The 72,089-nt window shown below is 38.3% G+C and overlaps 5 protein-coding genes across 8 annotated transcripts; 3 read left to right on the forward strand and 2 right to left on the reverse strand.

Annotated features, from left to right (window-relative positions):
• Positions 1-15,955: 15,955 nt before the first annotated feature.
• LOC106087939 (host cell factor) lies at positions 15,956-25,570 on the reverse strand. Its single transcript, XM_013253160.2, has 3 exons — positions 25,488-25,570; positions 20,590-20,649; positions 15,956-20,524 (listed from the first exon to the last, which is right to left on the reverse strand). The coding sequence occupies exon 3, from the start codon at positions 20,327-20,329 to the stop codon at positions 16,934-16,936; it is 3,396 nt and encodes a 1,131-aa protein (XP_013108614.2). The 5' UTR covers positions 20,330-20,524; positions 20,590-20,649; positions 25,488-25,570; the 3' UTR covers positions 15,956-16,933.
• Positions 25,571-30,171: 4,601 nt separating this feature from the next.
• On the reverse strand, positions 30,172-31,785 carry LOC106087920 (NKAP family protein CG6066). The gene has a single exon (XM_013253139.2). It carries the CDS (start codon positions 31,716-31,718, stop codon positions 30,321-30,323), a length of 1,398 nt encoding a protein of 465 aa, XP_013108593.1. The 5' UTR covers positions 31,719-31,785; the 3' UTR covers positions 30,172-30,320.
• A 763-nt stretch (positions 31,786-32,548) lies between these two features.
• On the forward strand, positions 32,549-39,603 carry LOC106087936 (coatomer subunit gamma). Its single transcript, XM_013253156.2, has 8 exons — positions 32,549-32,706; positions 32,886-33,541; positions 33,603-34,713; positions 34,782-34,963; positions 35,026-35,200; positions 35,260-35,445; positions 39,013-39,165; positions 39,229-39,603. Exons 1-8 carry the CDS (start codon positions 32,667-32,669, stop codon positions 39,357-39,359), a joined length of 2,634 nt encoding a protein of 877 aa, XP_013108610.2. The 5' UTR covers positions 32,549-32,666; the 3' UTR covers positions 39,360-39,603.
• A 678-nt stretch (positions 39,604-40,281) lies between these two features.
• Positions 40,282-51,647, forward strand: LOC106087938 (filamin-A). Of its 4 annotated transcripts, none has more exons than XM_059362680.1 (5): positions 40,282-40,648; positions 40,853-40,989; positions 50,728-50,888; positions 50,948-51,146; positions 51,262-51,647. In XM_059362680.1, the coding sequence occupies exons 2-5, from the start codon at positions 40,872-40,874 to the stop codon at positions 51,555-51,557; spliced, it is 774 nt and encodes a 257-aa protein (XP_059218663.1). In that variant the 5' UTR covers positions 40,282-40,648; positions 40,853-40,871; the 3' UTR covers positions 51,558-51,647. The 4 variants fall into 4 exon arrangements, with proteins under 4 accessions (XP_059218663.1, XP_059218664.1, XP_059218661.1 ...); XM_059362681.1 differs by having other exon boundaries at positions 40,282-40,572; XM_059362678.1 differs by having other exon boundaries at positions 40,283-40,753.
• On the forward strand, positions 43,730-44,419 carry LOC106087937 (RIP-like protein). Its single transcript, XM_013253157.2, has one exon. It carries the CDS (start codon positions 43,769-43,771, stop codon positions 44,393-44,395), a length of 627 nt encoding a protein of 208 aa, XP_013108611.1. The 5' UTR covers positions 43,730-43,768; the 3' UTR covers positions 44,396-44,419.
• Positions 51,648-72,089: the final 20,442 nt, after the last annotated feature.

The raw sequence follows: 72,089 nt of genomic DNA on the forward strand, positions 1-72,089 counted from the left end.
TCCTGTCCAAGATCACTACTAAGTATTTGATCTTGTCGAAATCAATCTATTGAGGAAACGTGGTGCGTCAAATTGGCCCAACTTCGTCTTTCTCGTGAACAGGCATTCTTCTTCTCTGGGTTAACATTGAGATCCCTGGGTCTAGCCGTATACCATCTGCAGGATCCTTACTTCTTAGAATTATTATAACATCGCCTGCGTAGAAGACGGGTTTAAATCCCTCCTCTTTCAGCATCCGTAATAGGTTATTTATGGAGTGGAGATTTAATGCTCCCTGTGTGGGAGATTTAATGCCCCACTTTCTCCTTCATATTTATGTTATGAGACCCACAACTTATAAAACTGCTCCTAAGCATATGGTTTATGCAGTCTCAAAGGACCCGATACTGGTCTAAGAATTGTATCAGTGTGTCGGTCCGCACATTGTTCAATAACCCCCCGATGTCAATGCAAACCGCCAATGTGTACGTCTTGACATCAAAGGATTCTTCTAGTGTATGTACAACCTCGTACAGGGCAGTCTCCACCGACCTTCCCTTGACATAGGCATGCTGTTTGTATTTGAGTAGTCCGCTGGATGTTCAACCCTTTATCAAGTTTTTTTTTTTTTTTGAGTAGAAAGGACGTAATGCTTATAGGTCTGTAGGCCTTTGGGGTCGCATAAGTTGGCTTAGGATGAATACTTCTCTTGCCTCCTGCCAGACTTTCGGAGTATATGCAAGTCCTAGGCAATAAAGGTTCTACAAAAGGAGAGAATATTAATGGTACATCAAAGTATCTATATCAACCATGATTGCCTTTTGTTTTACTGCTGTCAATAATATCTTTTTTGTTAATACTTCAATAGGAAACTTAATTGGAAGTGTCACATTGAGGAGCGTACTGGGAAGGCTCACAAATGTTGGGCACTATGTAGAATTAAAATGGTGCCTGAATCCGAGGATAGTCCACTGGCTCTACAGGAGCGTGATTACACCAATTCTTACTTACGCCTCAGTAGTTTGGTGAACTGCTATGAAGAAAAAGTGTGGCATAAGGACCATACAATAGGTTCAACGAACATGTTGTCTTGGCATAGAGGTGCGATGAGAACCACGCCCACAAGGGCACTGGAAACTTTTCTAGATATCCGACCCATTGACATGCAGATTAAGGGTGAGGCAGCCACTGCGGCTATGAGACTTATGGCGATGGGAGAATGGATTGAGGATAGGAGCAGCACATACCATCGCGGTATAATTGAGGCGAAGATAGGAAACCTGGAAGAAAGGGATGAAGTTTCCGATCGGACACCTGAAACAACACTTGAGGTCGAGTTGGAGGCAATGGTGCAAGCGGCACAGTCTTGGACAGACGGAATCCTAGTATTGCCAACTGGAAGATCTTGTTACACGGATGGATCAAAGCTGTCCGACAGTCAGACAGTCCGACCATAATATGGTCCTGCGGGCGGAGATCTGGGCGGTCACGAAATGCGTGAGGTGCTGTGTTGCTAACGCGAGGACGTCGAGTGAGAACATCTTCAAGGATAGTAAAATGGCCATAAGGGAAATAACAACCAGCCTTGCCTGAGGATGGCAAAATCCGCATCGCTTGGTTGCCGGGCCATAACGGAGTAAGGGGAATGAAAGGGCAGACGATTTGGCGGTGAAGGCCAGAGGAGTGCCGTCAATAAATTGGTTAACCCGAAGCCTTTCGGGTCGATGCAGTCAGAGTTAAGGGCTTGGGCGACGAATGTAACAATGTAGAACAGCGAAACAGACGTTAGGATGGCGAAAATCCTATGGGGTCCGGATCGTGAGATGACGAGGCTATTACTAAAAGAAAGTAAGAAGGTGGTCAGTATAGCTTTTGGTGTCATAACGGGACACATAGGACTACGAGCTCAATTATGCAAAATCTGTGGAGCATTTCATATATCATTGCTCGGCTTTCGCTGCTTAATTACACCCATACTCTGGAAGGTACCCAACATGGAAAACAATTAAGGACTTTGTAAGTAGCACGGATTTTTAGAGCGCACAACAAGCCGATTACTGACTTAGGTGTGTGCCCATAGTGGCACGGGGCAGATTAATATCCGCACCTTCTTTTCAAACTAACCTAACCTAAATACTTCCAACAACATAAAAAGAACAATGTAATATTTGTCAAAAATTATAAAAATTTTCACATTTTCCACTCCTTAGATTTTTTCTTAGCCAATTTTATTTCTTTAACCACATGTTTTTTTTTCGAATTACATCTGGGATGCACAAAACGGAAATATGAGTGTGCATTCAGTGGTGTATCCCCTAATATATTTGGCTCATTTGCACTTTTGTTCGGATCAAATGTGTGTGAAAGAAACCCCAATATGGTCTTGCTTATTGTAGAAACAGATACATACTATTTATGCTATTAAATAACAATTTTAATTTGCCCAATTAATCACTTTGTAAGAAATGTTTTTATTAATCAATACCAAGTTTATTTGATCAAATTTAAGTCTATATGTTTTCTGTGCATGTATTCAATTTTTTGCATTTTTCTGCTTTACAATTTTCAAATCCACACTATAAATTTAAATTTTTTAAAAATTAAAAAATTTTTCACACTTTAGATGTTTTCTTGGCCAATTTTTATACCCACCACCGAAGGATGGGGGTAAATTAATTTTGTTTTTCCGTTTGCAACACATCGAATCCATTTCAGACCCTATAAGGTATATATAATCTTGATCAGCGTAAAAATCTAAGACGATCTAGCCATGTCCGTCCGTCTGTCTGTTGAAATCACGCTACAGTCTTTAAAAATAGAGATATTAAGCTGAAACTTTGCACAGATTGTTCTTTATTGCATTTATTGGCCGATTTTGCTAAAATTTGGGACAGTGAGTTGCGTTAGGCCCCTTGACATACTTCTGCAATATGACACAGATCGGTCTAGATTTAGATATAGCTGCCATATAGACCGATCTCTCGATTTAAGGTCTTCGGTCCATAAAAGGCGCATTTATTGTCCGATTTTGCTAAAATTTTGAGACAGTGAGTTGTGTTAGGCCAGACGACATCCCACTTCAATTTGGCCCAGATCGGTCCAGATTTAGATATAGCTGTCATATAGACCGATCTCTCGATTTAAGGTCTTGAGCCCATAAAAGGCGCATTTATTGCCCGATATTGCAAAAGTTTGGGACAGTGAGTTGTGCTAGGCCTCTTGACATCTTTCGGCCCAGATCGGTCCACATTTGGATATAGCTGCCATATAGACCGATTTCTCGATATAATGTTTTCGGCCCATAAAAGCCGCATTTATTGTCCGATTCCGCTGAAATTTGGGACAGGAAGTTGTGTTAGGCTCTTCGACAGCCCTCTTCAATTTGGCCCAAATCGGTTCAGATTTGGATATATCTGCCATAGAGACCGATCTCTCGATTTAAAGCCTTGGTCCCATAAAAAGCACACTTATAATCCGATTTCGCCGAAATTTGACTCATGACTTATGTAAGGCTTTTCGACATCTGTGGCGTATATGGTGCAGATCGGCCTATATTTGGATATGGCTACGAAAAAGACCAATTTTTTGTTCTACAAAATTGAACAATGACTTGTACTTGTTAGACCTCTCAATATCCGTGTCGAATTTGGTCCAAATCGGACCATATTTCGATTAAGCTGCTATGGGGGCAAAAATTATGCATGTTTCACCGGATTATGACGAAAGGTGGTTTACATATATACCCGAAGTGGTGGGTATCCAAAGTTCGGCCCGGCTGAACTTAACGCCTTTTTACTTGTTTTTTGACCTAAGATTAAGAACCAAAACAGCAGCAAACACAAGAATCAATTTATATAATATTAATTTTGAAGTTTATATTTTTATGAGGCGAATTCAAAAATTAATTGGCATATCAAGTTCCATCAGCTGTGCTGATACGGCCACCTTATTAAATACGCCTTGCATCTGTGTGAAAGAAAACACCAAGGCGTATTTAATAAAGTGGCCGCATCAAAACTATTTAAACCTGCATTTTGATGGTTTTGTCTGGAGCTAGTAGGAATTTTGAACATTTTAATTTTTTTTTTGTTTTTATTGACACTCAAAAATTAATAAACTTCTTTCTTCTTGCTCTGATTGGATCGTGATTAATGTCACGGCGAATTGAATTTTCTTCGCCTTGTTTACCAATTTTGACATATTAATTTCCTAAAAAAGATGCTTTGTTGTAGCAATTCGCCGATGCGCCCACCTTATAAATACGCCTTGGAAAACACTATATCATCTTGCTTCTTGTAGAACAGATACATAACGTTTATGTTATTTAATAATAATATTTTAACATGTTTTGATTTGTTGTAGAACTTACCACAAATATAACCATTTAAATTAATTTTCACTGCACTTTAGTACTTTTATTTTTTTCACAAGGAAATTGAAAACTTTACTACTCGAATACTCCTGGCCCGGGCCGAATCATATAGCAAAGGGTCCAAGAACCTTTGCTAATGACAGCTGGGTTGTGGTACTTGTCGACAAAGGAGCTCGGCCGGGACCGAATCTTATATATATATATATATTTATATATATATATATATATATATATATATATATATATATATATATATATATATATATATATATATATATATATATATATATATATATATATATATATATATATATATATATATATATATATATATATATATATATATATGCGGTCCCGGCCGAGCTCCTTTGTCGACAAGTACCACAACCCAGCTGTCATTAGCAAAGGTTCTTGGACCCATCTTACTATTGTCCGTCTTAGTTCTTTTAGGCATGGGATGCCCTCCAGCTGACTGCGGTGCCGATTCCGAATCTGGACGTGTAACTTTTGGTCTAGGCCGTTCAGCGAAACTCCAAGCTCAATAAAGGGAGTCACTATCCTTAGCGTGAGAGTCTTAGGATCATACGCACAAAGCCTCTCAATAAACCAGAAAGCGACCTCCCTGGAGTTGAGTACTTTACAACTGTCCTTAACCTGTTTTTGAACACTGTTAAAGTTCCCGATGTCTGCAAGATGGGCAGAGTGATCCCTGTACTGAAGCTTGGAAAGGACCCGAGTTTGAGGGAGTCGTACAGACCGATCTGCCACTACTTTGAGAATTTCCATTCGCCGGGCATCAGCATGGGTTTCGAAGACTGCATAGCACAAGAACTGCTTCGCATACCATCATCGCACAGATTTTCCGTGGCTTCAATCGGCCCAGGCCATGTGATAGCACTGGTCCTATGCGGACGATTGTACAATCATGGCATCAGACCCCCGATCCATTGAGGACATCTGCGATAGGTTGAACGTCAAACTCATCGAACTTGCGACGCCGCAAGATATCTGCACTAAATCTTCAGCCACATTGTTCACTAAAAATAGGTGTGAGGAGAGTAGAAACAAGGTCCTCAAGTCACTTGCCGCAGCACTTGGGTGCTGACAAAGAAACCTTGTTGACCACGTACAAAACAATTGGCCGGTCTGTGGTTATGCAGTTATGCAGCGCCAGTGTGGTCTTGTCAGCTCTGTGACACGCAGTGAAATAATATTTAATCTGTCAGATTGCCACCCTTCGAACTGCGACGGGCTGTCTCCTCAGTTCTCATGTGGAGCGACTCCATCAGGAGACAAAGATCCTACTCGCGCGAAGACATAACTACATGCTGTCTAAGCAATATCTCTTGGGCTGTTATTGCAGAAACCATCCAAATCATCTTTTTTTTATATAGTTATCCACCGCCCAGAAGCCTTAAGGTATGTCTACATCTTCTTATATATAAAAATCAATTTGTGTTTGTTTGTATGTTTGTGTGTTCCTTATAGACTCAGAAACGGCTGAACCGATTTTCTTGAAATATTCACAGATGGTGCATAATGATCCCGTGGTGAAAATAGGGTACTACATTTTTTGATATCTGAAGGGGGGGCGGACCCTCCCCCTTACCCTAATTTTCAGAAACGCCAGATCTCGGAGATGGTTGGTGCGATTTAAGCGAAATTTGGTGTGCTCTCGTATAGTACCGTAGAAATAAAAATTTGGTATCCAAATTTCGGATAGGGTACCTAGAGGGGCCGCCCCACCCTAAAACCTACCAAACATATATCTACACCAATCACGGCAATATGGGACTCAAATGAAAGGTATTTAGGATAAGAAAACGTATCTGATATCCATTTGCCGAACCAAGTGCTAGGGGGACCACCCCAAAACACCCCTAAATCGGACATATTTACCGACCATGCCAATATGGGACTCAAATGAAAGGTATTTGCGAGTAGAATACGAATCTGATATCCAAATGTGGGACCACGTTTCTAGAGGTCCACCCCTTCCCCAAAACACCCCCCAATCAGGACTTATTTACTGACCATGGGAATATGGGACTTAAATAAAATGTATTTGAGTGCAGAATTAGAATCTGATATCCAAATATGGGACCAAGTGTTTGGGGGCCGCCTCTCCCCAAAAACCTCCCCCAAAGGGGTCAAATTTACGACCATAGCCATATGGGGCTCAAATGAAAGGACTTTGGGAGTAAAGCACAAATCTGATATCAATATTCGGGATAAGTGCCTATGGGGCCACCCCACCCCCACAATACCACCCAACCCCCAAAACATCCATAAATCGGACATATACCGATCATGGCAATATAGGACTCAAATGAAAGGTATTTGCGAGTAGAATGCGAATACGATATCCAAATGTGGGACCACGTTTCTGGGGGTCCACCCCTTCCCCAAAACACCCCCTAATCAGGACTTATTTACTGACCATGGGAATATGGGGCTTAAATAAAAGGTATTTGAGTGTATAATTAGAATCTGAAAACCAAATATGGGACCAAGAGTTTGGGGGCAGCCTCTTCCCAAAAACCCCCCCAAAGGGGACAAATTTACGACCATAGCTATATGGGGCTCAAATGAAAGGTCTTTGGGAGTAAAGCACAAATCTGATATCAATATTCGGGAAAAGTGTCTATGGGGCACCCCACCCCCACAACACCACCCAAACCCCAAAACACCCCTAAATCGGACATATACCGATCATGGCAATATGGAACTCAAATGAAAAATATTTGCGAGTAGAATGCGAATATGATATCCAATTGTGGGGCCACGTTTCTGAGGGTCCACCCCTTCCCCAAAACACCCCCCAATCAGGACTTATTTACTGACCATGGGAATATGGGGCTTAATAAAAGGTATTTGAGTGCAGTATTAGAATCTGATATCCAAATATGAGACCAAGTGTTTGGGGGGCCGCCTCTCCCCAAAAACCTCCCCCAAAGGGGATACATTTACGACCATAGCCACATTGGGCTCAACTGATATGTATTTGGGAGTAAAGCACAAATCTGATATCAATATTCGGGAAAAGTGTCTATGGGGCCACACCACCCCCACAACACCAACCAAATAGGAAGTAGTTACTGACTTTTGCAATATGAAGCTCAAATAAGAGGGTTTTTAAAGTACAACACGAATCCGATATATATTTTCAAGGCCAACTCACTGAGTGGCCGCCCATCCCCCAAAACACCCCCCAAGCCGGTCATGTTTGCCGACTATGGAAATATGGGGCTCAAATTAAAGGTATTTGGGAGTAGACCACGTATCTGATACCAACATTAGGTACCAACTGTCTAGGGGACATCCCACCACCATAACAACCCCCAATTGTCACCCCAACCCCCAATTGTCACCAAGACAATTTGGGTCGTAAAGTGAGTGGAGCTAAATATTTATAGTTTTTAGGGCCAATACCCCAAACCGGACATATTTGCTGACTTTTGCAATAATGAGTTTAAATGAGATTTGAAAACGAATTTCATATCCAATTTTGAGGCCAATGACAATATGGGGTTCAAATAAATGATATATAGATATGTAAGAATAGAGCACGTTGCTGATATATTTTCCGGGCTTCGTGTTTGGGCGACCACCCCAATCCCCAAAACACCCCTAAATCGGGCATATTTACCGACCATACCAATGTGGGCCTAAATGAAAAGTATTGGGGGGTAGAGTAAGAATTGATACCCATTTTCGGAACCAATTTTCTGGGGGTCTACCCCTTTCCCAAAATACCCCACACACAGGAATTTTTTTTGTGACCATCGCAATATGGGGCTCAAATAAAGGTATTTGGGAGAAGAATACACTCCCAAAAGGAAAAAAATTTCGGCCATGCCAATATGTGGCTCGAATGAAACGTATTTGAGATTAGAAAACTAATTTGATAACCTATTTTGGGGCCATGTGTTTGGGTGACGCCTCATCCTGTAAACTCCTCTTAAGCCAATGGCAATATGCGGTTTAAATAAATGGTATTTGAGAGAAGAGCACGATGCTGATATTTTTTCAGGGCCAAGTATATGGGAGTACACCTAACATCCAAACTTAAATTCGTAGACCAATAAAGATCATATGGGATTCAGATAAAGGCACTTATATATATTGTTAAACTGTTAGTCAAGCAATATACTATTTTCGTAGCATGGCATTTCACTAAAAAATGTTGAATTGTCGAAAATAAATATTCCAAGGAAACTTTTGTTCCATATAAAGTAAAAGAAGGCGCAGCGGATCGGTCCGGGTAAGCTAGTTATCTATAAAGTGACGTTCAGCGCTACAAGAGAGAACCTCTAGATCAAGCAGGTATGGACAACATTCATGCAGCCACGGAGGCAGATGCGGTGAATAGAAACCAGGTGAATGTAGTCCTTGGAGAACGTCCGCCTCCCATTGCACCTGAAGAAATTGACCTCAACAGCAAACCAGAGTGGTTCTGGCTCAATTACGATCCGTCAGATGTGGCGCTTCAATTCCTACAGAGCAATAATAGATACCAAGTGCAGGATGTATTGCCCGGTTGTGACCATGGACCACACGTCACCTGTTTTACTGCCCAGCCAGACCCAGATTCCTCTGGTCGCATTTCAGCGTTTCAGCCTTGGCTGAAGGGGCGTGTTGGCGATGTCCTAGTTTGGCATGCCTAACCGTGTCGAATGCCTTCGATAGGTCCAGTGCCACGAGAACCGACCTATCTGATGGCCTGGGCTGATTGAAGCCACGGCAAATATATGCGGTGATGATATTCAAAGCAATTCGTATGCTTCGAAATCCATGCTGATGCCCGGCGAATGGAAATTCTCAAACAAGGCTTGGGAGGAGTAGTATCTCAAGCATCTTAACTACTGGTGAGAGAAGGGAATTCAGTCTGTACGACTCCCCCAAACTCGGGTCCTTTCCTGGCTTCAGTAGCGGGATCACTCTGCCCATCCACCCTCGCCAGCCACGCCCGCGGTAAATTGTTCGTAAATTCTCGTGCCTTTAAACCAATATGCTCCGGCAAATCAATACGCTCTTTAAGAGCTTGGAATAATAAGAGGCGCATCGCTCTCGGATTTATTGAGAGAGGCTCTCTTTATTGGGCTCGGAGATTCGCTGATCGGCCTACACCAAAAGTTACCCTCTAGATTCGGAAACGGCACCACAGTCAGCCAAAAGGCTGGGGTTAAATGGAGGGCATGCCATGCCTAAAAGAACTAAGGCGGACAATAGTAAGAAAGGTCCAAGAACCTTTGCTAATGTTGCTAAGGACAGCTTGGTTATGGGATAAGAACATGGCTGCATACCTAGGAACAATTGGAGTGGGATAGTCAAAGGACTGTCATCTGTTTACTCCGATGTCTTTGGGGTGTACTTTGAAAAACTAGAACCGACCATATCGAAAAGGTTACCCGATATCTGCAGTGTGTATTAAGGGGAGATCTTTGGAATCAAAAAAGTGGTGGAATGGCTAAAATATAATAATGTCATAACGACAACTGTCATAAATATGTTTTCAAACCCACCCCGCTGCGCCTTATTTTACTTTATATGGAACAAAAGTTTCCTTGGAATATTTATTTTCGAAGATCTTTTAGTGAAATACCATGCTAACTTGACTAAGAGTTTAACAATATAAGTGCCTTTATCTGAATCCCATATGATCTTTATTGGTCTACGAATTTAAGTTTGGATGTAAGGTGTACTCCATTCTTAAAATACTTCATTTCAGCCCGATATTCCCATGATTTCTGATTTAGTGGTGTTTTCGGGGGAAAGGTGGTCCCCCAGATACTTGGCCCTGAAAAAATATCAGCATCGTGCTCTTCCCTCAAATACCATTTATTTAAACCCCATATTGCCATCGGCTTAAGAGGAGTTTACAGGATAAGGCGTCCCCCAAACACATGGCCCTAAAATAGGTTATCAAATTCGTTTTCTAATCTCAAATACCTTTCATTTGAGCCACATATTGGCATGGTTGAAAATTTTTTTCCCTTTTGGGGTGTTTTGGGAAAGGGATGATGCCTTAAATACATGGTCCTACATTTGGATATCAAATTCGTATTCTACTCCCAAATAGATTTATTTGAGCCCCATATGGCGATGGTCACTAAAAAATTCCTGTGTGTGGGGTATTTTGGGAAAGGGGTAGACCCCAGAAAATTAGTCCCGAAAATGGGTATCAATTCTTGCTCTACCCCCCAAAACCTTTCATTTAAGCTCCACATTGACATAGTCGGTAAATATGCCCAAACAGTAAGCCCGGTCCCCCAAAACCCTAAGCCCGGAAAATATATTCAACAACGTGCTCTATTCTCATATATCTACTACTTCCACATACCTTTAATTTGAGCCCCATATTTCCATAGTCGGCAAAAATGACCGGCTTGGGGAGTGTTTTGGGAGATGGGCGGCCGCTCAGTGAGTTGGCCTTGAAAATATATATAGGATTCGTGTTCCACTTTAAAAACCCTCTTATTTGAGCCTCATATTGCAATAGTCAGAAGATACTTACTATTTGGGTGGGGTGGCCCCATAGACTCTTTTCCAGAATATTGATAACAAATTCGTGCTTTACTCCCAAAGACCTTTCATTTGAGCCCCATATTGCTATGGTCGTAAATTTGTGCCCTTTGGAGGATGTTTTTGGTGAGAGGCGGCCCCCCAAACACTTGGTCCCATATTTGAATATCAGATTCGTATTCTACATTCAAATACCTTTTATTTAAGCCCCATATTCCCATGGTCAATAAATAAGTCCAGGTTGGGGGGTGTTTTGGGAAGGGGTGGACCCACAGAAACATGGTCCCACATTTGGATATCAGATTCGTATTCTACTGGCAAATACCTTTCATTTGAGTCCCATATTGCCATGGTCGGTAAATATGTCCGATTTAGGGGTCTTTTGGGGCTTGGGTTGGTCCCCCTATCACGTTGTCCGAAAATTGGATATCAGATACGTTTTCTTATCCTAAATACCTTTCATTTGAGTCCCATATTGTCGTGATTGGCCTAAATATATGTTTGGTAGGTTTTAGGGTGGGGCAGCCCCCTAGGTACCCCATCCGAAATTTGGATACCAAGTTTTTATTTTTAGAGTACTATATGAGAGCACACAAAATTTCGCTTAAATCGCACCACCCATCTCCGAGATCTGGCGTTTCTGAAAATTAGGGTAAGGGGGGGAGGGGGGGGGGGGGGTCCGCGCCCCCTTCAGATATCAAAAAATTTAGTACCCTATTTTCACCACGGGGTCATTATACAACATCTGTGAAAATTTCAAGAAAATCGGTTCAGCTGTTTCTGAGACTATAAGGAACACACAAACATACAAACAAACAAATTGAAACACAAATTGATTTTTATATATAAGATTATAATAAAATTGTTGTTGTTGTTGCAGTGTGTTGTTGTTGTAGCAGTTTATTGTGTACTATCTTTCATCTGTTTGATTCTGTTGGGTGTCAAGACCCAGGAACTCCGCGACTAAGATGGGGTGCGTCGACAGGGATTTGGGTCTGAGTCGAGTGGGTCTGGCCGGGCAGTTAAACAGGTGACGTGTATCGTGCGGTCCCTGCCGGAACGTATTTGATCCAGAACCACTCTGGTTTGCCGGGGGAGGTCGATTTCTTCGGGTGCAATGGGTGGCGGTCGTTCTCCAAGGACTACATTCACCCGGTAGCCCATTAAGGCGTCTGCTACCGTGTCTGCATGAATGTTGTTCAGACCCGCTTGATCTAGAGGTTCTCTCTTGTAGCGCTGGACCTCACGCTCTAGATCGTGTAGATCTACCTTAAGGCTTCTGGGCGGTGGGTATCTATCCACAAGATGATGATTTGGATGATTTCTGCGATAACAGCCCAAAAGGTATTGCTTAGACAGCATGTAGTTATGTCTTCGCACTGGTAGGATCTTTGTCTCCTGATGGAGGTGGTCCACATGAGAACTAAGGAGACAGCCCGTCGCAGTTCGGAGGGCGGCATTCTGACAGATCTGAATATTATTCCACTGCGTGTCACAAAGTTGACGTGACCACACCGGCGCTGCATAACTTACCACAGACCGGCCAATTGCTTTGTATGTGGTCAACAAGGTTTCTTTGTCAGCACCCAAGTGCTGCGGCAAGTGACTTGAGGACCTTGTTTCTACTTTTGACTTTATTGCAGATTGCTGTGGCATGTAGGGAGAAAGTGTAGGAGCTGTCAAATGTGACGCCAAGTATTTTGGGACACTTGATGGTCGGAATCATTTCTCCATCGACCATCACAGTCAGCTCAGAATTCACCTCACGCGTATTTGTAGTGAACAGTGTGGCTGAAGATTTGGTGGCGGATATCTTCAGATTTCTTGCAGCGAAATATGAGGCAAGCTCGTTGAGGTAGACGTTCAACCTATCGCAGATGTCATCAATGGGTGGGGGGCCTGATCCCATGATCGTACAATCGTCCGCATATGATACGATCTCTATGCCGTCTGGAGGAGGTGGGATGGAGGATAGGTAGAGGTTAAACAGAGCCGGAAATATCACCCCACCTTGGGGAACTCCCTGTTTCACTCTACGGTGTTTTGACTTCTTATCCCTAAATTCCACAAATGACTGGCAGCCACACAGATAATTCGCGACCCAACGTTTCAGGCCTGGCTGGAGGGACGTGTTGGCGAAGTCCTCAAATAATTTGGCATGGCTGACCGTGTCGAATGCCTTCGATAGGTCCAGTGCCACGAGGACCGTCCTATCACATGGCCTGGGTTGATTGAAGCCACGGCAAATGTGTGTGGTGATGGCATGCAAAGCTGTTGTTGTGCTGTGCAGTCTCCGAAATCCGTGTTGATGCTCGGCGAATGGAAATTCTCCTACGAGGCTCGGGAGGAGTAATGCCTCAAGCGTCTTAGCCACTGGTGAGAGAAGGGAGATCGGTCTGTACGACTCCCCCAAACTCGGGTCTTTACCAGGCTTCAGTAGCGGGATCACTCTGCCCATTTTCCAGACATCGGGAACTATAAGAGTGTTCAATGACAAGTTAAGGACAGTGGTAAGGTACTCAACTCCAGGTAAATCCAGATTCTTCAGCATCAATGTAGAGATTCCGTCGGGGCCCAACGCCTTGGAAGATTTGGCGCCACGGATGACATTCGTAACTTCGCCCACGGTAAATTGTGATGGCTGTTCATCGGCTCGGAGACCACGAATACGGCGAATGGCTCTCCTCCTTGCCCTGTCTCTCTCGGGATGCACAATAAATTGACGGTTGAACAACCTGGCGCATCTCTTCCGATCAGTCACGGTTATCTCGCCAAAAGTGACTGAGGTCTTGTCGTCCCGTCTACCGGGGTTCGAGAGAGACTTAACAGTGGCCCACAGTTTGCCTGCACCGGTGCCTAAGTTACATTGCTCCAAGTGTTCCAGCCACAAATTCCGCTTATGTTCCTTGACTACCCTGTTTATTTCCAGATTCAGCTCGCTGATTCTGGGGTTAGCGGGGTCCATAGCACGAACCCCATCACGCTCGTCTGCGAGTACCACTGCTTGCGCCGGGAAATTGGGTCGCACTTGCGGTATTCGACCGGCTGCTGCGTTGATGATGTCTCGGAATTTCCTCTCGGCCACAAGCACATCAGAGGGGGGGTGGCAGTTCATCGAAGCTGCGATTGGTATACTCTCTGAAGCCAGTCCAATTGGCCTTCTTGTAATAGATGAACGTCCGGCGCTCAGAGGTTATGAAGTCGGGTGGCCGGTCGATGGTGAGGATCATGGGAAGGTGGTCTGACTCCAAAGAGATGACGGCTTGTCAGGATACGTCACTCAGGAGATCAGGGGATGCGATTGAGATGTCTGGCGAGCTGCTGCACCTCCTCGTAATCCTAGTGGGGGCATCCTCATTCACCGTGAAAAACGTAGAGCTACCTATCTGCTCTGCCAAACGACCAGACGACTATGGCCATATAGCAACCCACTTATGTCGGGGCTGTAGGCCTGGCCATTAATCGGGACACAGCTACCAACCGGCGGTATATACACGTTGTATGTCTCTATCTCGGCAGTACCAGACCTGACTGCTACCCCCATACATTCCATGTATGGATCACTAGCGTCAAGCGCAGGCGAGATAGGTCTATACTGCACGGAATGGTGTATAACGAAGGCCAATCCCCCACCTCCATTCCTTGAGCAATCCTTACGTAGCACATTGTAGCCGTGACAACTGTGCAAGCTGCAGGTGTTAGTCAGCTTTGTCTCCTGGATCGCTGCGACCGATATGCTCTTCCGACTCATAAAATCTACAATCTCATCAATCTTGCCTCGCAGTCCATTGCAGTTTAACTGCAAAAACGATACACTTCCCGGCACTGGCCTGGCAATAGTAGGGCTAGGGTGCTGTCGTTGCATAAATTGCCGTACGGGAGAGGTCGGGGGGGGGGGGGGTCACATAGTCCGACGACGAGGACGCCTCACCGACACTGACCGATGATGAAGGCGGTTCTGGCAAACGGAACAGAACCAGGGTCCAGGGTTCTTTTTAATCCCGGCACGGACCAGAAGCATACGGAGAAGGCACTCCGGGATGTGCCTCTCCCATGACGAAAAAAGACGAACACGTACACTGAGGCGGCAGCCCTTGCCGATGAAGATTCCATCGGGTCAATCCGGTGCGTACAACCGGCTGCCATGGGATTGCAGTGTGTTGTACTCTGAGGCGGCAGCCCTTGCCAATGAAGGACTCCATCGGGTCAATCCAAATCAAATTGTTAGTTTATCTTCATTTTATCATTGTCGTTTGTGTAGTGTTTAAAAAAAGTAATCGCGAAAAACAAGGGTCTCAACGGTGAAAAACGAACATAGTACAAACGATTATTCACAAAACTTCAAGAAGAGTAAATGCTTTATTTGAGACTTCACAAAACTTAATGAAGCCTTAAAATAGGCTTATTTGACAGATTTCCTGTTTAAATCTACATTAAGTTTTGTGAATGCCGGTGTTAATGCTTTCTTGTTATATTTCTGATTTAAGTTTATTTGCAGATCATTCTGTCGACCCAAGATTGACACAATTTCGATAGCAGCTGGAAAAGCGTGTTACATTTGCGTTTCAAGACATAGGTCGCCTCTGAATGATTGGTGTAGCTATTACAGACAACTTTAAAAGTTGTACACATCGTGTGATACGTGCAAAAAACTTAAATGAAAATTGGATTTTGGAATAAATATGCAATTCTTTTGACTACACCGAGTTCTTATTTCCTCAAACATACGTGAAGGGACATGTCTATAACAAAAAAGTTCAATACATATGAGAATACACTCCGATTAGAGCGCGCTCCATTCGTATTTGACGCACATAAGGAAAGTCTTGTGGGTACAGATGGTGACAGCACATGTCGTATAATAGCACCGGTTTGGTTTATTTGACAGATTTCATTTACAAAACTGTCAAATAAACCTATTTAAAAGCTACATGAAGTTTTTTGAATACACCCGTAGGTCTTTATTCTTGAAGTCCAAAACAAACCCGCTTAAGTATACCACAACGAAGACGATAGACCTTAGGTCACACTTTAAATTTCCACAAATACTCGAATACGTTGTGTAAATAAAAACATCAATTTTACAAATATTACTTTTCATTTATTTCCAATGCATCTTAAATCCTAAAAATAACTTAAAAACATTAGTCGATATATTCGCGCGCAAAATAAAAACGACTATATCAAAAATTAAAAAAAAGGAAAAGAAAAAGAAACACAAGAGGACAACGACACAATCGTCTTAGTATCCTCTTGGGAGGAAGCAGCATCATGTCCATACAAATCTTAATGTCAATTAGTTTCCATAAAATTATTCAAGTGTTCGTAATTAATATCTGATAAATGTATGCAGTATGTGTGTGCTACATTTCATATTTGATTCTGTACAAATGCCAATTTAACTTTTGTTTTTAGACACAATCTCAATATGTTCTTTTAGTATGACATACGTTCGAATTGGTTATATATTTTTAAAGAAATGTTGTCTCAAAAACAAATACGTATAATATATTTTCCAACAAAAAGCAAAAATACGACAAATAAAAACTTTACGAGTGAATAATCCTAAAGTGATTAGAATTTAAGGAGTAGGGGCGGTTGGTATGGTAAGTAAATATCTAAATGTAGGTATTTATTAATAAGTTTTTTTTTTGTTTCAAACAGCAGTGCTTAGTTACTATAATTTATGTAGTATCTCTATGTATGTATGTAAATGTGTTAATAAGTGTATCATATATTCCATGAATAGTTAAAGTTACCAAACTATTTATCTTTAGAAATATACTTTCGTCAATATGCATATTTATCAAAATTACTTTAAGCAAATATTTGTTTGTGACCGAATACACCCAAGGGCACTCTTAGCTGCTGGCAGAGATTTAAAACATAACTACAATATTTAGAGCATTGGCAATCTCAAAACAAAGTTCTAACAAACAGTATGACCTTGCGTCCATTGGCCACAACAATTTTGTTCAGTGTATTTTCTCTGTTTCTATGTGTGATTTTTTTTAATTAAAAAATTGAATGATGCATTCGTCCTTTAGAGGATTGACGCTAAATATTCATATAATCATAATCGACATTTTCACCTTTCTCGTTGTTGCCATTGTTTTCAGTGTTGGATATTTCAGCAGATCCATCCAGTTGCTCAATAATATCATCCATAGTGTCGCCACCGCCATTCGAATCGTGATCGGCGATGTGGTCAGAAACTGCATCACCTCCACCAGCAAGGCTTATATTTGCTGACGATAACGTTTGCTGTTGCACTGGTTGCTGCTGTTGTTGTTGTTGGATGTTGCCTTTGGATTGCAAAGTGATTGCGCGCTGCAGTGTATTGCCACTGGCATTAAAGATGTTGACGAAACCTTTCATCGAAGCTGCCTGATTCGAATTTGTGGGAACGACAACTAGTTTACTGGTAGGCCCAGGTGTGCTGCCGGCGGTGACTATTTGATTGTGAGTCTTGGACAAGCCACTGTTGGAGGCGACAATTGTCACTGTCTTGGTGACCGATGAGAGGTTGGAGGGGTTCGATGGCATTTGTACGGTGACCGCTTTACCGCCCAGTGTAATAGTTTTTTGATGTAGATTGGCACCGCCACCACCAGGTTGTGATGTTATAGTAATTGGCCGCACCGAACTTGTCGGCACATTGTGGATCATTTTCATTCCAGTCGGTGTGCTGATTACATTGCGCGCTATCGTTGCTGTTGGCACTGTGGTGGTCATTGTGTCAACAACGGAAACCAAATTGGAAGATGAAGCATTGGTAACTACACTGCCGGATGGTATGGTACGTATTCCGGTCCCAGTTGTCACGATGATGATTTGCTGGTTAGTTAATTGTTGACCTTGTTTGTTGGTTATAACAAATGCCGATTTGCCGGAAACACTGGATGACATTTTGCTTACTTGAAGAATGTTGGAATTCTTCATGATAACGTTGCCACCACTTAGTGTATGAGGTGATACCAATTTCACTACATTTCCAGGCATGATTTGCTTCTGTTGTCCACCGGCTGTTGCACCACTCACATTACTGCTGAAAATAAACTGTGTCTGTTTGGGTTGCGTGGGATTTGTGATTGCAGATCCCCCAGTGGCAGTCTGTATGCCAGTCCCTTTGGCCATGTTGATGTTGATTTTAGGAAATGTTTGCACTGCCACTCCACCGCTGCTCGTTTTAACCAATTGAAATTGTACATTTGATCCCAAGGTCAGAGGCTTTTGAATAATATATTGTTTGCCACCAATTGTCGTTGATGTTGTACCGCCGGCAGTGCTTGCCGCAGCAACCACTTGATTTCCGCTTGTCAGCTGATTAACGGCAGATATTTGGGTTACTGCCGAAGTTGGCACTGCCGTGCCAGACTGTGTAGCCAACCGTAAACCACTCGAACCTGAGGCCACCAATCGCACTGTAGAATTTGTTGTATTTACGGGCACAGCACCTGATTGGACCGAAGTGTTTACCACACGCAAACTGCTAGCAGCAGTGGTTGAAATTCCGGAGGAACCAGCAGTTATAAGCATTTGTGTGGAACTTGCCGGAGATGCAATGGAGCTAACGGTACTGGTAACTGTAGTTGTTGTTCTCGACACCACCGCAGTAGGACGTATCTTTTGAAGAATAGTGGTTACATTTGATGTGTTGGCGTTAAGCACTCCAGCTTGCACCTGACCCACATTTCCAGATACGACGGTCGTAGCAAGGCCAGAGGACACATTGACAGATGTTGTGCTTGGTGTTTGTTTTATATAGGTATTCGAACTCAACACCGAAGGACTTGCTCCTCCAACCGACTCTATTTGATTCCTGGCACTATAACTTATGCTGCTGGACGCTTGTGTGACCGGAGCCGCCTGACTTATACTCGTCGTGTTTTGTATTTTACTTGCTGCACTCGAAGCCTGGTAACCGCTAACAATGTTATTAAGGCCAATGGTAGGAGACGCCGTTGCCGCACTAACAGAAGGGCCACTGACACCAGCATTTGTGGTTATAGCACCAGTTGTTGTTGCTGCCCCGGCTGGTATAATTGATACCGTTGTGGGTATTTGAATTTTATGGAATTTTGTCGACGGCGAGGCAACGAGATTGACATTTGAAGAGGAACCACCTGACGCCGCGTTACCATTTGCAATCATGGACGATACATTACTGTTAAATGGCATGGGGGCTGGAGCAGATGGCTGTGGCGCTGTTTTGGCTGGTATTGATAGCGGCTCAATCTTTTGAATTTGCAATTCGTAAGCGGAGGCAAAAGTTGTAGCTTGCCAACAAATTTCCAGGGCATGTGTGGAAGCCCTCACTAGGGCTACTTTAACAGCATACAAAGGTCGGTCAACATCTAGGTACCAAAGATCTTTGCAACATACCTGGTTGTTCCAAGCTTTGCGATAGCCATCTCGGCCGGACCAAACATACAAACGACTATGGATTCCAATGGCGCAATGACCAGCTCGGGCCCGCGGAACATTGTCCTCAACGGCCTCCATATTAATGTTTTGCCATGTCAGGGTGTCCAAGTTCAGAACGGCCAAGGTGTTAGTGCACTTCCATTCTCTTTCAATAGTTGTTTTTGAGTCGTCTGCAACCAAAGGTACCCATCCTCCAAAAACGTACATTTTATTATTGATCATGGTCGAACTATGCAATGAACGGGGAAGTGGAGCTCGCCCCCGAGTCTGTGGTTTCGACCAGGTCATCGAATCAACATCCAGCAGCCAAAGATCCCCCAATCTGCAACCACTCATTCCACCATATATAAGCAAATAAAGCTTCCCTGTCGTTTTGCAAGTAAATGATACACCCGTGTGGGACTCCCGTGGGGGTGGATTGTCACCATACGTTTTGGGTACAATCCATTTACCATTATAGCTGTGCGCAGCTCTCGTTTCCAAAATATACAAATCATTGAGATATTTCGGAATGTTGTTTTTAGGGTCATCAGACTCGTTAGCTAAACCGCCAAAAAGAAATATACGTTCACCTACCAACGTAAAACTGTGGCCCAAACGAGGGCATGGCGGCATATCATTGTCTGGCGGATCTGGTTGCATTTTTCGCCACTCCCATTTAGTTGCCTGCAGTTCATGTAACTCATTGGAATATTTACCATATTCTATCATACCTCCGAAAATGAACATCCGCGTCCCATCGCATACAAATCCATAAGCAGCGCATCCAGGTGGTACATCGCCCTTCATGGCCGGCACAAACCACTGGTTGGTAATTGTATTGTAGACATGCAATTCGTCCACAATGCCCTCATTACCACCGCCAAATACCACCATGAGCTCCTTAATATTGATTGCGCGGTGGCCATGACGTGGTCGGGGCTGTGGTCCTGTGGTGTTCAAGACCCGCCTCCAGGAAAACTTTTGCTGCCATGTGCTCTGATTATCGCCTTCACTCGTGTATTTATTACTAGTTTCTTCCAACATTTTTTATAGCAAAATATGGCGAATAGTCCATTAAATGTTACCCAAATTTCAGTTATTGCAGATTGCTGTATCTGTTGTTATTATTCCAATTAAAGCTGTGTTTACTGCAGTGCTGCTAACGCTTTGCAATTATTTCAAACAATGTTGCGACAATGACAAAACTGCGGGAATTGTAAAGCGTGTGAGGTTTCTTCTCTAAAAAACGACTTTAAGTGTTTAACAGAGTATTAATCAAGGATGTAATTATTATAATTCCTCACTTTTTAATTTGCGACACGACGCACGACAATCGCACAAAACTACTCAATCTTTGTTATTCCCTGAAAATAAGAAATACGCAAAATTAGTGGATGTATCTAGCATACTCAAGACAATAGCAACAATCAAAAAACAAAAAAATTACTAACATAAAGTAATTAATAAGTATTACAAATCAGCCATATTCCGGAATATCCTCACTAGTACAGATGAATAAAAGCCATTATGATTGTTGATTCAAAACATATTATTCGACTGTTGTTCCCCTTATTTTACATTCGGAGACAATAACACTTAAAGTTTTTTGTAGCATTTATGCTTCAAATACTATCCATTTGATTTTTAATAAAATCTGGCGTGTTCTCCATTGGCTCGACATTGGCATCACCGTTTTGCTCTACCCTATCGTACACACGACATGTCATGCAAAAGAGACAACCATTTGGATTTCCCATTTAGATCCACAGTTGTACCAAAATCGACTAAATCCTTGAACTTTAAAGAGTGCTTTCTAACTTGATTATAAGTTTTAGCATTAACTTTTGTATGTCAAATAATTCCAGTGTGACATATTTTTCATTTTTTTTTGTAAAATTATGTAATTTAATGTCTTTTCTTAAAAATGCAAAACTAGCAACTACGGTAGCGTATACAACCCTGTCCCAAAATCCACTTTACACGACCAGATAGTTTTACTATCTCAAATTGCATTTAGCCATTACTTTCCGAGACATTTAACTAATTTTTTTTAATTACCGATCCTCCAGCTTTTGATCAAATACCAAACACTTCCCGCTAAGTGTTAGTTCGTTTTATTAAAATCAACAACAAGCCAAAAACCTATGGATTGCTTTATTTACCAATCTAGCGGATTCGCTAGCTTATGGCATTTTTGTCCATACAAACTAAGCGAGAAAATCCGTTTGATAGTTAATTAAAAATAAAAACAAAATCATATCAAAAATTTCATAAAGTCGTCCAGATTTTTTGAATGACAATGAAATTGCTTTTGTCGACCCTTTCTAATGCCTTGGTTTTATTTTTTTTTTATCGTAATTTCGATTGCCATGTAAGTGCTATTTCTAATAGAATTTTAATTATTTTCATTTCATTTCATTTTCATTTATTAACCAAATATGTAATATAAAGCCAATAAGGCCCATAAAATAATTACATACAAACATTTCAGTAACCTGAGTATAACAGATAATTAAATTCATTTCTTAACATAATGAGGTACTTTATTATATTTACCTAATATTTGGCTCCCCAGCCATTAAAAATAAAGACTATTCAATAATAGAAGGTTAGGTCATTTGCAAAAACATGGAACCTCATTAAAGATGTCAAATCTGCCGATTGAAAGTGTCATCAAACAGGAAAAAACGTAAACAAAGAATGAATGTAAAAAGAGAACAAGTTGACATCCTCAATGCCAAAAAAATTAAAAAAAAAACTGTATGTCGGCTGATCGCTTGTTTTAACCTTATTCAGTGAATCCTGGATAGGTCTTAAGGCCAAAACAGAATTAGCGCGCTGGGCTTTGTTTTTGAGCGTTGCGTTGATAAATGGAATTCTGCAAAAAATCCAGCACACTCTCTTTTGATGTCACAATTGAGTTATATTATTTAAGTTTTCAGTGGCATTTGGTCCTAATTTAGTTAAGATTGAGGGAATTGTCAAGGAAATAGTCTGCTATAAATGTGAATTTGGAATACGTGAACATGGCCGTGAGACAAAAGGTATGCCTCTTCTCCTAGGCTGCCATTTTCGTGACTTTCTTACACAAAAAGATAAATGTTCATGATATTGATCGGAAGTTTGCGAATACAAGTCGTAATCAATTTATGCGAAGTAAAGATTGATTCTCCAGTTATCGTCTGATTTTTATTTGATCTACATTACATTTAGTTGTCAATCTTAAACCACTTTAGCAGAAATGGGTAAGTGGTTTTGCTTTATGCATACGTCATACGTACATTTGTGTCAATTTTATTTTACCCATTTTAGAAGAAATATTAAAAATCGAAACATTATTGTACTACATTATCAATATTCGTCTTTTCTTGGTTTTGGTGTTATATGGTGATGAAATGCGGTGCGACACATTTTTTGTTAAAAATAGTAAACGCTCTATTACACGGCATGTAGTTGTCTTATGCCATGTCAAATTTAGCACATGTTCAGTTGTACATGTCGTGTGTACAAACGAAATTAACATATGAAAATCACATTTCAAAATAGCACTTGTAATTTTTTCTATTAGAGCGTGCTCTTTTCCTTCTGACAAACACATAAAGCTGTTTTTGTCGTCAGTCGAATAAAATTAACCCCAAATTCAATTGTTTTCACAAATATATGATTTAACCAACTTTCTCAAAACTTTAACAATTTTTACGCAAAAAACAAACAGCTTCAGATCTGTATATATATGATAAAAATTTTTAGTATTATGAAAAATTTCTATGCGTGTATGAAAAAAATTCATAAATATCAGAACTTTTTTTATGAACGATCATATTCTTACATTGTGTTTTATAGAAAATGGTCGTTATACTTATGATTTTTTATAAATATAATAAAACTTTTCATAACATTTATGAAGCATAGGTTAGGAAACCCAATCACAACATTTATATATAAGACGACTGAGTGTCCCGTATCATAACGGGACACATAGGACTACGAGCTCACTTATGTTAAATTGGTGCTGCAAGTGATACCATGTGTAGTGCATGCGAAGAAGATGATGAGACGTTGGAGCATCTCCTTTGTCATTGTCCGGCTATCGCGTCTAACAGATACCGCCACTTAGGTGGAGACACAATACCAGACATAAACCAACTTAGGGGAGTTATATTGAAAACAATTAAGTATTTTGTTAGTAGCAAGGTCTTATTTGTACAACAACCGCAAATCAACCTCCATCTTGCCATCAAGCCGAACGTCGTTTTGCCAATACACACAAAAAAATTTGTGTGCGTGTGTGTATACGTGTGCGTGCATAAGCGAAGAATATACGCAAATATATTTATGGCGTAAGCAAATAAGTAAAACATTTAAACATCATTTACATTAACGAAGTTTAATGTAAATGAAATGAAAATCGCACGAAAACCGGACTGATAACCGAATTTATTAAAAATTTTCTTAAAGTACAAATTTTTTATGATTTTTTTCTAAATTAAGTTGGGTATTACTTTCAGTTTTATAGCGAAATTTCATATAAAAAAAAAATGAAAAAAAATCTGTGAAAAAATGTTCATTTGTGATACATGCTTGGTTTCTTTCGTGATCTCTTAAATTATAACAATTTTACGCAAGCGTACATGCGTATACATGAATGTTTTATGGTAAAAGCTGTCAATAAACACAGGATTTAAAACTTAAATCACAGAAAGACTATAAAACCGGATTTAGTGGCCAATGTAAACGTACTTTAAAGGCGGAGTTATATACCTCCCGCGGAGGTATGGTAAAACCTGCTAATAAACACAGGATTTAATACTTAAATCACAGAAAGACCATAAAACCGGATTTAGTGGTCAATTTAAACTTACTTTAAAGGTGGAGTTACATACCTTACGAGTGCATGTCGGAAAAAATTAAAATAGGCTGGTTTGTATTGTGTGAGTTACACAACAAATACACGCACCTATCTGGCGGAATAAGTTAGCCAACTCTCAACTTTGAACACGGTTCAAGCCTCAAAACATATGATTTGAATATGTTTACTATTAAAAAATGTTTTTTATTCCGTAAATTGGAGAAATTCTTTTATGATTTTAATATTAAACCACATAATTAACAATTTCCATTGAAATTGACTTCGGAAATTATATAAATAAGTTGATTTTTAGAAATTCTTGTGAAGCAAATGCGCATGGTATGTAACTCAACCCAAAGAACGCATAAGTGTTTCGCGTGCTATGTAACTCCACCTTAAGATTTATAACCCAAATAAACACAAGCTTACAGCTACTTATTTTATGTCACTCAAATGAGTGACTCGAATCATTTAAACATTTGTTCCTTTTTTTTCATAAAACCAGCTGACGTTCACACCCAAGCGAAAGAAAATTACCAATTTTCTGTAACGCAAAGTTAGTGGGATGGCAAGGCGGATTTAAAAAGGTGGTCTCACGCGAACAGCCCTTAACAGCTGGCCATGTTTGACGGTATTAAGATGACAGATTTTTGTTTGCATTCTCTTTGTTGTTTTCTTTCTCCGATATTCTCTGCTCATATACGCACACGTATACACACACGCACACAAATTTCTTTGAGTGTGTTGGCAAAAGTACGATCAGCTTGATGACAAGATGGCAGATTGCGCCATATGATTTGTGGTTGTTGTACAAATGAGACCACCTTTAATTGTTTCGTCATGGTGGGATGGCAGATAAATAGGATAAAAATTTCTGCAGACAAATTTCAAATTTATGTTGCTGATTGGTCTTTCCACACCTTAAAAACCCGCCATTAGATTACTACTGTCCCATAGTTGTAGCTTCAGCGTTGATTTTCATAGTATTAACAATAGTAGCAACACGAATTACAGACTACCACCCTTAAGACGCCATATTGGAATATGTACAATGCATTCATGATACATGCCCAAATAATACACACAACCACATACAATTTATGTATGTACCTATTCTTGCTTATATGTCACTTTCGGTGTCTACGGACTAAACAAATTTCTATAATGAGACCAGCTGATGTTTTGTTTTTTTATTCGCGATTTAAACTGTCAGCCGTTGTTGATGTTATTCATAATGTTTGGGTTCTTTTTGCCAATTTCGTAATTTTAAGAATTAACAGGAAAAATGCTTTAACTTTTAAAACACAATTTTACGTAACAGTACCGGAATATCTTATTAATATTTTTTCATACCTGCTGGTTTCACTAAATATAATAAACTTATTAGTTGACAGAAAAAACGTCCTTATTTAGCAGTGTTGTATACTGTATTATGTTCGTGAGCTCGGTCGAATTCTTCTTCTTCTTCTTTTGGTAAATTGCAAAATTCAATACGTGCTGACATATAAAAAAGAGGATGGACATGCGCAGAAAGAAAGGGACTATTCGTATTTTAAGATAAATCGTATAGATTTTGTGTTACAAATTTAGTGTAAACGTTTTTCACAGTTTTTTTTTATGCAATTTTTTAATTGAAAAAATTTTTAATCACCTTTTTCAAAAACTTGGATTGATATTATCATTTTCGTGATTGAAGCAGTTTCAAATAAAAAATTAATTGTATCAATTAATTTCGAGATTGAAACCGATTTTTATTTTTTTTTCTGATTACGCAGGTTAAGTTCTTGAATTAGCAAAATCAAACTATATTTACATATAGCTGGCATTTAGACCGATCTCCGGATTCAGGGTCTTAACTTCAAAAACCCGCTTTTATTGCCCCATTTCGCTGAAATTTGAGGCCGCAAGTTGCACTAGGTCCCGCGATAACCGAATGGAATATGGCCCTTATCGGCCCAATATGAGATATAGCAGGCATATAGACCAAGCTACCGATTTAGGATCTTAAGTCCATAACAGTCGCGCTTACCACCTGATTTTAGAACAATGAGTTTTATGTGGCCTGTCGACACACGAAACGAGTATGGTTCAGATCGGAATTTTCTAGATATAGTTGGCTTATATAGACCAATCTGCCTATTTAGCGTCTTAAGCCCATTTATTACCCGGTTTCGATAAAATTTGGAACAATGAGTTTAATTATGACCGTTGGCATCCAAAGCGAATATGGTCCAGGTCGGTTCATGTTACTATCATTGTTGCCACTCAAGAAAATTATTTGCTACCAAAATTTAAGAAAAATCCTACCAAACCGGACCAAAACCTACCAAATGTTCTACAAGCCAAAAATGTGGTATAGTGTGTAGTTTTAGCCACCGCCGAACAGTTGGTCATTTTGACATTCCATTTTGAACACATCAAATTACATTCATTATATACATTTTCAACTCTACAAATTACTAGATCGTCGTTATTTACAGAGGATCTTGACATATCCGTTCGTCTGTTTGTTGAAATCACTCTACAGCCTTAAGTTAAAAAATGGTCTATATCTTAATACAAAGCCCTTTAAACTCATCTCCCGATGAGAAATCTTGAGTTCACAAAGTCGTACTTCTTCTCGAATTTTACTTTCAATGGCCGTGAAGGGTTTGGATAGAGCGATCTCCCAATTTAAGTTTTTGAGCCGAGAAAGGCTCTTTTACTTCCCATTTTCGCCGTTACACAGAGTTAAATGGACCAGGCTTGGTCACATTTGGATTCAGCTACCACATATGCCAGTCTTCCAACTGAAGGCACTCAACACAAACCCCCATTTGCTACCCAGATTTACGAAATTTAGAAGAGATTCCTTAACACTCGTACCAGTTAAAGTCAATATCAAAACTAACCCCATTTTTCCTGAAATTTGAAGAAGTGAAATCCATGGTTTCATTTTGCACTCCTAACGAACATGAAGTGAATTAGTTTTATTCCTGGCGATTTTTTCAGTTATTAACTTGGTATTTACGTATACATATGTAGGAAAAACCTACCAAAAAATGAGATCAGCCTACCAACCTACCAAGAGATTAAAAACCTACCAATTTTGGTAGGAACGTACCCTAAACGGCAACACTGGCTAGGATATACATAGTTGTTATAAACGATTTGCTGAATTAGGGTTTTAAGCCTATAAAAGCCCCATTTATTACGCGATTTCGCCGAGATTTGAGACAGTGATTTGGTTTAGTTCTCTCGTTGTGCAAACTGAACATGGCCCAGATCGGACTACATTTAGATATAGCTGCCATATAGCCCGATATACCGATTAAGGCTTTTAATCTCATAAAAAGACGTATTTCCCTATTTTGATGAGATTTTTAGCAGGCTTATACGTGGATATTTATATAGATATAGTAGGTTTATAAAAAATAGGTTAATAAATAAAACAATGGTGGTGGGTATCCACAGTTGAGCACGACTGAACTTAATGCGTTTTTGCTTGTTGTTTATTATAAATTTGGTTAGGAATTGCTTGTACATTGCGGCATATCCCTTAGAAGTAACGTCGTAAGATCCGTTGATATGGGAGCAATAGAGACAGATTGAGATCATACTTGGCATGGATGTTGGAGGTGATAGGAGAAATCATTAGAAGAGATATTTCAGCCAAATCGAATAATACTTGCGCTCTCTAGAGGCATAGGAAGTAAAATCGGAAGGTCGGATTATATGGGAGTTTTATCACGTTATACTTGGCAAGGTTGTTGGAGAAATTATGAAAGATTTCAGATAAATCATAAGGAATTGCGCCCTCTAGGGGATCAAAGAGTACAATCGGGAGATCGGTTTATATGGGAGCTATAAACGTTTATGGATGAATTGAGACTTTACTCGACAAGAATATTGGATGTCATAAAATAAACCGGTTTGGGAAATTTCAGCTAAATCGAATGACAATTGCGCCCTCTAGAGGCTCAAGAAATCAATGCGGTGGATCGGTTTATGTGGGCGTTTTATTAATATGTAGCCCGATATAGATGGCGATCAAGAATATCGAAGTTGAATATTGCATGATGATGATGCAAATGTAATGATAAAATTAGTATACGACTTGCCCTATAACAATATATATATATAAAAAAAATTTAAAAAATATTCAGTTTAAATGCAAAGGAGCGGGAGCGGAGCGAAGCGAATCCCTAGTCACAACTCAGATCTTTATCGAAATTTAATAGAAATACTCAGTCCCGCATGAAATAATATCGGAAGATCCGTAGTCACAACTCTGATTTTTATCGGAATTTTGATGAAAATATTAACTGGAAGATCGGTCTATATGGGGGTTACATCGAATATAGGACCATGACATCCAATGAAAAGAACGTTTTTGAGCACTTAAAATGTAAAATCTTGAAACAGACGCAAGTTTTAATGTTTAGGTCCTCAAGATACAACTAGATACCGATATGCACGGCGAAGCGAGCTTTACGAAATCTTCTAATTATAAACTTTGTTATAAAACTCACTTCTTCGCCTTTACTGAAGCCATTGCCTCCAAGGAAGAGAAATTACTTTTTTAAACTGGTTTCATTCTTGGTTAATATTTTCTCCTCCGGCGCTTTCCAATATAATAAGATTTAAGTTTTGATGGAAATGCACCACAAACTAAAAAATCTTATTATTTACAATACGTTTCAAGCCCAATAATATTTCTTCTGTGGCGCAATTATATATAAAGTAATTTGATATTTTATCTTCTTCAAATAACATTTTCATTCTCGAGGTCATCGAACAATTTACAAAAACAGGTGTTGGTGTTTTATTTATAACTGTAGTGTTAGCATGGCAGCCTATGACGCTGAACGCTTGGGTTCGAATTCTGGCGAGACCATCAGAAAAAATGTTCAGCTGTGGTTTTCCCCTCCTTATGCTGGCAACATTTGTGACGTACTATGCCATGTAAAACTTCTCTCCAAAGAGTTGTCGCATTGCTGCACGCCGCTCGGACTCGGCTATAGCAGGCCCCTTATCGTTGAGCTTAAACTTGAATCGGACTGCACTCATGGATATGTGAGAAGTTTTCCCTTATTCCTTAGTGGAATGTACGTGGGCAAACTTTGCATTTATAATTTTTACCAATATTTCGACCGCCGCCGGTGATCTTCATCAGGTTTTGAACTATAAACAAGTAATTTTACAAAAAATTAAAAAAAAACATTTATACATTTGAAAATAATTAAATTTTGAAACAAAACAATCCACTTTTCCGTTGCAGCGCACAAGTTCGACTAAAGCTCTCTCATTTTTGTCTGTATTTTTGTACCAAAGTCCTGTACATTTGTGCACAATTGTCTGTGTCTTTCTTAAAGTTCATGTGTATATTTGTAGGGGTGTCACTAATATGTAAAATTTCTGAAGTAAATCCTCTTTTCTGATTGGATTCTTGTGCTAGAATGTCTACGTTTAGTTTAACTGCCCAGCCAGATCCACTCGTCTCGGATTGAGATCCCTTAACAGAATCAAGCAGACGAAAGGTAGAACACAACACACTGCTACAACAACAACATCCATTAGAAACGAGTTGAAATTTCACTCAATACGAAAGTGTTCTCAGTAAAGTATGCTGGAATTCGACCCAGTGTATTAACTACTTTTACCTATGAGCTAAAATAATTCAAATTGTTTAGCTAACCTTTGCATATAGCGAGGGCTCTTTGCATTTTATACAATGTAATATATTACAAATAAACACACAATGGGCTTTACTTCAGTTGCGATGTTCAAAAACAATTGCTTTGCTACTAGCAGATTACTCTTGTAGAAGAGTGAATATTCTGTGGCTGAAGAGTAGTGTGTTCAATTTAGTAATCGGACAGCGTGAGTTCAAGTAATGAATTTATAACGCAAACGAAATGCTTACTGAAAAGATTGTCCAAATGGAACTTACAAGTAGGTGCTCAACCACTTTTGATAAAGCTAGCAATTTGGAGTTGAACTGACATCATGAAATATTACCATGTGCATACCCCAAGTTGGAACACTAGAAGATAGATCCTTGATCAGAACATTTTATTCAAATGATTTCGCAAAGATTATATGGAAAACGTGCTGTGATACACAATGAATGCACCCAACACGAAACATGTATTTCAAGTGATTACAATCTTTCTTATGTATATGTCTGTATGTATATACAAAATTTTATTTTTTTTCTTTGGCGTGCAGTTTAGAATTCACCATGTCCTTAAATTGGGAAAGTATCTTATTTTCACGCTTCTGTCGTTCTTCCTTGCTGAACATGGCTAATGCGCGTTTTTCGTCGGCAGAATAAATTTGATTTTCTTTGCGTATACGTACAGCTTCCATACGGCGATGACGACTGCCGCTCATCACATAGCCAACCGATTCAAATGTTGCAATTTCTTCAGAAGTTAGGCCAATTTCACCGCGACGTGGAATTCGTTTTCCCTCTGCAATATAAGCTGCCATAGCTGCACCTTCGCCTGGGAGAAGTGCGCGGCCAAAGTCTTTTTGGTTTAAACCTCCCGTATGCCGCAAAGTGGGCCCAAAATCATCTTCTTCATTAACCACTGTGCTAGTCAAAGGTTTTGTGTTCGGCTTGGCCTCATATTTTCCTCCTGTTTCTTGAGACTTTTTAGATTTCTTTTTGAGTTTTTTAGGTTTTTTCTTATTTTTCGACCTTTTCAATTTTTTGCTTGAGTCATTGGTCTTTTCAACCCAGATTTCTTCTTCACTATCGCTCGTGTATGTGTCTGTATTAGATGAATCACTTGAACTTTCACTAGAGGATGAGGATTCTTCAGACGAAGATTCCGACGAGGAACTCATTTCCTTCTTTTTGGATTTAGTCTTCTTTTTCTTTTTTGATTTTTTATTTTTCTTCGATTTTTTCGACGACTTCTTTTTACCCTTCTTTGACTTTTTCTTTTTCGGACCTTGGTACGTATGCTCCAATAATTGGACATCGTCATCCTCGTCATCTGAATATTTCTCTGGATGTGATGGACTTTTCCCCCACACGTCTTCGACGCCCATTATGCCTATCTTCTCGCGTTCCTCTCTTCGTTGCTGCAAGTATTTTGTATCCTTCTTCATATAACCCTCGTTCCGATAATTCGATTTATATCCAAACCCATGGCGGGGTCTATCTTCAGGTGGTAGGTTTGCCGTAGGTTGCCCTCTGAAGGGATTATTGGTTCGGTCCTTGCTCTCGTTCTCTCTATATTTGTCATTAGGCCACCTCTCTGTTGCTTTTTCTTGCAAAGTATCTTCGCGATATGTTTTGCAATTTTTGCCAAATTTAACGGAATCCTTATCTTTGGACCTACTTTGTGAACGTCGCCTGTGTTTGTCCTCAGTTCTTTCACTGTTTCTGTAACTTCTGCCCTTGTTGCGTTGTCCTTTCCAGTTTGGCGACCTGCTTTCGGATTGTCTCCGGCTTCTATCTTTGCTTCCAATTTCATCCCTCTGTGGGTTCGAATTTGACCTAGATCGCCTGCGTCTGTCTTTGGATCTTGAACGCCTTCGACGTTCTGTCGGTGAACGGTGCCTACTTCGGGATCTGGTGCGAGATCTCATTGTTTTTATTTATGTCCAATCTATCTATTTCCTAAGTTTCGTTTTTATATGGAGAATTTTATCGATAATTCTCTTCTGAGAGCGATAAAATTACAAATGATTTTTGAGTAACAGCAATCGGTTGAACTTCAAAATGTAATAATTAAAGGGGTGTTTCAATTAGGTGATGAATCGTCTCGTTTGTTTAATGTAAAAAAGCATATGTTATATAACAATTTCCAGGATTCACTGCATGATCCTGAATGAATGAATGAATCCTGGTTATTTGCCTTGTTTCATTAAAATTTGAATACTGAATACGGGAACTGCAAAGGACAAAAATGAAACACGAAAAAGTATCCATTGCATCTCTGCATAGTTAGCAGCAGGTGGTAGTTTTGCAAACAACCGTGACTTTGCAGCTCAATAAAATTCTTAAGATTTGTGCACCTAATTTTTTAAATAACTGATTATGCTTTAATATCATTTTTACAATCATTTATTTTAGAAATTGATAGATACTTACTATTGCATGTGTGTGTTCTCCATTTTATTTAATATTTGTTCAAAGTTATCAGGCCTGTTCCAATTTTCATAAAAGTTCATATGTATTTTTTTATAAGATTTCATATGTAATATTTCGTACGTACCGGAGGATGTTTAAGTCCTTCACAGATCCTAAATTTGACAAAAAAAAATGTCGTCAAAATGGGACAGCAGTTTATAAAATAAACAGACCCTATTTTACTACTGCACTTAGCTTTTTGATTTTAAAGTTGTAAGTCCGAACATCTTCATATGGTTAATTAGAAAGTATGAAATATGGCATCTACATTTTGATATCATTTGACGTCTATTCGCCCTGTGTGACGTGTTACAATTTTCATTGAGTCGAAAACCTTCTATATTTTAGCAAACATATTAATATTTTTGGTTTTGATATAAGATCCCGGCGTGTTTAAGATAAAGATGGGCTCATTCCGTAGAGAAAAGGAAGACGAAGAAGAGGGTGAGTACTTGATTGAGAAAGTAAATGGTGAAGCCGATAGCTTATCTTGCTAACAAATACCGCCTCATCGATAGTAGATTTTTTTTTGTGTGATGTGGACTGAGTAATGCCATTAGTGTCACACATAATTGTAAAAGGAAAAATGAAGTACTTCAAGATATTAACCAATTCTTCCTCAGGTCCTACCAACATTTATCAAAATTTGGAAAAAACATCGGTATTGCAGGAAACAAGGGCTTTTAACGACACACCAGTGAATCCAAGAAAATGCATTCACATCTTAACCAAGATTTTATATCTAATCAATCAGGGAGAACAACTTGGTACACGAGAAGCAACCGACTGCTTCTTTGCCATGACGAAACTTTTCCAGTCTAAAGATGTGGTGTTGCGACGCATGGTCTACTTGGGCATCAAGGAGTTGTCGGGAGTGGCGGAAGATGTCATCATTGTTACCAGTTCATTGACCAAAGATATGACTGGCAAAGAAGATTTGTATCGTGCTGCAGCCATACGTGCCCTATGTAGCATCACTGACAACACCATGTTGCAAGCTGTCGAACGTTATATGAAACAATGCATTGTCGATAAGAATGCAGCAGTGTCGTGTGCGGCTCTGGTTAGTTCTCTTAGATTGGCCAGCACTGCTGGCGATGTAGTAAAGCGGTGGGCTAATGAAGCACAAGAGGCCTTGAACAGTGACAATATCATGGTACAATATCATGCTTTGGGTTTGTTGTACCATATCAGAAAATCCGATCGTTTGGCTGTTACCAAATTGGTTAACAAGCTTACGCGTAATTCAATGAAAAGTCCATATGCCGTTTGTATGCTGGTATGAAGCGATAAGTCAGTTTTTTGAGACCTTTTTTTAAGAGGATTTTTTATTATTTCAGATACGTATAGCATGTAAACTCATCGAAGAAGAGGATATATCCGCAGATGAAATGTCTGAATCTCCCATGTTCACTTTTATTGAATCTTGCTTGCGGCACAAAAGCGAAATGGTCATTTACGAAGCAGCACATGCTATTGTTAATTTGAAAAATACAAACGCCCGTGTCCTCTCGCCGGCATTTTCAATTCTGCAACTGTTTTGCAGTTCGCCAAAGGCTACATTGCGTTTTGCAGCTGTACGTACTTTAAATAAAGTGGCAATGACCCATCCTGCTGCAGTTACCACTTGCAATTTGGACTTAGAAGGCCTTATAGCGGACTCCAATCGTTCGGTTGCTACGCTTGCAATTACAACTTTGTTAAAAACCGGCGCCGAGTCGTCGGTGGAACGTTTAATGAAACAAATTTCTTCGTTTGTGGCCGAAATATCCGACGAATTTAAAGTAGTCGTTGTGCAAGCCATTTGCTCATTGTGCACAAAATATCCACGTAAGCACACGGTCCTTATGAATTTCCTGAGTGGCATGTTGCGCGAAGAGGGTGGCTTGGAATACAAAACTTCCATAGTCGACACTATTATCACGATCATTGAGGAGAATGCAGAGGCAAAGGAGTCCGGTCTATCGCATTTGTGCGAATTCATTGAAGATTGTGAACATGTCTCGCTGGCTGTTCGAATCTTGCATCTTTTGGGCAAGGAGGGGCCTTTTGCTAATCAACCTTCTAAGTATATACGATTTATCTACAATCGTGTCATTTTGGAGAGTCCCATTGTACGAGCTGCAGCAGTAACAGCATTGGCTCAATTTGGGGCTTCTTGTCCTGCCTTATTGGGCAATATAATGGTACTTCTTGGGCGCTGTCAGATGGATCCCGATGATGAAGTTCGAGATCGTGCTACTTATTATTTACATCTTCTGCAAACCGAAAAATCTGAACTATATAAACATTACATCATTGAGCGGGAAACATGTTCTTTAGCATTGTTGGAGAAGGCGCTTATTGATCACTTGAACGGTGATTGTAATACTGGATTTGATCTTACTATTGTTCCAAAAGCTGCCATTGTTAAGGAGGACATTAAGGATGAGGCAATGTTGGTTTCCAATGGTAAGCTAAGAGTACAGTAGTCGATTTTATATAGACCTCTTATGGTTAAAAATTTAACGATTTTTTAGCTCCTCGTGCCCCTAAAATTACACGAGAAGAAGAAAGTGCCGCACGTCTCGCTCAATTGCCTGGTATTCATGCACTAGGTCCCATACATCGCACAGCGCCAGCAATTCAACTTACAGAAAGTGAAACAGAATATACGGTGTCGTGCATTAAGCACATATTCCCAAATCATGTTGTATTCCAGGTGGGAGGGATATCAAATGTTGAAATAAGCTTATTATTTTAAAAATCATATTTCGATTTTAGTTTGATTGTTTAAACACCTTATCGGATCAATTTTTGGAAAATGTTCGCGTGGAACTAACAATTCCGGATGGTTTTATTACACGTGCAGTTATACCATGTCCCAAATTGCCCTACAATGAGCTACAAACAACATTTGTTATTGTAGAGTTCCCTCAAGATGTGGGAAGTTCCACAGGTACTGCCATTATTTTATTAAATAAGGAAAAACGGCTAATTTTCCCATAAAATTTTTAGCTACTTTCGGGGCTACTTTAAGATTTTTGGTTAAAGACTGTGATCCCAATACGGGTGAACCAGATTCCGAAGATGGCTACGATGACGAATATATGCTTGAAGATATGGAGATAACAGTGGCAGATCAAATACAAAAAACAAAGAAGAGCAATTTCCAGGCTGTATGGGATGCTGCCGACACTGAAGGTAAGACAATTCAACTAAGATTTTTGGAATGTGCAAGTTCATTCATAAATAACTGGTTTCCAAAATCACAGAACTTTGTTGTTGATGTTAGAAATATGCCTAGCCAATAACGAAAATCGGTAAATATCACGAGATTTTTTTCTCGAACGTTCCCAACGTGCCTTTTCTATTCACCCCTTCTGACCGTGGTGTAACTTCCCCTTAATATGACCATGGCGTGCAAGTGGTAATTTCTAAATTTTGTAATTTTAAAGCCCTATAAGAGCCCATTTAATAAAATTACTCTTCAATTACAAATCACCTCACATTCACTTTTCCGTTTTTTTCAAATAATTAAAAGAAAAATTACCCTATATACTAAACAAAAATCTATCAACAAATGTTGACGGTATTTGTGCTGTTTCTTAAAAAAGATTTAATTCGACATAAAATTGATGTAATTGTAGAAATATAGCTAAAACAAATAATAAGTGTGTTTATATTTGTGTTCACATTTCCTTTTTCATCGTAAATTAAAGCAATTTTAGTTGCATTCCCTGCCAAAAATGTACGAACATTTTTCAGGGAAGAAAGGGGCCACAGAACAGCTCAAAGAAAAAAGTTTCCATTTAACTAGCTAAAGTGAGTTGCAGAACACACCTGTATAAAAACAGTTATTCACAAAAAATAAAACCATTCACAATATTCAGGATCTTTACACAATTTAACATCGTGTGGGTGGTTATCATTTCGCAACTTCAAACTATTCGCATAAGATGGTAGACTGAAAATACAATGAAAACCTTTGCGCTAATAACAACGAGAATTGCTTTTGTACGGACTCATGAAAGGGAATATGGTATATGACTGGGCTAGACTCAGGCGTCTCAATGTTGACCCAGAGAAGTCTAATATATGCCTGTTCACGAGGGAGATAACGGTGGGCCAATTTGACGCACCAAGTTTACTCAATAAAACGATTTCGATATCTGACAAGGTCAAATTATTAGGAGTATATGACTGGGCTAAACTCAGGCGTCTCAATGTTGACCCAGAGAAGTCTAATATATGCCTGTTCACGAGGGAGATAACGGTGGGCCAATTTGACGCACCAAGTTTACTCAATAAAACGATTTCGATATCTGACAAGGTCAAATTATTAGGAGTGATCTTGGATAGGAAACTTAATTGAAAGTGTCACATTCAGTTGCTTACTGAGGAGGCTCACAGATTTTGGGCACTATGTAGACGGGCTTGTAATGGGTCCTGAATCTGAGGATAGTCCAATGGTTCTACAGGAGCGTGATTAGACTAATACTTACTGAGGCGTACTCAGTAGTTTGGTAGACTGCTATGGAGTAAAAGTGCTACATAAGGACCATACAACAGGTTCAGAGAACATGTTGTCTTGACATAGGCGGAGCGATGAAGATCATCTCACACCATCGCGGTATAATCGAGGTGACGATAGGAAACCAGAAAGGAAGCGAAGAGTTTTCCGATGGGATATCTGAGACGACACTTGATGTTTAGTACGAGGCACTGCTGCCGGCGACAAAGTCTTCGATTGACGGAACCCTAATATTGCCATCTGGAAGATCATGTTACACGGATGGATCAAAGCTAAAGGACAGCTTAGGCCTGGTGGTTTACATTGAGAACCCAGGGACTGAGATCTGTTTTAGACTGCCTGACCATAACACGGTCCTGCAGGCGTACATCCGGGCGATCACGGAATGCGTGAAGTGGTGTGGTGCTAACGCGAGGACGTCGAGTGTGAACATCTTTACCGACAGTAAAATTGCCATAAGGGCAATAACAACCAGGACGGTAAGGTCACGAACAGTCTTGCAGTGTAAGAAGCAGATTAACGCCTTCTCTTAGGATGGCACAATCCGCATCGTTTCGGTGCCGCGCCATAACGGAGTAAGTGGGAGCGAAAGGCCAGACGATTTGGCAGTGAAGGCCAGAGAACTGCCGTCAATAAACTTGGTTAACCCGAAGCGTTTCGGGTTGACGCAGTCCGATTAAGGGGCCTGGTAGCTCGCAGCTAAGCTTCTCGTGACAGCAATGAACATCACACAGGCCGGACCTCAATGTGTGGTTCTCACAGCTATCCCGTGCCAATGTAGATAATTACAATGGACTACCCATTAGGGTGTTTTACAGTTAATAACAATAATTATGCAATAAATGCTTGATGACTAAGAAATATTTAACAACAATAGTGGGTCAACTGATCCATTTTTAAAAATACTTTTTTTGAAAGAGATTTTACACTTTAAAATAATTAAAATCTAGTACTTTATTATATTAGTACAATAGAATTGGTCTTTTATAAGGTATAATTAAAAAAAAATTATTTTATTCACTATTTTCCCAAAGATAAAAAAAATAAAACCACGACAAACGAAGTTCCAAAAAATGCAATGCAACAACAGGAATTAAAGAAACATACACCATTTTTTGAATGTGCAATATACAAACATTAATAGTCTGCTTGTGACAATAGACGTATTTACCACTACTCTTCTAATCATCTAGAAGAGAAGATGATGATGAGAAAATGTGGGCTGCTCCTTAGTAATTTTAACACAAGTTATGTTGTAGTATTCATCGCAAACACAACATCCGACATCCTACACTGGCTTTTTTGTATATTTCTTGCAAGTTTTGGGCATTTATAAGCTTTGGTTTGTGAAGCCATATTTAGGCAAAAAATGGTTTATGGCAACACTGGTGACAGAAAAAAAGCAACACCAAAACCAACCAGCAAAATCTACAAAACAGCAACAGGTAAACCAAATGCACACCAATATAGGCAAACAGGTTACACTAAAACACACAAACAATTGCTCAATTGTTCCAAAGAATTTCCGCGAAAAAGAATTATTCCAGGCGTTCAGCAACAGGCAATGCAAAAAAAGGCATTCAATCGTCCCTGGCAGAAACAATTGCATGTGAATGGCACCAACACAGTCGGCAGAAATAAAAACAAAAGCACGGCGGCAAATCACAATTGAACCAGAAATTTTTGCTAATTCTTTCAATTGCAGTTTACGTGGATAAATGCAGCTGACGTGTGATTATTTCAATTTACAATTGATTGTTGTTAGTTATAGGATGAATTAGTGACGCAAACTGATTTACTACACTATATTTTTCCGAATTATAATGTTTTCTTTTTTATTATCTTGGAGCTCGTTAATTTTGCTAACTATCCATAACAGGGTTGCCAACTATGGCCAACGAGGTCGACCTCGTTAGAAGACCTTTTTAGACTAATAGCTTACATTGCTGGGTAGAGCGTCCCTAGACCTACCTACTGTCCAAATTTGGGATGGCCATCTATGCCCATATGGCCATGGAGGACACATAAAAAATTGCTTTTGCCTACAGAAAAGTGGTTTTGTCTCAACTAGTTATTATCCAATTTATCTTCACAAACATCTTTTCATCTATTTACAAAAGGACTAGTATTAAATAAAGTAAAAATGAAAATAACAGACAAACAACAACAATACTTTGCAAATATTTACAAAGCAGTTTTTTAAAAGTAGTTTATATAATTTATTTTATTGCTTTCAGAATGGGTTGAAGCCGAAGACACATATTCCTTATCAACTGTCAATACTCTTCAAGAGGCTGTCAACACAATAATTAAATTCTTAGGTTTGGGTCCTGCTAATCTCTCGGAAAAGGTACCGGAAGGTGTCGCAACGCATACTTTGCTTTGTTCGGGTAAGTTGATCAATAGAATTTTATGTGGAAATTTTTATAATATTGAAAATAATATTTTTTTAGGTACATTCAGAGGCGGGGCTGAGATTTTGGTACGCGCCAAACTAGCCTTGTCGGACGGTGTTACTATGCAGCTAACAGTTCGAACCACTTACCCAGAAGTAGCGGAGTTAGTGACAGCTGCTATAGGATAAGAGTATCCCGACAAACTTCACACACAAGGAAGTTTTTCACAAGTAACCTACACAATATTCTGATGCATTGAAATGCGTTGAAATGTAAGAAGTATTTTCTTTCTATGAAACATATAGATACTGCAGACAAAAAATAAGGTTTATTATGTGTACTATTCATTAAGGAATATTATTACCATTAGTTGTTATTGAAAGCCGAATAAAATTCGTTTGAATTACTTGTGTCGCAAGCAAGAGACACTAATCTGCAACATCTTAGAAATCATTTATTTTATTTTCAAAGCAGAAAATTTTTTATATACAGTTTTAAATATGAAATGCGATATTCTTATTTTGTCCACTTGTTTTTGTGTAAAGTAAACGCTAAAGGAAATACAAATTATGTTAGAAATTGTAAGTCAATATACATTACCAATAAAATAAAAAAATACAAAAAGCTCTAAAAAAAACCCTCAGAACGTATTTTTCCAATTTATACATGAAGTCATAAAACGTCAACATGTTTAGATTATCATAATTTATTAATTCATCTCTGTTCCCGTTCATTCGCAACTATCGCATAATGTACATACCGATAAACATCTTAACTTTTGAAATTGCATTAAAGAATACAGTCTGGTAACACAATTCAGGCTAATGCCCTTTTGCAGCCATTGCTGCTGCACTTCTATTCGGCAAAAGCGATAAAAATTAAAAAAAAAACAACCGCCCACAACAGTACAAATAAACATTGGTAAGGTCAGTTGGAGAGTTTCTTCTCCAACAATAAACATTTGTTGTGCGTCGTTCTCTTCTGAATATTTCGTCTCATATTTTCTGTTTTTGAGGCGATCTGTCTGGCATGATGCCAAATTGCTTTTGCCATATGGCTGAGTAATGCTTTTTGTTGTTTTATCAAACATTACATTGCGCTTCGCATCATCGGTCGTTTTGCAGCAAGAGATCGTCAGCAGTCGCAGTAGACCAATCAAACAAAACACAAACTTGTGGATTGTCGAAAACCTTCGCCTTGCAGAATTTAAAATATTTCATCCATAATTGACAAACAAAACCCACCAACAAGCAAATATCACCATAATAAACGAACATTAATCATAGTTGTAGCCAATTTACAAGATATACATGTTCCCGCCGTAGTTGATAATCGAACGACAGAACACATATTATGTATCCCAATTCCTAAAGCCGATGCAGAACTCTCCTATGTACATCTGTATGTATGCTCACAAGTGGTGGATGGATGTTACGATGGGATCGAAAGCGCTTATAGTTTTGAGCATATGGAAAATGTGTGTTTTCAGAAAATGCTTTTCAATTCAGTTTGCTCTTTAAACTCAAAAGAAAAAGATATCAACATGAGGAAATAAAGCAGACGAGTGTGTGCGAATTTAATTGTATATACTAATACAATATTTGTCGACGTTCATAAAATCGCTTATTTATGTTATTTAAAAAATAATCTAAAATTGAGTTAAATAATAATATTCCCGCAGATAAAGACCTATCGAAAACATGTTTAGAACATCCCAAGAAATTCGTTTAAATGCTGATGAATCCAATCAAAAACCAAATCTCAATAAGGGAGTGGAATTTTGTGGTTTTGGAAAATATCACAAAACACCAGATATGGGTGAGTTTGTTATATATGTACCTACAAAGAGTATCGAAAAGAAAGTAAACACTACGTAACAACAAAGCAAATTTACTGTTAATACATCGTTCTCCCAGCGATATGGTCTATGCACTGAGATGACCTTGCTCTCGAAAGGGATCTTCCAAAGGATCGCCACCCAACATGCAAGAATCTTGCTACAACAACAATAGATATTTACGATTAGATATTTATCTCCGAAAAAAACATTGTACTGAGTCGTATATAACCTTCCCTGTTAAACGAAATTACCGGCATTTCTTCGTTGAACAAAGAATTTTTCTATACACTGATCTCTTCTTTATCTTCACTCAACGTGTGGTCTTTATTAAGTGGTTTTTATCTTAATGTGTCATTCGACATCTCATTTCAGATACACCAGCTATTCTCTATGTTTTTCATCAGGCTCTACATGGAAATGTGATATTTAGCCTAACTTCCCTTCAGTTTGCTTGTTGGTTTCCGTCTAGACCTCGGTTGTTACCCAAGTTGTTCCCAAAGTGTACATACATACATAGAAAAAATTCTTTTGATATTAGCAATTAGCGTTTTTGTAATCACATTGTTTTTCCTTCTGTAGCAAATTGTTTGAAATTTTTGAGGCGCAAAACACCTGTTCTTTTGTGAAAAGGTTTATTGATTTACTTGGTTTTGTAGTCATTTTGTTTATCGGATGCCACTTGTCAATATTTCATCAGATTAGTAGTAGTTAAAACATCATGTTTTGTTGAAATACCAGAGCAGAATGTTTGAATCTTTCTCTTAAACGGAACCATTTAACAACTCGAATAGTATCAGCGCCTTGTAATTTGTTGTTGTAATTGTTGTAGCAGTATGTTGTGTTCTAACTTTCGTCTTCTTGGTTCTGGTGAATATTCAGATCCAGGAACTCTGCGACTAAGGTGGGTTACGTCTAGAGGGGTCTGAGTCTGAGTCGAGTAGATCTATATGACCGATCGTCGCGGAAACTTCATGGCCATTGGCTATTTAAAGGTGCCAATAACTCGCTTTGTCATATAGAGTATCACAGCCACTAAGTATTTAAGCATGAGCCGTTGCCGCCCGCATCTGATTGTCCGCGACTGTAGTTGCAGCTACTCCGTATGTAGTTCACCACTATCCTCAACCTGCACACGCGCTCGGTTACTCCCTACTAAGCTTCTCGTGATAACGAAGAACACCACAGAGATTTGAGCTCAAAGTTCCAGCCTGTGTGGTACTCATAGTTTTCCCGCACGCCCTGTAGGTGAGCAAGTCCTCCCTGGTCAAAAGGACCGATCGCCTCGGGAGCGTGGTGTCCATTGGTTATTTAAAGGCGCCAATAACGCGCCTTGTCTATCGAGCATCATAGGCACTCAATATTTATGCAAGAGCCAGTGCCACCCGACCTCTCACTGAGACTCTCCACTCGATACCGCTGATTGTCCGCGACTGCAGTTACAGCTACTCCGTAAGGAACATTCCACTATCCGCAACCTGTGGATGCGACCGGTCTCTCGCTAAGCTTCTCGTGACAGCAATGAACATCACACATCCCTGGCACGGGATGATTTTTCGCTGTCACGTGAGTAACTTAGATGTAAGTAATTTAGAGAAAAGTGAAATTAATACCATTGTTTAAAACTGAGTTAGAAGTCCAAATGTCCGATTTGAAGGCAACTTGGGATAAAGATTCATTTTCACACCTTCACATTTGTGCAATTGAAGGCAACTTGGAACAAAGAGTCATTTTCACACCTTCACATTAGTGCAAAATTTCGTTCAAATCCGATCTTATATGGATATAGCTGTCATATACACCGATTTCCCGATTTAGGGCCTTAAGCCAATAAAAGACGCATTTATTATCCGACTCCTCTCAATTTTGTAAGAGTGAATTGTATTAAGCTTCCTGACATTCGGACCGAATATGATCCAGATCAGCCCATATTTGAATATAATGTATTTTTGCAAAGAGTAGTCTAAATGTTGTTCTTCTTCCGTCGCAAAGCACTGAAGATTTAGTAGTAGCCAGCTTAAATAAGTCTCATTTCGGGTTGACTTCCCTATATATGGCACACGATTTAGAGATGCCGCCTTCAAACCTGAAGTTGCTGGCTGAAGCCGCTTTCGTAGGGAAGAAGAGCCTCATTGTAGGAAGTGATGCTAATGCACATAACCAAATATGTGGAAGTTTGGATGTCAACGAAAGGGGTGAGCTGTTTATTGAATATATTATAAGTTGCAATCTGGCGATTTGTGGTAAAGGGGATAAACCGACCTTTATTACCAGGAACAGGAAGGAGGTACTAGATATCACCTTTGTATCGGAAGTGGAAGAATATGCGACTGGAAAGTGTTGGAAGACCACAGCTTCTTTGATCATTGTTATATTAGTTTTCACCTTGAAGAAAATACTGCTGTAGTGGTTCCTTGGCTAAACAGAAGAAAAGCGGATTGGGATACATTTCGGCACAAATTCCGCACGTCTATCCCTTCTAGACCAGAAAAGGAAGTGGAAACTACGGAGGATATAGATATAGTGGTCAAGCGGATCACGAAGGTCTTGAATAACTCGCTCGCTTGTGTCAGCATGCCCTAGTGCCAAGCCAAGGGGCAAGCAGCGACCGCCATGGTGGACCCCAGAGCTGGTTGGTCTAAGGAAGGACTGCAGAAAACTCTTTAACAGAGCGTTTTGTTTTGTTGTCGGAGTATTTTTTTGTCACTGAAACAAATTCGAATTTAATAAGTTTAGAATTTAGTTTGAATAAGAATTATCATGTCTCTAGAATGTCCTTCTAATCCGGTATACAATATCTCAGTGGAGCAAAAGCTTAAATCAAAAAATGCCGCCAAGATACGACGTTATGGCAATGAAAAGCTAAGGGATATGCTAAGAGAGAAATGTATAATACGTGCCAAAGAGGCTAGACAACAGTGCTATTCCCAGACGCGCATTGATGAAGATGCAAAGTCATTGCTAAGCAAGATTTCCATTAGCGATATATTGCGCCAAGAATTGGCCGAACTGGAGCACGACATTGAATTGCAGGATGCCATTTATAATGAAATTCTGGATGAATTCAATGAATGGTTTGTTCAGGAATTTGAAGATGAAGCCAATTATTTACTAGAGGTTGCTGAATCCCAGGATCTCGTATGTCCCGTTTGCCAGGTTAACAATTTGGTGGCTTATACCACAAAAGATCAGCACTTTAACTATCGTTGCAAATGCAATGCCAACTTTTTATTCGCCTCGGATTCTGGCTCCCTACATTCAGAGTTGCTGGCACGCATTGATGCCCATGAAAAAAACTGCTTAAGCAAATTAAATTTCTATGTTGATCCTTTGAATTCACAATTAGAAGCCTTATGTGATAATTGTGATTATTTTTGTAGTCTTTAGTAAGGCCTTAAGGGCACTTTTATTCGTTACTTTAAATTTTGCTTTCATTTTTTTAATTGGAAACTGAATATCTGTATTATTTAAAATATACTAAACCCCATTGAGATTGGCCATGTTATTTGTGAGCTAAAGTTAATTTAATCGAATTGGAAGTAAAGCCTATTGTAAAGGTCTATTCTTTTTGTCTTTTTAAGTTGGCGTTATGTTAAGTTTTTTTTTTGTTTAAAACTTATGCTAGAAATGTTTGTACTAATACCTAAAGTTGTCAACCAATGGCAAAATATTTTTTTGTCCATTAAGTTTAATTAGTCATTTATTAAAATGGGGTTCAAGCGCCTAAAGGGAGCAGAGCCCCCTTACCAAGAAATAGCTTTGTTTATATTTTTGTAATTTTGTAAGCAAATAAATGAATTTTTAATTTTTAAGTAAAAAACAAGTAAAAGCGTGCTAAGTTCGGCCGGGCCGAATCTTACATACCCTCCACCATGGATCGCATTTGCCGAGTTCTTCTCCCGGCATCTCTTCCTAGGCAAAAAAGGATATAAGAAAAGATTTGCTCTGCTATTATTATATTATTACATGTTGGAGACCTGTGTAAAATGTCAGCCAATTCGAATAAGAATTGCGCCCTTTGGGAGCTCAAGAAGTAAAATAGAGAGATCGATTTATATGGGAGCTTTATCGGGCTATAGACCGATTCAGATCATAATAAACACGTATGTTGATGGTCATGAGAGGATCCGTAGTACATAATTTCAGGTAAATCGGATAATAATTGCGACCTCTAGAGGCTCAAGAAGTCAAGATCCCAGATCGGTTTAAATGTCAGCTATATCAGGTTATGAACCGATTTGAGCCATATTTGGCACAGTTGTTGGATATCATAACAAAACACGTCGTGCAAAATTTCATTCCAATCGGGTAAGAATTGCGCACTCTAGAGGCTCAAGAAGTCAAGACCCAGATCGGTTTATATGGCAGCTATATCAGGTTATGGACCGATTTGAACCATACTTGGCACAGTTGTTGAATATCATAACAAAACACGTCGTACAAAATTTCATGCCAATCGGATAAGAATTGCGCACTCTAGAGGCTCAAGACGTCAAGACCCAAGATCGGTTTATATGGCAGCTATATCAAAACATGGACCGATATGGCCCATTTACAATACCAACCGACCTACACTGACAAGAAGTATTTGTGCAAAATTTCAAGCGGCTAGCTTTACTCCTTCGGAAGTTAGCGTGCTTTCGACAGACAGACGGACGGACGGACGGACATGGCTAGATCGACATAAAATGTCGCGACGATCAAGAATATATATACTTTATGGGGTCTCAGACGAATATTTCGAGTAGTTACAAACAGAATGACGAAATTAGTATACCCCCCATCTTATGGTGGAGGGTATAAAAAAAACAAGCCACAAGAGCACCGAACGATTGGGACATCTATAAGGCTGAGCTAAGAAAATATAAGGGAGAAATGAGAAAGGCTCAGAACAAACCCTGGGTAGAATTCTGCAGCTCCGTGGAGGATCCCTAGGCTAAGGAAGATTCTGTCCTCGAGAGCTATTACTGTGGGGTATATTCAGAAGTCAAAGAATGTATGGACAATGTCTAGTGAGGAAACACTAGTACTACTCGTTGATACACATTTCCCGGGAAATTCTCCAACGGACAACGAAAATCCCTTGGGCGATAAGAAGTTTTGACTCCTTTAAGTCGCCAGGCCCTGATGATATATCACCGGTTGAATTACAAGCTGTGTGTGATAGACTGGTTCCCTGGCTCAGGGAGATATACCCTGCTTGTATCAAAATGTCATATATACCTGTGTGGTGGAGGGACACGAAGGTCATTTTCATTGAGAAAGCAGGAAAACCTTAGTCTGTCATCCTTAATGCTGAAGACTCTTGAGAGGTTGATAGAAACATATCTTAGGCCAAAGATCCCTGGAGATCGCCTGTCGCGGCAGCAGCATGCAAATAGGCAAATCCATTGAAACAGCCCTTCACGACTTATTCGGCTACATAGAGTGTACTCTCGCTGTTAAGGAATATACAAAGGTAGCGTTTCTTGACATTGAAGGTGCTTTCAATAATGTAAAACCGACGTCAATCATGAAGGAGTTGGAGTCTCTATGCATCAACTCTACCATAAGAAAGTTTATTAATAACTTACTAAAAGATGCATTACAGCAGGCTTGGGATCTGTGGATCTAAAAAGATGGGTTAGCAGAGGTACACCTCAAGGAGGTGTACTGTCTCCTCTACTTTGGAATATAGCCATTAACACTATATTATATCCTGATGACGTGGCGGTTAGGGGAAAGTTTCTCAGCACTCTAAGAGATATAATTCAGGAAGCTCTACGTGCATTGGCAATGTGGGCTACCAAGAATTGGTCTGGGTATAAATCCGTGCAAGACAGAAGTAGTTCTTTTTAGCAGGAGATACAGAAATCGCAAAATACCTGGGTGTTTTGCTGGACAGGAAATTGAATTTCAAATCCAACATTTTGGAAAGGGCAACAAAGGCAACTCTTGCCCTATACACCTGCAAGAGAGCCATTGGCAAAAGTTGGGGGATTAGACAGCTTGTCATGCATTGGGTATATACAGCAGTTGTCCGACCTATAATGCTATATGGTGTTGTGGTCTGGTGGACGGCGCTTCAAAAGTCCACCTTCAATACTTAACCGGATCCAAAGGATGGCTTGTTTGTGCTTTAAAATATATGTTTTATTTATTTTTTTATTTTTTATATTTTCCAAAAGAAAGAAAAAAAACAATTGCCTTTCATTTGTGAGCCTCTCTTCATTGTCGTGAATACCGTCTGGAAAAAGTATAATTGAACAAAATAATTTATATACATATTAAAGTGTATTGTAATTAATACAAATGTTAGTATGTTGCGCACAATACCACGAAATCTAGATCCACATGAAGGAAAACGTCATTTGTTATCTTCCGTCATCAGCGTCGTTTTCCAAACCAATATAGTCTCTATAGGGATAACAACATATTAAAATGAAATAATATATATAAACACCACGTCTACCTTCTTTTTTCGTTTGGAAGGTATCTTTTTCATAAATGCATCGTAATTTCCATAAATTTCAGCATAACAATTTTTAAAATATATGGATTTTACTTAACAATTATTATTTAATAAATTATTTTATTTTATTGAGGGATAAATAAAAACAACACTTTCTATTTATACCCAACACCACTACTGTGGAACAGGGTATTATAACTTAGTGCATTTGTTTGTAACACCCAGAAGGAAGAAAGATATACCCATTGATAAGTAGACCGATCGACTCAGAATCACTTTCTGATTCGATTTAGCTATGTCTGTCCGTCTGTCCATGTTAATTTGTGTACAAAGTACAGGTCGCAGTTTTTATCTGATTATCTTAAAATTTGGTACAGGCATGTTTACAGGCCTAGAGACATAGCCTATTGAAATTGAAAAAAATGGGTTCAGGTTTGGATATAGCTCCCATATATATGTTCGTCGGATTTGCAGTAATATTGCAATAAAATGGTCATTTGTTAACCGATTCTCTCGTAATTCGGCAAGAAGGATTTTCTCTTGACATTACTGGTGAATTTCATGGAAATCGGTTCAGATTTAGATATATCTCTCATATATATATCGCCCAATTTTAACTTCTATGGCCACTGCAACCGCATTTATTGACCCCTCTTGCCAAAATTTCGCACAATGCTTTTCTCGACGACTACCACAATATCTGAGAAGTTTGCTTCAAATTGGTTCACATTTAGATATAGCTGCCATATATAAGTTCGTCCGATTTTGAGAAATATTGCAATAAATTGCTCATTTGTTTACCGATTCTCTCGAAATTCGGAGGAAGGATTTTCTTATGACTCCCCACATTACTGGTGAATTTCGTGGAAATCGGCTCAGATTTAGATAAAGCTGTCATATATGTATATCGCCCGATTTTCACTCCAAGAGCCACGGCAAGCGCATTTTTTGTCCAATCTTGCCAAAATTTTGTACAACGCTTTCCTCGACGACTACCACAATATTTGAGAAGTTGTCTCAAAATCGGTTAAGAATTGGATAAAGCTCCATTATATATATGTTCGACAGATTTTGGGGTAATTTGCAATAATGTTGTCATTTGTCAACCGTAATTATTGCGATTTTAACATATTTGCTCAAAATTTGATACGGATTGTTTTATAACCCATCTGAAAACATCCGCCGAGGTCCATCAAAATTGGTTCAGAATTGGATATAGCTCCCACATTGCACTCATATGGTAGGTGTAGGGTATTATACAGTCGGCACCGTCCAACTTTTGCCTTCCTTACTGGTTTTCTTGATAAATATTTTTGCCTACCACGCCACTATTTGTCTGTATGTGATAGAAACTAGATATATTTTGGCTCATTTGCACTTCTGGCATTACATATATGTGAAAGAGGACACAACAGAACGCAGAAATAGATTTATATTATTATATAACAATTTAATTCGTTTAATTAAAAATATGTTAAACGTATTTCTTCTTTCCCAATCACTTGCCATGATACAAAAAAAAATCAGATTTCCAAAATATCAAATCAAATTCAAATCAAAAATAATTAAAGCAATTATAAGCTTTTTATAAGCTCCGCTGCGCAGGCTAAAGAGCTTTTAGTCAAATACCTTGCTACGAAAATAGCATATGCAGATCGCTTGACTTGACAGTATAACAATATAAATGCCTATATCTGAATCCCATATGATCTTTATTGGTCTATGAACTCGCTCGGGGGGTTTAGGGTCATTAACGTTTGGGTGTTAGATATACTCCATTCTTAAAAGTCTTTATTTCAGCCCGATGTTGTTATGATGTCGGATTTAGGGGTGTTTTCGGGGGTGAGGTGGTCCCCTAACACTTGGCCCTGACAAATATCAGAATCGTGCTGTACTCTCAAATACCATTTATTTTATATACATGCTCCAACACTTGCATATCAGATTTTTATTCTACTCTCAAATATCTTTATTTTAATCCCATATTACGATGGTAAGTTAAAAATTGCTGCTTGATACCCACTTTTAGTCCCGAAAGTGGGTATCAATTTCGTAATCTTCTTCCCAATACCTTTCATTTGAGCTCCACATTGACGTGGTCGGTAAATATGCCTGCTTTAGGAGTGTTTTCGAGGGTGAGGTGGTCCCCTAACACGTGGCCCTGAAAAATATCAGCATCGTCCCGTACTCTCAAATATCATTTATTTAAACCCCATACTGCTAATGGCCTCAAAATTGGACACTAAATTCGTTTTCTAATCTCAAATAGCTTTCATATAAACCCCTTATTGCAAAAGTCAGCAAATATGTTCGGTTTTGGGTATGGGCCCTAAAAACTATAAATATCGAGATCTACTCCCTTTAAGACCCAAATTGTAATGGTGAGCAAATACGGCCTATTTGGAGGATGTTTTGGGGGTGGGACGTCCCCTAGGCACTTGGTCCCGAATGTTGATATCAGATTCGTGGTCTACTGTCAAATACCTTTCATTTGAGCCCCATATTTCCATAGTCGGCAAACATGGCCGGTTTGGGGGTGTTTTGGGGGATGGAGCTGAAAATATATATCACATTCGTTTTCTACTCTAAAATACCTCTTTTTGCAGCTCCATATTGGAATGGTCAGAAAATACGTCATATATGGGTGGTGTTATGGGGGTGGGGTGGCCCCATAGACACTTTTTTCCGAACATTGATATCAAATTCCTGCTTTACTCCCAAAGTCCTTTCATTTGAACCCCATATTGCTATGATCGTAAATTTGTCCTCTTTGGGGGGTGTTTTTGGGAAGGGGCGGCCCCCAAATACTTGGTCCCGTAATTGGATATCAGATTCATATTCTACACTCAAATACCTTTTATTTAAGCCCCATATTGTTTTGGGGAAGGGGTGGACCACCAGAAACTTGGTCCCACATTTGGCTATCACATTCGTATTCTACTCGCATATACCTTTCATTTGAGTCCCATATTGCCATGGGCGGTAAAAAAAAAATCCGATTTAGGGTTGTTTTGGGGGTTGGGGTGTTCCCCCTAACACTTGGTCCGACAATTGGATGTCGAATACTTTTATGTCATTCCGCACGCAAAGACAATTCCATTTGAGCTGTAGAGTACGGTCAGGGATATGCAATGTATTTCTTATGGAAACGTAAGTAAATTTCACCAGAGGTGCATAATGATATAATCCAAAACTAAGGACCTTCCTAGTTTCCAAATAAAAATTTGAAGCCACACTTAGATAAGATATTTTCTTCTCACACTTGCAGATAAATATTCCACCCAACCGTCACAGGTTTTCATTGCCCCGGAACTAACAGATCCTAGCCGTGTGCAATTGTTTCATTTTCCCAATGGCGCCTTAATGGTCAATACTGATGTCAATTTTATAATCAAACGTAACGGGGTTAAAGGAAACTTTGAAGTAAAGGTCAGTAGAATTGCTTTTGGGAGTATATGCATGTACAGTATTTTTCATTTTTTTTTTAGCTGGAGAATCCCTTTGGACATCTCATGTATGTACCTTTAAGGATTTTGGATCCTGAAAGATTTGAGGTTGGCTTCAATTTGAACGAGGCCGGTTTATATAAAGTTCATATCAAATGCAATTCAGTATCATTGCCAAAATCGCCTTTTATTATTGTGGCCGTTAAAGGAACTGAATTAGAGACAGATAACAAAATGGCATGTAAGTTAATATTGAAAATCGCACTATAATTTTTTCCAAAGACTCATAAAAATCAATAGCACATATGAATTCGTTACAATATTGCATACATTTCTTTTTTCACACCTTTTGTTAGTGCCGAATTTTACATCCGATGCTTCCAAGGTTATCCACCGAGGTCTTGGTTTGAGCCATATAATGTTAAATGAGAAAAACGAATTTACAATTGATGGTTCAGCGGCGGGCAATAACATTTTATTTGTGGGCATATTCGGCCCCAAGGGACAATGTGATGAGGTCGTTGTCAAGCACATGGGTAAGGACGTCTATAAAGTAACTTATAAAGTAGAAGATCCCGGAGACTATTTGTTGGCGGCTAAATGGGGTGATGACCATATACCTGGTTCGCCGTTTTCTTTAACTACCAATTGAAATGTGAAAAATAGTTCATAGATATTTGTAAAATATATCACTAAAGATTAGAGTAACAACAATAAAAAAAAGTTTAACATTCAAAGGTGAGTATCGACTATAGAGACTTACTCATAATAAGGTGTGCACATTTTTTAATTATGACAGCTTCACACTGATCTACTTTTCGTGGTCGTTAACAATATGCCTATAAGATCGTCCCATCCTATAAGGGAGAAACAATTTTTTAAATATAGAGAAACTCATACCCATACATATATAATACGTGCCGCAACGGCGCACTCTGGTCGGACTTGTATGGAAAGAGCACCAAAAAATACACAAAAGCCACATTTATTACCCGACTTCGCCGAAATTTGGAACAACGAGTTGTACTTTGTTTCAACCGCATATGGTCCAAATCGGACAAAATTTCGATATAGACCGATCTGTCGATTTTTAGTCTTAAGCCCATAATTGCCGCATTTCTTATCCGATTTGGCTGAAATTTAGAACGGTCAGTTGTACTACGCCTACCGATGCCCGAACCGAACAAGTTCAAATCGGAATAAATTTCGATATGCTGCCATATGAACGGATCTGCCGATTTTTAGCGCAGTTTTTGTTTTATGTAACAAAATACAATTAAAAATAGATGAAAATTGTAAATCAAAAAACAGGTTTTAGTCGTCGTCGTATCCACATTTTCATGTGAAGGTGGCGATTCTCGTCAAGCTGCCGTAGGTGAGCAAGTTCGTTCCAGTCCAAAGGATCGATCGCCGCTGGAACCATTGGATATTTAAAGGCGTCAATAACCCGCCTTGTCGTATCGATTATCAGTATTTATGCAAGAGCCCGTGCGGCCCGACCTCTCACTGAGATTCTCCGCTCGATACCGCTGATTGTCCGCGACTGCAACAGGTTTAAGTAATATGGATTTGTGCTTGTTTGGCAATTTTCGCTATGCGGTTATACAAGGATCAGAACTTAGAAGCAGGCGATTAATAAGATCTGTATTTGTGGAAATGCAGTTATTACGGGTGTGCTGAAGTTAAAACATGTTTGTCTTTGTTCCTAGCCTCTACAGCTTCTTCTGACAGTTCTCCAATTGATACTAATGCATATTTTATGACGTCCGGAGCATGAATTATTTTTACTTGTTCATAGTAATTTATCAATATTTTTACGAAAAATGTGCACTTTCATAAGGCCAAAACTGCCTGAAGGGGCAATCCAATGCTTTTGCGATGTACTAGAGAATAATTACCTATTGTCCTGGCTACAATTTTCATCTTAGTGTTGGATCGAAAATCAACATCCCATTGCGGAACAAATCAGGGGGAAATAAACTTCTCACAATATCAATTGAGTGCTGCCCGCTTCAAATTTAAGCTCAATGATAAGGGGACCTCCTGTTTTATGCCGAGTCTGAACGTATCACTGAAAAGTAACACCTCTTGGTTGAGAAGTTGTACATGGCTGAAATACTCACAAATGTCGCCAGCATTTGGTGAGGGGATAATGTTTTAAAGTGTTCTCGCCGACAGGATTTTAACCCGGGCGTTTGGGCACGATAAGCGGGCATGCTAACCTATGCACCACGGTGGCTCCCACTGGGGTTTGGCTAATATAGGCCTAAAATATCTCAAAAACGTAACAAAAGTCTGAGAAATTAAAATTTGGAGGCTCCATTTTCATCGTAGACGTATGTTCTAGTGGACTTTTATGGTCAGCACAATGCCAAAAATCAAAAACGCGCAGGACCCATTAAGATTTTTTCCTTCCATACTAAAAATTTCCAGATCTGAACATGGACTTCGTCACCTTTACAGTTGCGATAGGCATTTCGGCATAGTGCATTTAAATGTTTCACTTTCCTATAACGGGCGAGGAAACTTGGTTCAAATGAATACTCTTCCATTCATTTGAACCAAGTTTCCTCGAGATTAAGAAAAATATAGTGGATTTAGATAATATATAGAAAATCAAATGTCAAAATACTTATGCCACCCAATATTTTGATACTTTGTTTAATAAATTATTCGAAAATAGAATTTGAATAAGTATGAAGTTTCCAATTATACCATTTATGATTACTTTTAGTTAGAAAATTTTAATTTTACTTAAAGAAATTTCTGTAAGTTAAACGAAAATAGTTTGTCAAAATACTTATGCCCATGAGTTATGAAATTTACCAGTGATCAGAAAAGTCATAAGAGAAACCTTAGGACAAAATTTGTAAGGATAGGATAAAAAATTACAAAATTATTACAATATTAGTCCGAATCGGATGAAAATATATGTGAGAACTATATCTAAATCTTAACAAATGTTAACCAAAATCGCCATACAAAGTTAAAATCAGAGAAAAGACATTGGGCAAATTTTAGAGAAAATCTTGTAAGAAATACGCTGACAAAGGCTCTAAAGGTGAAAATCGATTGATACATATGAATGGGGGATATATCTATGAAATTTAACAGCAATGTCGGAAGACGTAGGGGAATTCTGTGTGCCAACAAATGACCACGTTATTACAAAATTAGTCCGAATGGGACGAATATATATATACGAGAGCTCTATTCAAATCTGAACAGGTTTCGAGCAAGATCCGAACGTATTGTGGAAGTCGTAGAAGAAAGAGTAGTGCAAAGTTTCGAGAAGATCTGTTGATACATGCGCTTGCAAAGGCTTTAGAAGTTGAAATCGTGCGATTGATATATATGGGAGCAATATCTGTATCAGAACCGATTTCTATTAAATTCACCAGTAATGCCGAGACTCATAAGAGACTCCCTTTTGCCAAATTTCGTGAGAATCGGTTAACAAATGACGATACTATTGCAGTATTAGTCCAAATCGGACGAACATATATATGGGAGCTTTATCCAAATCTGAACCGATTTTTTCCAATATCAATTGGCTTCGTCTACATGCTAAAAAAATTACCTTTCTAAATTTGAAGACTATCGGATGAAAATTGCGAACTGTACTTTGTACACAAATTAACATGGATAGACAGACAGAAGGACGGGCGGACAGACGGACATAGCTATATAGTATTAGAAAATGATTCTGAGCCGATCGGTAACTTATCAATGTGACTATCTCTATTCTTTCTGGGTGTTACAAACAAATTCACTAAGTTATAATACCCTCTAGCACAGTGGTGGTATAGAGTACATAAATAGAAAACTGACAATAAACATGGAGGTCTCTCTAGTCTTTTGGTCATAACCTCAAAGGTTGCAAAAAGTTGCACCTAAAATTTTGCACGTAACATCTTAAGACCACCATTGACATTGTTGTAAAATATCAGTGGGGAGTTCAAGGGGGAACTAAACTAAAAACCTTCTGGAGTTGGCATTGAAAATATACGGATTCGTGTTTCACTCTAAAAACCTTCTTATTTGAGCCTCATATGGCAAAAGTCAGCAAATACTTACTATTTGGGTGGTGTTGTGGGGGTGGGGTGGCCCCATAGACACTTTTCCCGATTATTGATATCAGATTCGTGCTTTACTCCCAAAGACCTTTCATTTGAGCCACATATGGCTATGTTCGTAAATTTGTCCCCTTTGGGGGAGGTTTTTGGGGAGAGGCGGCCCCCCAAACCCTTGGTCTCATATTTGGATATCAGATTCTAATTCTTCACTCAAATACCATTTATTTATTGGTCTAAATATATGTTTGGTAGGGTGGGGCGGCTCCCCTAAAACCCCATTCGAAATTTGGATACTAAATTTTTATGTTTTAGGGTACTATATGAGAGCACACCAAATTTCGCTTAAATCGCAGCACCCATCTCCGAGATCTGGCGTTTCTGAAAATTAGAGTAAGGGGGAGGGTCCACTCTTATATCTTCCCTCTTTCGGTGCTATTCTTCAAAAGTACCTTTAGAATGAGTCAATCACATGTATACTTTCGATATACTTAACCTCTTAAGAGTTAATGTAAGCATATTTGGTACCAAATATAAGTTTAATTTTTTGAATTTTGGCCAATTGCAGCGACCACTGTGCGATGTCCGAAACTTGGAAAAATTAAATTTTTTTGGGATTTGAGGATTTTACGTCTTAGAATTTAATTTGAGCACAAAATAAACATTTATGACACTTTTTGCTAAATAAACACAAGTTACACCTAGAACCACTACTTTGGCAATTGGGTAAGGTTAGGTTAGGTTTAAGTGGCAGTCTGACATCAGACTCTCTTAGATGTTTTCGTGCATTGTAATATCACGGAAACAGCAGAAAGAAGATGCCTTCCAGTTCCTACTGTTGAAACATTCAGATCGCTAAAAAAAAGCCCTACAACTTCCGAGTGTTAATATCCGTTAAATCAGACAAGTTCTCAAAGAAATGAGAACCTAAAGTCGAACTCCTTCTGACTGCCAGTATGGGACACACACACATCAGATGTTTTTTTTTCCTCGACGCTTCAGTTTCTGCAGAAGTCGTTACTGGCAACCTTCAGTCTGTCAGCATGTTTTCCAATCAGACTGCGACGTCTGACAGCAGACAGCAGAGCTGTAGACCTCTTCAAGCCTAGAATAGGCCACATCATTTTACATATACAGTATTCACAACCCACCTTTTGTGACCATCTGTCATTCGTAGCTCTTCGGGCGTGATCCTGTAGACCTAGCTTTCATGTCACTAGAGGCATACCCACAGATTTCAGTTTACCTGTAATGTGTAAGGTAGTTCCTAGTCTCGCATGACACTCGGTTTAAACCCACAACCCCAGTTAAAAGTGTACCGATTGACTCACAATTACTTCCTAGTTCGATCTAGTGATGTCCGTTTGGCCGCGAATCCGCCTATCTGTCTGTCCGTTTTTGTAATCAAGGTACAATCGCATTTTATATATAGTTCCCATATATACGTATCGTTCGATTTACAATTGTAAGGCCGTAGTATCTACAACATTCGATCATTACGAAATTTGGTAACGATTGTTTTTTTAAAAATCTTAATACCTCTGCTGAATTTTATCAAAATCGGTTCAGATGGGCATATAGTTCCCATATATAATAGTATAGTCCGATTTTTCACTAAAGTGATTTGATGCGTCAAGAATTTATTAGGCATTTACAAAATTTGTTTGTCCTTCTGATGGCAGTAGGATTTGACGTGGTTATTGTCCAGGAATCATGGGTGTGCGGAGGAATGGTTCGTGGACTAAGAATTCCCTAAACTTCTAAAGTGTAAGGGGAATGAGAGACACAGATCCTGTATTTGTGGAAAAAGCAGTCTAAATGTTTCTCTTCTTCCGTCGTTAAGCACTGAAGATTCAGTAGTAGCCAACCTTGAAATTCATAAATCTCATTACTATTGTAGCTGGCTTCCCTATACATGACACACGATTCAGAGATGCCGCTTTTAAGCCTTAAGTTGCTAGTTGAAGCCGCTTCTGCAGGGAAAAAGAGCCTCATTGTAGAAAGTAAAGATAATGCACATCATCGGATATGGGGGAAGTTCGGATATCAACGAAAGGGGTGAGGTGCTTATTGAATATATTATAAGTTGCAATCTGGCGATTTGTAATAAAGGCATTAAACCGGCAGGAGGTACTAGATATCACCTTTGTATCGGAAGATATAAGGAAGGATATGCGACTGTGAAGTGTTAGATGACTACAGCTTCACTGATCATCGTTACATTAGTTTCAGTCTTGGCGAAAATACTGCAGAAATGATCCCTCGGCTAAACAGAAGAAAGGCGGATTGAGATAGATTTCGGCACACATTCTGCAAGACTATCAATTTTAGAACAGAAAATGAAGTGGAAACTCTGAAAGCAGAAAGACATAATGACCAAGCGGATCACAGAGTCACTGGATGACTCGTTTGTGTCAACATGTCCTAGTGCTAAGTCAAGGGGCAAACAGCGACCGCCATGGTGGACCCAAGAACTGATTGGATTAAGGAAGTGCTGCAAAAAACTCTTCAACAAGGCGAAAGTCACAAGTCACCACATGATTGCGACGTCTAGAAAGCTGAGCTAAGAAAATACAAGGGCGAGCTGAAAAAGGCTCAGAACAAATCCTGGGTGGAATTCTGCAGCTCCTTGGAGGATACATGTAAGGCCTCTAGGCTAGATCCTATCATCGAGATCTATTACGTCGGGATACATTCAGAAGCCAGAGAAGTGAGGAAACACTAAAAGTTTCCCATTTCCCGGAAAACTCTCCAACGGACAATATAGCGCCAGAAGAGGTTGTATGGTATGGTATGCATTCGTCGGAGGTTGGCGAAATTGTGTCGAAAATCCTTTGGGCGATAACAAGTTTCGACACCTTTAAGTGGACCGGTCCTGATGATGTATCACCGGTTGAATTACAAGCTGTAATTAAAATATGTCCACACATTTTTTGCAAGTAATTTTTATTAATTTTACAAATATTTGCACTTTTTTCCTCCCATTGTTTTGGAAGATTGGCAAATGTCGTTGCCACCTCATGACAACAAAGAGACTTGCGCTGGAAACTTTTTTCATACCCTCCACCATAGGATGGGGGTATACTAATTTCGTCATTCTGTTTGTAACACCTCGAAATATGCGTCTAAGACCCCATAAAGTATAAATATTCTTGATCGTCATGTCATTTTAAGTCGATCTAGCCATGTCCGTCCGTCCGTCTGTCGAAAGCACGCTAACTTTCGAAGGAGTAAAGCAAGCCGCTTGAAATTTTGCACAAATACTTTCTATTAGTGTAGGTCGAATGGTATTGTAAATGGGCCAAATCGGTCAATGTTTTGATATAGCTGCCATATAAACCGATCTTGGGTCTTGACTTCTTGAGCTTCTAGAGGCCGCAATTCTCATCCGATTTGACTGAAATTTTGCACGTGGTGTTTTGGTATCATTTCTAATAACAGCGCAAAGTATGGTTCAAATCGGTCCTTGTTTTGATATAGCTGCCATATAAACCGATCTTGGGTCTTGACTTCTTGAGCCTCTAGAGGCCGCAATTCTCATCCGATTTGACTGAAATTTTGCACATGTTGTTTTGGTATCACCTCCAACAACTGTGCAAATGGTTCAAATCGGTTCATAATCTGGTATAGCTGTCATATAAACCGATCTTGGATTTTGACTTCTTGATCCAATAGAAAGCGCAATTCGGATCTGATTTGGCTGAAATTTTGCATGAGGTGTTTTGTTATGATTTTCAATAACGGTGCTAAGTATGGCCTAAATCGGTATAGAACCTGATATAGCTGCTATATAAACCGATCTGGGATCTTAACTTCTTGAACCTCTAGAGGGCGCAATTCTCATCCGATTTGGCTGAAATTTTGTACAACGGCTTCTCTCATGACCTTCAAAATACGTGTCTAATATGGTCTGAATCGATCAATAGCTTGATACAGCTCCCATATAAACCTATCTCCCGATTTTGCTTCGTGAGCCCCTACAAGGCGCAATCCTTATCGGAATGAACTGAAATATTACACAATGTCTTCTACAATGTTCAGCATTAATTTATGGTCCGAATCGGACTAAAACCTGATATAGCTCCAATAGCAACAGTTCTTATTCAATATTCTATGTTTGCCTAAAAAGGGATACCGCGCATAGAACTCGACAAATGCGATCCATGGTGGAGGGTATATAAAATTCGGCCCGGCCGAACTTAGCTCGCTCTTACTTGTTGATTTTTATTTTTGCCCTTCTAAACTTGTTCGTCCAGCAATTATCACTCCAAAACTGGTCCAAAATGATTTTCGATAAGTAAATCAAACTTTCCGAGAATTCGGAGGCATATGCAAATGGAGCGTGCAAAATCCCTAAAAGAAGTTTTCCAACATAAGATGACAGTCTTTGTAGCTGTGCACTGGGATGGCGAACACTTGCCGGCATTAGATGTACACAAATCTAAAGAAGAAATAGTTATTTCTAATAAAAATACAGAATTTCTTATTGCCATGTTAAAATTGGATGACTCTTCTGGTCGCGAACAAGTCCAAAGATTTGTAAAGGGATTGGTGATTGCAATTTTGACAAGGTGCAAGTACTCTGTTGCGATACAACTGTCATAATACAGTTCATATTAATGGCGCTTGCTTCCTTCTTGAACAGAAACTTGATCGTGACTTGGTTTCACATGTCGTCACCACGTTTTTGAATTGGTTTTTAAAGGACTATTTAAAGCAACGGTCACGGAAATAGCCACATGTCCAGAAATTCCATTATTCAAAAAGTTTAAAGAAAGTTAGATAAATATAGATGCTGAAAAAATACAGCTCTGCGCAAAAACTTTATCCAGTGTTAATGCTGCAGTTATTGAGAGACTGATTGAATTTTACAGACTTGAATTAACCAAAGAAATTTTAAGAGAGCACTATCGAGAGTAAATTGAACTTTCTATAATATTTCTTTGTGGAGACCCAGATAATTCATTCAAGATTCGACCACCAGTTCGAAATTACTGACATATATAATGCTGCTCTATTTGACATCTATCTATTCATTGCAATATCTTACGCTGGTTACAATGCCCTTTACCAGTAATATTATTAAAAATCGGACTATGCTAATGTATGTATGGGACCTATATGCGCATATGAACCGATTTTCGTAAAATTAAGCAGAGGTGTGAAGAATAACACACCTAATGAAACAATTGTTATCAAATTTCGTGAAGATCGAACGTGGAAATCGGCCGATGTATGTATGTGGGAGACAGGGACGTAGCCAAAATGACTTCGCCTAAAGAATAAAGTTAAATTAAGTTTATCAAAATTTAACAAAAATTGTTTAAGGATACAATTTCATATTTATAATATTCTACAATGACAACATTTTGCTGAGGCCGCCTTAAAATTATTTTCCTAAAGGACAAAATTGTCATTAAAATCTTAGTATAAACAAAATTTTAATGACATTTTTTCTAAAAAAAATTTTTATTATACTTTTCTAGAGACAAAATTTCAGCGTAATATCCTCGAAATTATTTTTATGACAAAAGACAAAATTTTTATAATAAAAAAATTTTTAATTTTTCTAAAGACAACATTCTAATGAATTCCTTTTAAGGACTAACTTTCAGCGAAAAACTCTCTTAAGACATCCTAACCTCGAGATAATTTTTCAAAACCAAAATTTAAACTTTGCATAAACAGTTTTAATGTTTTTTATTATGCTAATCTGTCCCAAACAATATTTTCCTAAAATTTTTTCTATAGGCAAATTTCAATAAATATTTTTAAAGACAAAAACCCATTACGCCTGACCCTCCATTCCGTTATCCGATTTTGATGAAATTTTATCTCTATATATAAAAGAGACGCGTGATTGACTGAATGACTGACTGACTGATTAACGCCCAGCCCAAGCGTCTAGTCTTGAAGTTTGGCACAAACGTGGGTCTTGGATCGTAGGCACGCTATAAGACGGGGTTTTGTGACATTCGAGCGCTTAGGTACTAATAGTACGAAATGGTGACTTTTTACCCAGTGCGAACGAATGGGACTAGAATTATGAATTTGGACTCAAATTAAAGAGTGTCTCAAAAAAATAAGATTTGGTGATAACAATTTTCCAAAATAGTACCGGAAATGAAAAAAATGGTACGTTTAGTATCGCAATTGGTACTTTTTGGTACCTTGTTTGTTAATTGAACTAGAATTTTGAATTTTGGGTACACTATGGCAACCTAAATTGGGATGCCAAAAGAGTTTTTGGACATTTAGAAACAAAAAAGTACCAAAAAATGCGAACTGTGCATAGGGCGAACTTCGAAATTTGGATTAAATGATTGTTGTTGCGAAATAAAGTGGGTATATAGACAAAATATGAAAAATAGTAATGGAAACGGAAGTAACATACGTTTAGTACTGTATTTGGTACCATTTCGTACTTCCTTTACGGATTGAACTAGAGCTCTAAAAATTAACATGTAAACTCTACTAAGAAATATAGGTTGGCTGACTAAGTAATTTTTAACAAATCATACATTTTGGTACCAAAAAGTACGAAATAGCTTATTAACTCTTACAGTGAGAGGAGACGTGTAAAATTAAAAAAATTGCTAAAAATGATCGATGTCTTGACAAATATGCGATAAGTTGTACCAAATATGAAATGTTGAACTCGTACCAGGAGTGAAATAAAAAGTACTTTAGTGCTGTAATTGGTACTATTTAGTAGTTTCTTTATAGATTGAGCTACAGCTTTGAAATTTGGAATACAGACAAATCAAGGCACTATGTACTGAGCGACTAGAAGATTTTTTGATGTTCGTTCATTTTGGTACTAAAACGTACAATGTGGTACTTCATTTACAGGCTGAGCTACGTCTGTGAATTTAGAGATACAGGTATATCTTGACAGTATGTAACGGATGGCTAGAAGATTGTTTGAAATTTGTACATTTAGGTACTAAAACGTACAAAATAGTACTTTATTTACGGATTGAGATAAAGATCTCAAAATTGAGGGACAGTTATATCTTGACAGTACTTATCGACCGACTAGAGGTGTTTTTTTAATTCGTACATTTAGGCACTAAAACCTTCGAAATGTTCTTTCCCTACGGATAAGGCTAAAGCTATTAAAGTTGCGATACAGTTACAACTTGATATTGGGTGTACCATCGGAGGTAGCGAAGCGACCGGGCGTGATTTTGGCTTAAAATAGAACCTGCTGTCAAAGGAAGTAGGATTATTGCCACAAATTAATTTTTACTTATAGAACAGTCAAAAGCAAAAAGACATTAAAAAGGATTCCAGAAATCTCACTACTAAGAATTTTGAGAAATTTTTTCGTTTGATTTTTAGGATATAAAAAATTGCCTACTTTTGACAAGCCAGACGATACCTCTTTCCTAACTCGAGCTAGAATTTTTCTAAGGCGGCTCTATCCTTGGGTATTTTTTGTCGTTAATGCGAATTAATGCCATTAATACAACTTCCAAAAGATCGGACTTTATGACTAAATGTCGCAGCCGATATGTCTGTTACTGTACCCAATAGCTACAACAATTTTCAAATAAAAAAAATTGAGTTGTCTTTACCAATTTCATATATTAACAAGAATTTTGGCAATTTTCGATTTTGAAAAAAAAAAAAATTAAATCCTGGCTACGTCCCTGGTTTGAGCTATATCTAAACAGCGGTGCCCAAAATGATATTTGGTGAGCAGGATGAAATCTATAATTTTTTTTACCCAACAACAAAAAAAAATGCATGCCGGATTTTTTTTTGTTCCGCTTCGCTTAGACCTTCCATCAAGGTATCGATTGTGGATATTTAAACTTGGTTCATTTCAATTTCAAATATCATTTGCTTGGTTATTAGTTTTTATTAATCAAGTTTATGCGTTTTAGATGAAGCTAAGGTATTAATTTAATAGCGAGCCATTCATATTTAAAGCCAAAACATGGACGGAACTTTGGCGTACGAATAATATTATCTTGCAATGATGTCGCTGTCGCATTGATTTTTTTGAGTATCATCAACAGAAGCATTAGCACACTAGCATCTAGCCCGGTCGGTGAAAACACCAACAGCAGAGAATCATCATCATCAACGGAAAACGTCAACGAGAATAATAGCAACAGCAGCAGAGGCAATCATCTCCACCAATAGGCGAGGAGGAATACGGATGGAGTAATGCACAAACATCGTCTATCGTCATCATCGTACCTTACCACATGCCATGCATAGACGCAACCTAAACACTCAGTCAGTCACAGAGCTCACAAATGACTTAACATTTCCCGCTCTTTTTGTTTTGCTTTATCCATTCTTACATTTAATGATGATTACCTTAGACATTATCGTTTTTTGTGTGCCACATTTTTTGTTTTTTGAGCTTTTTTGGTAGGTTCGTCTGTGTGATTGTCGAATGGTTCCATCATTTGCTCTAATGTTCATTTCATTCCATGTGTCGTTTTTCTCTCCTTCTGTAACATCATTTGGTATTACTATCAACGACACCCATCCAGCCAGCCAGCTATCCCAACCGGCTTATGCTTGGAATTGCGAGTCATCAATGTTGTCCGTTGACGACGACAACGGCTGACTGTTCCCATCTAACAATACACGCAACTGAGTTGCCATAATGATGATGACCTGCAATGTTTAGATTCCACCATCATCACTGTCTCCCAACAAGGAAGTGGAGGAACAAACTACTGCACCCTACACCACAAAAAAGTTCAACTATGAAGGAAAAATAATGAAACAGCAGTTATGTTATTCTTGGATGAGAAATCCTTATTCTCCGATTAAAATATAAACATTATCTCTATTAAAATATGATTAACATATTGGTTAGATATCGAGATTAAAGTAATCTAGTCATTTCGCTTGATACACCATGAAATAATGATTTGTGATACTATCTGCGCAATCTGGCTAGAAGAACTCATAAACGATGATTGGAACCTCGGCATATTATGTCCCGTACCCAAAGAAATGAGACAAGACAGAATGTGCCAACTACAGAGGAATAAGTCCCCCCCATCGCATACAAGATACTCTCGAGCGTACTGTGTGAAAGATTAAAATCAAGCTTTAGACCTGGTATATCCAACCTGGACCAGATATTCACACTGCACCAAATCCTGGAAAAGACCCGAGAAGGACAAATCAACACCTAACATCTCTTTGTTGACTAAAAAGCCGCTTTCGATACTCCTTTACGTTCAAAGGTATTTCAAGTCATGTCTGAGTTTGGTATCCGTACAAAATTAAGCAGGATGACACTTGATGATACGCGTTCTTCAATAAGAAAGAATATCTCCGAACCATTTAATACCCAAACGAGGTTTCAGACAAGGACACAGCCTATCGTGTGATCTCTTTATTATTCTGCTGGTTATGCGATGTGAATAGATATCGTACACTAATCACAAGAGAACACATGCTACTCGCCTATGCCGACGACATCATAGGTCGGTCACCGGATGTAATAACTGTTGTCTTTGAAAGAATCGAAAGAGAGTCAGTGCAAATGGGTCTGGCAGTAAATGTAGATAAGACGAAATGGATGGTTTCAATTCCCAAAACGCCTTGTACAACCGAGCAGATAAAGAAAATGGAGAACGTTGGGAACCACAACTTTGAGATAGTAACTTTATCTACCTCAGCACCGCCGTAACCGAAACGAATGGCACCAGTTTTGAGATAAAGCGAAGAATAATACTTGCAAACAGATGCTACTTTGGATTAAGTAAGCAGTTTAGAAACAAGGCCATCTCTCGACAGACGTTGTTATATGGTTCTGAAGCATGGGTACTTGTGAAAGCAGATGAGTCAGTGCTTGGAGTATTTGAGAGACAGATTCTTCGTAAAATGTATGGACCAGTTTGCGTTAATGGAGAATGATGACAATAGCATAGTTACACGCATCAAAATACAACGAATGCGTTGGCTAGGTCATGTTGTCAGAATGGATGAAGAAGGTCCTGCAAAGAAGTCTTTTGAAGACAAACACGTTGGTACACGCAAACCGGGAAGACCAAAACTCAGATGGAAAGATCAAGTGATGGGAGACACCTCGAAACGTGGTGTCAGAGATTTTAGAATGAGCGCAGAAGATCGAGGCGCTTGAAACGCTATTCTATGTTCGGCTATTGGAACAAATATTCTGTCATAACCATTTAAAGTAAAGCAGTCATTTCGCTTGATACACCATGAAATAATGATTTGTGATACCATCTATAAAGTATACCCATACACTGAAAGAAAAATGACGGTAATTTGCAAATTCCGCCTGGTGTTATTTTGTTCGCGTCATTGTCAAAGATTTTTAATACCATTTGGTATCAATTCAATACCAGACAAAGGAGGCTAATAAGAATTGACAACGACACATTTGTATTCTTGTCATGGCTCCAGAAGTGTTATTGAGCTTTGTACTTAAAATATTGACGCCATTAAAAAATATATATGTTAAATAAATAAAAAATTTTAATATAATTTGAGTGCGTACAAACCTATTCAAATACTCGAAAGCGGCGAAAATGGAAATAATACCAATTTTAAGGATATTCTACAACAAAAACATGATAGTCTTTAGTGTAGAAAACGATGCTGTGTTGGATGAAAGATTGGGATTACATCTTATCCATCTTACTTACTTGTTTGTCCTAGTTCTTTTAGGCATGGGATGCCCTCCAAGTGACCGCAGCGTTTTGGCTGACTGGCGTGCAGTTTCCGCATCTAGACGTGCAGTCTTTGCGGTAGCCTGCGCAGCGAATCCCTGAGCCCAATTTAGGGAGTCTCTCTCCCTAACAGTGAGAGTCTTAGGATCATTCGCACCAAGCCTCTCAATAAACCTGAGAGCGATGCGTCTTCTATTACTCCAACCTCTTAAAGAACGTGTTGGTTTGCCGGGGAAGGCCGATGGCCTAGGCAAATTATAGGCACGCGAAGAAGGAATAGGTTCGGCCTTGTCCTTTAGACTCGAACCATGTGTCTTCGTCAAAAGCCCCTGCTGACCAGTCGTCTGTCGGCTAGTGGAGCCTGGAGCAGCCGCTCCACCAGTCGAGGTTTCAGTAGCAGACAACATGCTACGGCCTGATACGACCACCGCAGCTGTTGGGTCCTTTGGAGTCCATTCTAAGCCTACTACCGGGCTTTAGATTTGTCTCTCCACTGGAAACAGACGCATATCATCAACCGCCTAATGGATACCACTATCGTAGCTATCCTTCAGTGAGTTTAATTTTTCTTTAAAAAATAATGACCTATTACGAGTTACAGGAAAATTTTTGCGGAGCGAAATAAGAAAACGTCCGCTCCACTCAACGGTTCAAACAAGAATACGGTAATAATTACAAACAAAAAATAATGTTACACATAAACTTTCGAGCGAGTCAAGTTAGACACCCGAAAATCTGTTCAAATATTTCTTGTTGATCTAGCTCAGTTGGGATTGTAAATGGACCAAACCACTCTTTTTTTAAAATCTGACTCCTATAGAAACCGATCACCGATTCAATTTCTTGAACCTCCTTTAGGCGCAAATCATATCCGTACTTAAATGAAACTTTGGAGGATTAAGAGTTCCAAGTCATGTATTGTCCAAATCAATCTATAACCTGATATATCCCCATATAATGATCCTTCCCGATTTTGCTGAGACCCTAAGTGTGAATTTTTTTATTCGCTTACAATTAAAACTCGTCCAAAGAACTTATGTTACAGGGAATACAAGATTATGTACGAACTTATCGCTACATCACCACTGTGCTACACAGAAAATAATATCACAAAAATTTTTCCAATTAAAAATTTAATTGAAAATAACATTGTTTTCAATTAAAAAATGAATTGAATCAATCATTTTTAATTGAAGCCGGATTTTTTTCAATTACGATCGTGATTGAAATTTTTGAAATTTGAAATTAAAAAACTAATAGATTCAATCACTTTGGTAATTGAATCTGAACTTTTTTTCAATTACGATCGTGATTGATAGTTTCAATTTAAAATTAATTGGTTCAATAATTTTTTTAATTGAAACTTACAAAATTGTATTGTATATATAAAATGTGATTGAAAATTTTATCTCTTCCAATTAAAAAAAACAATTTTTCTTGTTGTACTAGATTCGTTCGAGAAAAAAACAGCCGTTTTCATTGAATTGGCGAAATAATAGAGTGAGAAAATGGAAAAAAATCTAAGATTTTCCAATCATTTTTTTATTTTAATCGGAAACTTTTTAGACCCAACAGCACTGTTATGACTGTCTGTTTTTGATAAAATCTAGCCGCTCAAAATGTTGATAAATACTTTCCATATATAGAAGACAAAACAATTAAAATATTTTTTTTATCAAAATATGCATTTTAATGAGATAACGGCTTCTAAACATCAATCTAATCATAACATATTTTAGATAAATGTTTTTCTGTTGGGTTTTTTCCCTAATACATATATCAACGTACGTCCCTGGAAGCCATCACACCTAATATGGTTTAAACTCTTTTAACCAAAGACAAAATGCGTCCTGTTGTGGTTGGTGTGTGTTGAGATCTCTGGTTTTCCTTTTCCATTTGCAAAGAAAATTTCCAATCATTTAACTCGTCTCGAAAGAGAATCAAACTAAAATTAATATATCTCGGGGGAATTTTGGGCAGATTTCGGAAAAATTGGCATCCAAGGAAAACTTAAAGCGAGAAGAACAAGCTACAGTTGGTCTCATTTTTATAGCTTCAATTATACATACAATTGACATACAACTTTGGCAACAACTTTAAAGGCGCTTTTCGCGCATTTATAGAAATGTTTAAAACAGAAAAAAGAATTCTCCAAAAATTTTCTGAAATTGAGATATTATTGTATGTTATTAAGGTTGGTCATACGAACCGTAGTTTGGACTTTTCTGAAAGTAATTTAAAGATTTAATGACCTTTAAAATAGTATGTTTAATCTTTAAAATCTCGTCCTTGACATAAGGGTGCATATCTTTAAACTAAATTTGGGGTGCGTTATATTGTAGTATATTATCTTTAAGATAAAGAAATTGCCCATAAATATTTTATCCTATCCTATCTTAAACACAAAGATTTAATGACTTTAAAAATAGTATAATAGTATAAATATAGAATAAATAATTTAGTATAGTAATCTTTAAAATCTCGTTATATGGCAGTATAATAAAGAAATTACCTATAAATTGAAAGCGACCATACGAATTTGATTAAAAGTCAAAAATAGCTTTGATTTTAGTAAGAAATTTTTGCAACTTTATCTTTAAGATTAAAAAACTTTTAAAAAACCAAGTTTTTATTAAATTTAAAGATATTATCCTCATTATGAGGCATAATTCCATATTTACTAAATTACACCTCAGTAAGCGGTCTAATTTAATAAAAATGGAAATTCAGAGTGCAATCCCGATATTAATCAATATAATTTTTTGTGTTCGAGAATTTGAATATGGAGATAGGTTTCCATAACTTTTATATCAAAAGTTTTACTTATGTGGCCTATATTCGAAAAGAATTATTAAATTCTCTTTGCCATTCAAAAATGTATCATTCAAAAGTGGGAATATAACTCATAATTTGAACTGACATGAAACGGTTAGTTGCGGAAAATGTTGCTGCGAATTTTTCGGATTTTATGTGGATGTGTATATTTTAATCTGATCTCAAAAAGTAAATCAATGGATCGGTTTATATGGGCTTTACCTTTGGACCCATCTGGCCGACATTTGGTTGAGTGTTGATAGATAACAAAGGTACCAATTTTCAATCATATTGCATAAAAGTAAACGCTTCAAAGGGTTTAGTAAGTTAAAAATGTAGAACGCACCGATACGCGCAAAGCAATAAAGTGTATTTTGTGGGACACGATACATCTGTCATGGAGCTGAGCTGCAAATGATGCTCGAGATACCATTGATTGACGTTCAATCGCCGAATGCGGTGAATCAAAATAGATAAATTGGCAACATACGGAAAACACTGAGAAATATATGAAGTTATCATGTACCGTACTAGGAAAGCTTAGCAACAAAACAGTTCGGAATAATAGTATAAATAAAAAGTTGAAAATATACCATATCCAAACGTGAACATTTTTAGAATAGCCTTTTTGCGATAGTTTTATTTCATTCAAGTTTATTTAAGTATTAAAAATATTCTAAAAATCCCTTTTTATATTATAAAAGTTTTTTTAAGTTTTGGGACGCCTTTGCCATTTTTTTCAAACGTGACACCATAAAATACAGGTAAATTTGGGTTTTCTTTTATTTCCCTCCAGTGTCCATTTTATGCCCTAGAATAACAGGTAAAAACATTATTTGGATTTTTTCATTTAGTTTAAATGGTTTCTATTGCATAATAAACCAAAATTGGTATTTGCAGGCCTTGGATAGGGAAGCATGTCCGCTTATGATGTCCGTCGAACGAATAGGTTTCAACAAGAAAGGAAAAAATTAAGCATGGTAATGTTTTCATTAATACTGGCGACATTCGTGAGATCAGTCATGTTGAACTTCTGAACATTTTGGTTTCGCTCAGCGGCACACTATTCGAACTCAGCTGCAACCACGAGGTCGTTTATCATAGAGTTAGAAACTGGAATCGGACAGCATTCACTCTTATGAGATGTTTATAAGAGAATTTGCAATTTACAAGTATGTACATAGCAATGAGTTCTGCCCTATATGTACATGTTTAAGCTCTATGATTGAAACTTAATTATTGTTGTTGAGTCACAATGTTTTGCCGCAGACCAACAGCACTTTAGTGGAGAAGTTTTCACGGCTGATTACACAAGGTAAATACCTCATAAGTGTCGCCAGTAGGTGGAGATAACAACCGATAAAAATTGCTTGTGATGTTCTTGGCGTGATTTGAACCCAGGCAGACATACTAACTAACACCCCAATATTTAAACAGTAATATTTAATAAATTAAGTCAATAAAAAATAACTTAATAAATATTAACGTTTTCATAAATTATATAAAAAATATTGTATATGTAAATGATTTAGTTTTCATATTATTAAAAATTAATTTTTACAAGACTTTCATATATAACAAAATTTAGTACACCAATAAATTTAATACACAATAAATAATCATGTGACATTATGCGGATGTTACATATTCACCGTTACGAATAGCTCGGAATGAAAAATTAATAAAGTACCTATTACGGTCAAAAGCAAAATAAATGGTTTTGGCTCAAAAATTGGCGAATGAAACTGAAATTATTGAAAACATTATTATTTTAAATTGAACGACCATTAAGTGCTATTAATTTTTTTTTGAAAAAAAAAATGTTTTAGCAGTTTCTCAAAATTTGCTTATTTTTCGCTTTAATAATTCAAACCTCTATATATTTGTATGATAATACAAATATTTAATGAACTAATATTACACATTTGTCGATAACAATACAGTAGAACATAGTTGCTTAATACTTGTTTGCAATTCTGAAATATAATTCTCAAGAATAACATATTGAATGGATGAACTACCTATTACGAGAAAAAATTAGCCTGCAACTCCAAACAAGCTTTAATTCAGTTTTGGCAGCGGAAGTGAACGGACGCAGTACATTCAAGTGCATATACAAGTGGTAAATAAAAAATTTTATTGAAATCATTCTTAATATTCAGCAACGACATATACACATAGTCCATAAAGTCTGCGTTCATGTGACAATTTCTTTTTTAATGATTCTTTATATTTCTTAAATTAGAAAACAAAAATACAAGTTTGCTTTTGCTTTTTTGTTCTAACGGTACTTTTGTTTCAAGAAAAAATTATGACAGGCAGAAAGTCTGCGTTCACTTTGTTTACTTCGAAAGTACCGTTACTTTTTATGATGCTTGTTATTATTTTTGATCAGTTTCAGTTCATTATCATAAAAAGTGATAGTTACACGTGTTTTTTTAAAAAAATAATAAATTTGGAAGCATGGAAACTAAAGGAAAGGGAATATGCACTTCTGAAAGAAAAATAATTATTAAATTGTGGAAAGAAGGACAAAGCTTTACAAATATTGGTGTACACAGTTGGAAGAACGTATTCTTCTGTCTAGCGCGTAATTTATAATTACAAAGAAACCGGAATTATAACTCCAAAGCCTCGGCCTGGGCGTCCAAAAAAATTATCAGTTAGAGAAGAGCGCAAAGTGATTAATATGGCAAGCAACAACCCTCGTATAACATCAACCAAAATTGTTGAAAATATTAAAACAATGTTTAAAAAAAGCATCTGTGCCGAAACTGCCAGAAAAATATTACATAGAGCTGGATTTCATGGAAGAGTTGCTCGAAGAAAACCGTATATTTCTTTCATAAACAGATAAAAGCGGATTACATTCGCTTATACTTTCATCAATAAGCCTCCTGAATTCTGGAAACAAATTATTTTCTCCGACGAGAGCAAATTCTGTATTCAGAACGCAGACTTTGTGGTGCTTATATTTAATTGTTACCATATTTAAATCGCTCTAGAGTGAAAGTGCTTAACCAAACTTAGAATTTTGTTTTTTAATGTTAGGAATATGAAGAATAAATATATGTAAAAGCGTTGATTTGATTTATAATTTTATTTTGTGTTCTTTAACCAATCATAAAAGTTTGTCAGGTGAACGCAGACTTTTTGGGCTATGTGTATGTATAAACATTAAAAATCAGATACAAATTCTTTGAAGTGAAAAAATTTCCTTTTGGGGAAGAACAAACCAATACTTCTTTCTGATACTAGTAGAAAAGTTAACTGAAATGAAATTTAGTATCGATAGTCCGTGAATGAATTACCTGGATTTAATAACGAAAATAAAATATGTATTTGTATTTCAATTAATTATCCGCAATAAGATCAACTATCCAGGATTGCAAAACATTAAATTGACGAAAAATACATGTTTTTCAGGTAAAGAAGAAAAACCACAAACGACATTGTGCTACAAAACTTCGTTAATAATGACTAAGATTTATTGTCATTACAACGTTTTTATTTTATGTATGCTTTTACAAAGAAGTCTTATAAATTACAGTGGTGGTTTTTAGGTATATTTATAAATCCGAATTAAAAAATACAAAAATTACTTCCGAATAAAAAGTCCAC

Source organism: Stomoxys calcitrans, chromosome 2, assembly GCF_963082655.1.
Source record: "Stomoxys calcitrans chromosome 2, idStoCalc2.1, whole genome shotgun sequence".
NCBI lineage: Eukaryota > Metazoa > Arthropoda > Insecta > Diptera > Muscidae > Stomoxys > Stomoxys calcitrans.

What these genes read in the sequence shown, in the direction of transcription:
- LOC106087938 (XM_059362680.1), top strand. Translation starts at nt 40,872, where the DNA reads ATGTTTAGAACATCCCAAGAAATTCGTTTAAATGCTGATGAATCCAAT. An exon ending in AAGGAAACTTTGAAGTAAAG is followed by an intron (nt 50,889 to 50,947) that starts GTCAGTAGAATT and finishes TTTTTTTTTTAG; the next exon opens with CTGGAGAATCCCTTTGGACA. An exon ending in GACAGATAACAAAATGGCAT is followed by an intron (nt 51,147 to 51,261) that starts GTAAGTTAATAT and finishes ACCTTTTGTTAG; the next exon opens with TGCCGAATTTTACATCCGAT.
- LOC106087920 (XM_013253139.2), bottom strand. Translation starts at nt 31,718, where the DNA reads ATGAGATCTCGCACCAGATCCCGAAGTAGGCACCGTTCACCGACAGAA.
- LOC106087936 (XM_013253156.2), top strand. Translation starts at nt 32,667, where the DNA reads ATGGGCTCATTCCGTAGAGAAAAGGAAGACGAAGAAGAGG. An exon ending in AGATGTGGGAAGTTCCACAG is followed by an intron (nt 35,201 to 35,259) that starts GTACTGCCATTA and finishes TAAAATTTTTAG; the next exon opens with CTACTTTCGGGGCTACTTTA. An exon ending in GCATACTTTGCTTTGTTCGG is followed by an intron (nt 39,166 to 39,228) that starts GTAAGTTGATCA and finishes ATATTTTTTTAG; the next exon opens with GTACATTCAGAGGCGGGGCT.
- LOC106087937 (XM_013253157.2), top strand. Translation starts at nt 43,769, where the DNA reads ATGTCTCTAGAATGTCCTTCTAATCCGGTATACAATATCTCAGTGGAG.
- LOC106087939 (XM_013253160.2), bottom strand. Translation starts at nt 20,329, where the DNA reads ATGTTGGAAGAAACTAGTAATAAATACACGAGTGAAGGCGATAATCAG.